The sequence below is a fragment of the Castor canadensis genome, chromosome 6 (genome assembly GCF_047511655.1).
Source record: "Castor canadensis chromosome 6, mCasCan1.hap1v2, whole genome shotgun sequence".
In the NCBI taxonomy this organism is placed as follows: Eukaryota; Metazoa; Chordata; class Mammalia; order Rodentia; family Castoridae; genus Castor; species Castor canadensis.
In genome coordinates, this window is record NC_133391.1 from 71,258,473 (window position 1) to 71,319,420 (window position 60,948).

At 35.4% G+C, this 60,948-nt stretch overlaps 2 protein-coding genes across 4 annotated transcripts; both read right to left on the reverse strand.

The window, feature by feature from the left end:
* Positions 1-5,836: 5,836 nt before the first annotated feature.
* Positions 5,837-9,318, reverse strand: LOC109679725 (serine protease inhibitor Kazal-type 12-like). Of its 2 annotated transcripts, XM_074075332.1 has the most exons (5): positions 9,221-9,318; positions 8,834-8,914; positions 7,342-7,367; positions 6,285-6,412; positions 5,837-6,031 (listed from the first exon to the last, which is right to left on the reverse strand). In XM_074075332.1, the coding sequence occupies exons 1-5, from the start codon at positions 9,279-9,281 to the stop codon at positions 5,986-5,988; spliced, it is 342 nt and encodes a 113-aa protein (XP_073931433.1). In that variant the 5' UTR covers positions 9,282-9,318; the 3' UTR covers positions 5,837-5,985. The 2 variants fall into 2 exon arrangements, with proteins under 2 accessions (XP_073931433.1, XP_020010411.2); XM_020154822.2 differs by lacking the exon at positions 9,221-9,318 and having other exon boundaries at positions 8,834-9,019.
* A 14,969-nt stretch (positions 9,319-24,287) lies between these two features.
* On the reverse strand, positions 24,288-36,195 carry LOC109679723 (serine protease inhibitor Kazal-type 6-like). Of its 2 annotated transcripts, XM_020154819.2 has the most exons (5): positions 35,980-36,195; positions 33,357-33,379; positions 27,832-27,906; positions 25,479-25,594; positions 24,288-24,518 (listed from the first exon to the last, which is right to left on the reverse strand). In XM_020154819.2, exons 1-5 carry the CDS (start codon positions 36,035-36,037, stop codon positions 24,473-24,475), a joined length of 318 nt encoding a protein of 105 aa, XP_020010408.1. In that variant the 5' UTR covers positions 36,038-36,195; the 3' UTR covers positions 24,288-24,472. The 2 variants fall into 2 exon arrangements, with proteins under 2 accessions (XP_020010408.1, XP_073931434.1); XM_074075333.1 differs by lacking the exon at positions 27,832-27,906 and having other exon boundaries at positions 35,980-36,167.
* Between the last annotated feature and the right edge of the window lie 24,753 nt (positions 36,196-60,948).

The window sequence follows — 60,948 nt, forward strand, 5'->3', positions numbered from 1 at the left end:
CAAAAAGCTTTAGTGTCAGTACCTAGTCCTAGAGGGGGCTGACGCTTGAGATAGGACATTGAATAACTTCTCTGGTTTGGGTTTCAATTTCTCCATTCAGCACACAAAGTCTAGCTGCAAGCTGAATTTCACTGCAAACTGAAAATATATACAATTTCGTCATTATTTATTGAAGTGACATGTATCTGACACACACATTCCATTAATGTTAGCTCTTGCTATGCAATTCATGTCAGCACTTGAGGAATTCAGAAACGTGACCCCTGACACTTTGATTTTAGCTGAACCCACAAGAGGTGAGTAGGGAACAATAAAATATAATAGAGCATAATTGTGGTAGTAATGAAGTATGTTGGTTATAATAGGTGTTTATGGACTCATTCTCAAAACTTTCATCATATGGAAATCTTTTGTTGTGCAAGTTTGTAAGTTCAAGGGATAAAATCTGAAATACAATTTTTCACCCCAAAATTAGCCTCCTGATTACCACCATTTTAAGAAAAACAGAGGCTTTTAAAACCATATATTCATACTTAAATGAAAATAAATTATACAATCTAATACTATGCTGGTCATAAGATGTATTATATTTACCCACTCAAGCCCAGGTTTCCTGCAACTTGTCTGTCAAGCCTTGCTTTCAATCACCTCTGATATACTGTCCACTCATAATAAGACTTATAATTATATTTTGAAGGAAGAGCATATTTTTAGTATATCTTTACAAAGATAGGAACCAAAAATCTTCACATCTCTCCTCATGCCAGTTACTAGTCTCCTGCAGAAGAAGATCTTATTTCCCTTTCCTGGACTCTGAACTGGTATTAATTAATTTCCTTTGGCCAATAGGATATAGTGGTCAAGGCAACATGCCAGATTTTTGGTTTAAGCTTTAAGAGGCCTGGAAATGTTGGATGATAGATAATAAAGAGAACAACATCCAACAATGGCATGAAATACCGGATGACTGGAGGTGTCTTGGATCCCAACTGAATATCCCAGACAACACTACAAAGAATGGAAACAGAGCCCTCGGTTCTGATTCCTGCCTGTAAAAGTTGCAGAAATGTGAGCAAATTAATGTGTGATTGTTATTTTAAGCCCCTAAATTGAAGTGAATTGTTATAAGTTATAATCACTACACTATTTCTACACTGGATAAAAAACACCTGGTAAGTATGTTAATTATACTGTTTATTAAGGCACTGTATATACATTATCTCATTTAATAATGACATTTGATAAGGATACTCATTCACAGAGCCATCAAATTATTGTGCTCCCAATTAACTCTAGTAAAGGTATTTTAACATGTCTTTGTAAGGACTTCCATCCTTGGCTATCTGGAAGCTTGGGAATACCATTCAAAGAAATAGAAACTTGGAGAATAAATATACAGATCACCTTATGAAGTCCTCAGTTGAAAAATCAGTGAATCCTTGACAGTAAAGAATTAATATTCATGTGTAAGCCAGGATGAGAAGAGATTACATAGAGAAGACTTCTAATTTATTTCTAACATTGCCTTTTAATAAAAAAGTGGGAGCTTGAATATGGTGTAAATACTGCGTACACATGTATGTAAATGGAAAAATGAGACCTGTTGAAACTATTCCAGGAATGGGGTTAGGGGCATAAAGGACAATAATGGAGGAGTAAATTCAACTATGATCCTTTATATAATGTATGAAGTTTTATAAATGCTACAATGTACCCCCAGCACAACAATAAAAAAAAAAGTAGAAGAAGGACATAAAGACACATTTACCTCTTACGTTGTACTGGATCATGCCTTCCATACAATGCCAGGTTAACAGCTAGCATTTTTGATGCCAAGGTCATGTTCTTTCAGAAAGGATACCAAAAAAATCAACCACCTTCCATGCTAGTGACTTTTAACCTGAGGCAATTCATTCCAGGGGCTGAGGAACAAAATTTTATGTGGACATATATCTAAATTTCCATACAGCAAGTATGTAGATTTCACCATTTATTAAAAAAATCTATGGTCATGAAAAGAACAGTCAGAAGAATAATACTATTTAACTTCAAGATTTACAAGATAGCTATGATAATCATATTGCAAGACAGTAGTCAAATACGTCAATGGAACAGAATTGAGAATCTAGAAGACCCACATAAATAAAGTCAACTGTTCTTTTCAAAGGAGCAAAGTCAATACAATGGATCAAAGATAGTTATTTGCTAGAACAACTGGATACTTACATACAAAACAATTAGTATTGACATACACTGTACCTTTTATAATAATTAATTCAAAATAATTAATCCCAGCAACTCTGAGGCAGAGGCAAGAGAATTGGTAGGTCAATGTCTGGCAAAGGTGGTGAGACACCCAATGTGTCAAAACAAATAAAAATAAAAGACCAGTGGGCATAGCTCAAGCGGTAGAGTATCTGCTTTGCATATGCTAGGTCCTGAGTTTAATCCCAGTAATGCAAATAAAAAATATATTTACATATACTTATAGCTTTGTTTTATGTATAATGCAAACTAGAAATCTTAGAAAATAAAATAGGAGAAAAATGTAGACAGTCTCTATGGTCTGCTGATTGTTTCATTGTGTTCTTTTGAAGATACAATAAGTTAATGCTGTAGTTTATATCTGGAATATCCCCTAAAGGTTCATATATTGAAGTCTTGGTCTCTGGCCTGTGGTGCTACTAAGAGGCAGTAGAACATTTAAGAGATGAGGCCTCTTAGGTGCCAGGTCATTGGAGATATGCTACTGAAGGGGATTGTGGCATACCATCCTTTCCTCTTTTATTGTTTGTGGATATAAGCTAAATAGCCTTTCTCTGCCTTGGGTTGCCACCACAATGTACTGTGTCACTACAGGCCCCAAACTACAAAGCCAATTGGTCATGGACTAAAACTTCCAAAGCCATGGGTAAAAATAGACAAGTTCTTCCTTTTATTTCTTTGTTTCTTTCTTTCTCTCTTTTGCAATACTGGGGCTTGAATTCAGGGCAGTTCCTAGGAAGTTAGTCTATCTCTTGAGCCAAGTGTCCAGCCAACCGTTCCTCTTTTTAATTTGATTTATCTCAGTTACTTGTTATAGTAATTGAAAGCTGGTTAATGCAGTTATGTCCTGTAAATCCCCTTAAAACAATTTCTGGCATGTACAAGGCATTCAATGGATGTTAGCTATTTTTTTTGGATTTTTAATTTTGTCACTAGTGTGCACTGACGTTATCAAAATAGGAGATTCTAGTATTCTACAGCACAGTCAGCCAGAAGCCAAAAGGCCCCAAACAGAAAGGAGTGAAAAAGATGTAGAAATATCAATTACCCTGATTTGTTTGGCACATATTATATATACGTACTGAAATTGTCACACTGTTCACAGATATTTAAAATTATTACATGCTAATCTAAAAATTTTTTTAAATGTTTAAGGAAAACAAAGAAGGGAAGGAAGAAAGAAAGTCTAGAAGTCAAGAAGGAAAAAGAAAGAAGAAAGGGAGAGAGAGTGAAAGAGAGCAAGCTGTTAATACCAGATGACGATACTTTATTGATAAAGGATAGAAGATATTTGAAAGGATGTTTAAAACAAAATGTAAGTTGTACATTGCATTGTGTGTGCCTCTGTGTCTTTGCATGCCTGTTATAAAAACATGGTTGGGATGTCATTTAAAAACATGGTTGGGATGTCATTTAATTGGTGTAAGTGATAAAGAGGCAAATATTGACTTGCTATTGTCACTGAATTTAGGTCACCAGGTCTGGAGACCAGAAAGTTCTTGTTCTGCTCAGAGAAAGAATTCAAGGATGAATACAGAGGAGACTTAATCAGATATAGGTTAATACAGAGAAAACTGAAAGCAGAGCAAAAGCACACTAGATGGGAGGTGGGCAAGCTCAAGAAACTCTGAGCAGGAGGTCCCAAGAACTTGAGTTGTTATGGGGGTCTATGGACAAAAGTATGATTAGTCCTGGAAAACTGAGTATAGATGTTATTAGCTTCTGGAGAGTGGGGTATGTGTTATCATCTTTTCTCACATGTTGGGCAGAGGAGTTAATGGCATTAAATAGTCAGAAAATTTAATGCCATTTTTCACGGGCTGCAGTACTTTGGGTCAGCAAAACTCTACTTTGTGTCCTGAGAGATTCCTTTTATGTCAGCAATCCAGGATGTGATTTGTTATCAACACCATTGTCAACATGCAAGCCATCATTCTCAGCAATCAGGTTTCCTCACTCCCTGCTAAATCCTATATCACTATGAAGAAATTGGTCTCTATTGATGGGGTAGACTGCTTCTTTAGATTGTGGATTTCCAAAATCAAAAATATTCCATGAGATGTTTAATGCCTTAAGGAAGGGATACAACTTCACTTGCTATCAGGAACCAGGAACTAATGTGAAGGAATGAGATTGATCTGCACTGTGTCTATCTAAAGAGGCCAGAAGTTAACAAACTGTTATTTGTTAATGAACTGGGTATTATGTAAACTAGATTTTCTCACATTGGAGGAGTTTCAAGAAATCCAGTTTTTATGTGAATGTTTACAATTTTTAAATCATGGAAAAACCCCACAAATAATAAGGGTGTTACCTAAAGAAATATTTCTAACCCACATCCAGTTGATTTGGTGTTTGCTGAGGAGCTCTGCTTTAGAAAAAGTATGTTCAGTTATGTAATATTGAAGTGCCCTGTCTGAGTTCTGGTGATATTTGTTCCATCTATTCAATTTGAGACTTTGGAAACTCTCTTTTTAAATATGTCAGTTTTCATGTTTCAGGTCTTCTCCCTCCTACTCTACCCATCAACCTTTTTTATGTCAGGAATCTACTAAAAAGTCATCCCTTCTATGAAATCTTTTCTTGAGACACTTCCATGGTTCCCTTCTAACTCAAGGTAACTCTCTGGATTTTTATCTAGCTTCCAGCACTTTGTACAAAGTTATGTACTGGCTCCTCTCACTCACTTGATCTTACCAGCCTTATTTTAAATTTTATTTATTTGTAATCTTTGTTATAGTTGTCATTTTCTCTGCTTGAAATGCCCTTTTTCCATATTAACATGTATCTGAATCCTTCTCATCCTTTGGGACTCAGTTCAAAGAACCAATTTCAAATAATCCCTTTCTCCAACCTGTACCTCAGTGTTTTCTACCATACCACTATTTTGTTTCTAAGCATCCACAACACAGTAGTGGATCTATACCTTCAAGCTTTTCACATCATTCTACATAAAGAAAATTACACTTTTTGTGGTATATTCTTTTTTTTTTTTTACTTTTCATGACTTTATTCATCAGTTTGGACCACCTGAGGTCATGTGGCTCCAGTCTTCTGACTGTGGAGAGTTGAATCTCTAACTTCTTGGATTATTGCAATAAGGAGAAAACATCGTGGTATATTCTTGTAAGATGGTAAAGCCAGAGTCAAGTAATCTGGAGGCTTTAGCTACTCCACAATCTATTCAGCTGCCCTGACGACTGGGTGGCCAATGTTTTGTTTAACTTACAATTTATTTATGGCCTTAGCATATAAGTTGAAAAGCTCAAAAACAACTCAGCATGTGCCATAGGGAAAAATACTTCACAAATATCCCATATAATAAGAAATGCTAATTTGTTTCAGATTATATATATTTATTTTCTTGGGTCCAGATTTATTATCCTTGAGTTCATCTGCAAACTTCTGAAGAACTGACCACTGACTAGAGAATTCTGAATTTGATTAGTATGGTAATCTTCTAGTCTGTCTACAAATAGTGTCATTTCATACTCAGGTAGTATAACAGTAGTCTAACTCAGTTAAACAATGATGCCTCCATTATTAGCAAAATAGAACATCAACACAGAAATTTTGCCAGTATAATTTTATTGAAATTGCTTTTGGGGGGAGCATAATAACTGGTGGGAAATAAATTGTAATGGAAGGTGGGTAATAAGGAATATGTTCCTAATGTAAAATCAAACTAAAGGCACTTCCAGTATGGCAACATCAGAGGAATCAACATTTCCCTTCATGTTTGAAGCCAAGTTTTCCATTTTTTTCCCTGAAAGAAAAGAGATTGAATACATAAATGAAATGTGGTTGATATGGATTAATTTCAGGTTTTGGGTGAAGTGGGAAAAGGTACTCATAGGTTATAGGTCTCAGTTTGGTGATAATAATATTACCTTACTTTATGTAAGAGTTAATTTAAAAAATATATAGAATGTTAAATTTTTAATAAATAAATTCCCTGACTCATACCCCATTGACCCAAGCTAAGTATGTGCCATCAATAGTGGCTTCTGTGTGCTTACAGAGCTGTTTTGCAGAACTCGCAGGGGTTCTGGTAAGTTTGTCCATCAGTGCCACACACTGGCTTGTAGGTCTTGGGGCATGATTTTCCATCTGTACCTGGTTTCTTCTCATAGTTGCTGCAAAAAGCCTGTAATTTAAATGAGGTATTTTTATTTCATGAATCATGACAATGATATCATTTGCACTCTTAAGATGTGCTTCTCTTGTGTGCTTAGAATTTTCTTTAAAAACTCATATTTTATTATTATAAAAATACATTGAAAACAATGTATTTTTATATAAAAATCACACTGTCCCAGCACCTAGAAACACTTTTTCCTATCATTTTGTCATTTTCTTTCCATATATTCTCTAAGATTGTATTTCTATGTATAGTAGTAAAATTTTAATAACAGAACCATATTCTACATGCTTCAATTATTTTTATCACTTACTTTACTGTCAAGTCTATTAGGTGAAATTTTGAATTGTGATTCTCAAGTTTTCATACGCATCCAAATGTCAGGAAGCTTCTTAAAATGCAGATTCCTTGGCCTCAGTGTCCTTAGATATTCCTTGCCATTTATCTAATATGTATATGTGGTGAGCAGGAATATGCATTTAGCAAGCTTTTTGTCATTACTTTTTGTACATGGTACTCAGATTCGTGTTTTCTAGGTTACCTGGGACAGCCACACTTTATGATTATCTTCTTGTTATAACTATTAAGTACCACTTTCATTCTCAAACTTACACTGAATTGAAAAATAAATGATTTATAGACACTAACTCTTGTAGAGGCATTGAATGAGTGTAAAACCCTTGTGTAGAAAGATGACATTTGGCAGTTTGAAAAAAGTGAGAAGTAACATTCAAGTCTTTTTCCACTGCTGAGGAAGCATGTATGCAGCAATGTTGACACTTGATCTGAATCCATCCTCCTTCCTTCTCACTCAGTCAGCTGTGGGAGCACAGAAGCTCTCAATGGAACAGGCACAGTGCTTCCCAACCTGGGGTCCCCATTGCTATGAGACTTGCTGTGAAAAGAAATGACCAGTGAGAGAGAGAATCATGTACCTGAAAGCTTCCTTGGCTCACAGCCTCTGCAATGAGAAAACAGGCACTGATAAATCACAACAGGTCAGAAGTCCAGAATGTTACAGTTAAAATTAACTTAACATCTTCCATAGCATGTTTGGCTTTATGGATGAAGAACTGAGGCTCAGGAAGAGAGGAAAACTACATCAAGACAGGCAGCTTGTTAAATGTATGACCAAGGGCTGAGCAAATGATCAGTACAAGACTGTTCTCATTAAGTTCGCATTTGTGGCTTTTATGTAATTGTGTGTTGTTTCTTCTTTATTCTCTAATGCTTGTCTTGTAACAAGGATATTCCTGGACAAATGAAGGCTAACTCCTGACTTCTTTGTCAAAGACATATATATTTACTAAGAAGGTGAAAATTACAAACTCACAGCCATTTGATTAAAGGAGAGCCAAGACAACTGGTGAACAATATAACAGTTGGTAATAATATAACAATTAAAATTAAAAATAATTTTGAAATCATTGAAAAGTGATTTCCTACATTCCAACTAACACTATCTACTATTTACTGGGGGATTCTTACATTTTAAGCACTATATTAAATCTTACATATATTAAGTCACAATAACAACTCCATTTTTAACAGTAAGGAAACCGAGCTGTAGGGAAAATGACATACATCTTGTAAATGACAGTCAGGAATTAAACTTAGATCTCTTAGATTCTAAATCGAATATGCTTAAGCATAACCTTTTAAGAAGCATTAGTGCACATAAATTTCACACGTGTCATTCCCATGTGAATGTGAAACAGAATCCAGAGGAGGAGAGTGACTTTCAATATTAAAGAGATATTAGCAGAATGAAGATTAGAAAGCAAATCTTAGAATCTCAGTTTTGGGCTCTTTCTACCATATTACATTATTATATTATTCTCCCTCTCCATTTCTCATGCCATCTCCCTCTCCTCCTTCCCTTAATCCTCTCTTTATTTTGCTTACCTAGATGGTAAGAATGATTCAAGCTTTCTGCAAAATGTCTCAAAAAGTTCTGGCAGTTGAAGCTTATTAGATAAAAATTTCATAAAGATGACTTTGAATGAGAGTTTCTAATTGTAATATAAATTTCTCCCTGAAGAATGAAGCTTACTTGTTACCTTGTGCTGTTAATTGTGTCCTATAGAGAGAGACACACACAACTGGCTTATAATTCCAAGATTAGCCACTTGGGGCCAGACCTGAGCTAGCATATGAGATGCCACATTGCTTTTGGAATTGTATAAAACTACTTGTAGGGCATTTTAGCAAAAATTGAAGAGGTTAATTTGTACATTGAGGTTCCTTCTAAATGAAAGTTTGATAGGTAGTCACCATTATTAACCATCTTTATCATGATCATTATCAATAGCAAAAACAACATTACATTATGAGCAGTCTGGCCCAAAATTCCAATATGGATGATAGATAGACAGACAGACAGATAAATAGATAGAAAGATAGATGATAGCTAGATAGAAAACTCACCTGCAAAGAGCGAAACACAGGCCACACTGACCAAAAGCAGAAGGGTACCTGACAGCTTCATGTCTATGACGTCTGCAAAGTCTGGAAGAAATATGTTAATAGAGTTCAACACTGTGGATGTTCTACAGGCTGTATTTATAAGTGGATCCATATGCCTCAATCTAAGTACCTATACATTTGTCAGTCAACCACATCCTCCACCCTTATTGTGTAATCTATTTCTCCAAAGAGTAGAGACATCAGAAACCAAAGAAGCTTAATTCAGGCTTTATCCAGTCAGGAACAATGGTCAAAAATGATGTTTTGGCAGAATGAAATGTATTGCAAATAACACACCCAGAATTCCTCCTGTTCAGCACACAGTGATAATAGCAATCAAGTCATTACCTTCCAATTTGTGTATTTTGAACCTGCTTGCAGTAGAATCTTGGAGCCAAAAAGCGTCCATATAGCAGTGACCTGGAGAACGTTCTGAACAATTTGTGCATAATGTTAATAGGGTTTTGTGTCACAACTACCAGGAAAATAAAAATGCTGATGTGAGGGATTTTGAGGTCAAGGAATTTATTAAACAGAGTAAGAGCATGTCCTGAATGGTAATTGAATTAGAAATTCTAGACATTCAGGGTGAATAAGAATTACAGGGCTATTCCTTTCAATCCCTTGATTGTAGACAGGCTATGCATGATAGTTCCTATTTAACATTTTTATTTTAACAAGTATTTTATAGGTGAAATTTAGTCATTGGGAATATCTGCCACCCACACTTGCCTTCTTTCTCTTTCTCAAATATGTCATACGCTGTTTACCTTTGGACTCTTACTCTTACTGTTTCTTCTGCCTGGAAAACTCCCAGGCTAAAAACTTGAGTGGCCGGTTCCTTCTTATTAGAAGTGAATTCAAATATTACCTGCTCTATGCAGATTTCCCTGTCTGTTCAAAATACTGTCATCCTGAATCACATAAATGTGTTTTATTGTCTTCATAATGATTTCCAATATCTAAACTTAACTTTTGCATTTAATAATTGTTCACTTATATATTTTCCCACAACCAAATAAAAAATTATATATGCACAAGCATTAGGATATAAGCCCACAGGCCTTTGTTGCTATTGTGTCTGTAAGCACAAAGCAATGTCTTGCACATACCAGCACATAGACACCATTGGATTTTGCAAATACGAACCAATAAAGATTACTTTCTTCTCTCAAAAACAATAATTGAGCACTGATTATTTTAGGTATTATTAGATGTTAAAACTATAGTAACAACAAAGACATTCACAGAGCTTACATTCTTCATTCTTTTCTCAAACACCTAAAGGTAGAACTCTTGATTCCAGGAACTTTATTGTGGGCTAGGAATTTAAGAATGAGTAAGAGAAGCTCATGGGCAAAAGGAGAAGAGAACATTGCGATTGAAGCAATACCCAAATGAAGAGGGGTGCACTGAAGGTAGCATACACACCTAGAAGTTGTAGGATGTGATGTGGGAGGGAGTGGTCATGACCAGGCTTCACAGAGGACTTGGCCTTCAGAATTATCAGATCTTGAGGCACAAAAAAGGAAATAGTTTTCCTACAATAGGTAGTAATATGGAAAAAAGAAAACAAGAACTAAGGTGTATTTTTGAAAATGAGAGTAATGTTTAAACTCAAAGACCTTTAAGGCAAAAGAATTTATAGGTTCTTTTTTCATGTTTCTTGTTTCTTACACTTGGGATCCATTATGATCCCTATATCTATGAGTTTATAGATTTTATCAAGCTTAGAGAATTTCTAACAGTTCTCAATTTCAAATACTTCCTTACACCTTATCAACACTCTTCTTCCAGTCTGCGATAATTTGTCCCATAATTTAAGAATATTGTTTTCATTGCCTTTTTTCAGCATTTTTTGTTTCTGTTTTTTAAAATTAATTCTGTGTCTCCAAGTTTGCTAGTCTGAAGCATTTAATCTTCTGTGAATACCATATGGTATACTTCTCTTCTCAAAAATTGTGTCTTTTAATCTTTAGAAGTGTACTTTGGTTCATTTCTTTATATCTTCCTTCCATCTGCCTAACATGCTTGGTCTATACTTCCTCAAACTTCTCAAATACCTAAGATTACTGATTTAATAGCCCTTCTATTAATTATATCAGTTGTGTTTCTTCTGTCTGTTTTTGTGATTGATATTTCTCAGATCATATATTTTCCCACTTCTTTGAATGCCAGACATTGTGTGTTTTACTGGACATTTTCACATTTCTATAAATACTTTTCACTTGGAAGTAGTTCAACTCTTTTTGAGTCTTGCTTTAAAACTTTGTTAGAGGTGATCAAAGTAACCTTGATCTAGGGCCAATTTTACTTCATTTCAGAGATGAATGTGTTTTTGAACTTTACTAGATGCTCTGTGTTATGGAACTTTCCACTTTGGCTGGTAGGATGCTGAACCATTTTTTCTTGGTGGACTTCAAGGTTTTTCTCTGTGTGCCCCTTTTGGTAGTTCTTTTCTCTTGGCTTCATGTAGTTTCTTAATGTACAAAAGGTGATCAACTCTCAGCTGAGAATTAGAGAATGCCCTGCTGAAGATCTCTTGATTGCTTTCCCTTGCCCTGCAAACTCTAGCTGCCTTGTTCTCACCTTATGGAGACAATACAGGCTCTGCTGTGTTACCTTTTCTTGTGCTTTCACATGGAAACTCTCTAGGAAGTAATTTATGCCATTTTAGCATTCATCTCCTGCCTTTTCTTCCACCAGGGACCAGTGTTCCAAGCCTAATATTCAGTGTATAAAAAACATTGTTTCATATATCTTGTCTAGTTTATTAGTTATTTCATGTGAGAAAATAATAAGCCATTTCCTTCTTACTAAATCTTCTTCAAAAATTGAATTCTGTACTAAAGATTTTGTTTTATTTTATTCTAAGTGCGGCAAGATTTATACGTAAGAGTAACATGACTAAACAGAATTTCAAAGATCACTGCTTCTACTTTGTGAAAGTAGTATACAGAAGGTGAGGATTAGTAGGACATTGAGTGTACTTATGAAACTTGTCTCAATATGCAGTTTGATGTCTAGTGTCCTCACAATTCACCCCTTCTAATTCATTTCACCTCAGATCATTGTCTTCAATTCTTCAGTCTTATTTTTTTTTTTTACCTTTAATGTGCTTCAAATATCTTTTGCTTTTTATGTAAGGCAATTCCTTTGGAGCTCAGTGGTAGTGCATAGCTTAGCATTCATAAAGCCTGAGCTCAACTCCCAAAACTAAAAATGAAATGAAATAAAGCTATTTCTTCAGTATTTATAAGCCTGATTTCCTCAAGGTAGGGAATTAGCTGCTAGGGAATTGAATTGGTCAGGGACATCACTTCATTAGTTTGCTGCAACTAATACAGGTAGAGAAATTGCTAAATTAGAGACAGAATTAAATCAGTTATTATACAAAAAGAAAAACACAAGTTTTAGCATGCATTGACCTGGTTTCTTATATTATCTCTCTATATGACTTCTAGGTAGCTTTGAAATATGAACCCCATTATCATATTTATTCATAAACTTTCTGCTCTGTGGTTTTAGGAAAATGATTTGAAGAACCTCAGGCTAAAATTCACACACACACACACACACACACACACACATCTCTATATATATATACACAAATATATATGAAAATGTATATAACCTTGGTTTTGTAAACAATGTGCAGATCCAACATCAGTGCATGATCTACGAAAGAAATAATTAGTAAATTTCACTTCATTGAAATTTAAAACTTCTGTTCTATGAAAAAGAACCTTGAAGAAAATTAAAAGACAAGCCACAGATTGGGAGAAAATAGCCAAATATGCATGATAAAAGACAGTTATCAGAAATTCACTAAAGTCTTAAAACTTAATAATAAGAAAACAAAAAGCTGGGAGTGGTGGCACATACCTGTCTGCAATCCCATTACTAGGGAGGTTTAGGCAGGAGGATAGCAACTTCCAGGACAGCCTTGTCTACATAATGAGAGCCTGTCTCCAAAACAAAATAAAACAAAAAACAAACTAAAGCAAAAACAAAAAACACTTAATTTTAAAATGGGAAAAGATCTGAGCTTTGGCCTCAAAAAAAAAAAGAAACACTGAAAGAAAATAAGTACATGAAGGAAGCTCAAGCTCACTTGTCATTAAGGAATTGCAAATTAAAACAAGTGACATAGCATTACACATCTATTAGACTGACTAAAATCCAAAGCACTGTCAGCTTCAAATGCTGAGGATGATATGAAGAGTCACAAAATCCATGGAAGAAACTTAACTGCATATTGCTAAGTGAAAGAAATCACCTGAGAAGTATGCATGCTGCATGATTCCTACTATATAATATCTGGAAAAGATAAAATGATAGATACAATAAAGAAAATAAAAATGGTTGCCAGAAGTTCAGAGAGACAGGAAGGGAAGAACGGGGTTACACACTGTGGGCCAGTGAAACTATTTTGTTTGATAGCATAATGATGGATACATGTTTAAAATTTTTTCAAAATCCAGTGACTGTAGAATACGAAGAGTTAACTCTATTGTAAACTATGGATTTTGGTTGACAGCAATGCGCCATATAGATTCATCTATTATAACAAATGTATCCCAAAGGGTGACTCATGCTGAAAGATGCTGAACACATTTTTGGGGAAAGGCATATATGAGAATTCTACATTTCTCCTTCAATTTTTTGCTATGAATTTAAAAGTTATTTAAAATATTTCATTAAAATATAAAAACAGGGGCTTAAGTCTCCAAATACAAAGAAGTAACAGGGAGAGTATAAATATGATTGAAGTATTTCATGTGCATGTAGGAAAACAGAATAATGAAACCCATTAAAATTGGTTAGAGGGGAGGGATAAAGGGCATAAGAAAGAGTAATAGAGGGGATGAACTTGGTCAAAGTACATGTACATATGGAAATATCATAATAAAACCCCATTGTACAGTTAATATATACAAATAAAAAATTAAAATGTAAAAACTATCCTTAGTTTCTGGGTTGTAATAAAAAGATGATTGACTGGATTTGGCTTATGGGACATAGCTTGCAGACCCTTGGTCCAGGCCATAATGACAATCCCATGCTCTTTGGCATTGATGGCTGTGTAGCTTGGCTCAAGCCAGTTAGAGCATGCTGTTTCTCTGAGGACTGTGGTTGGTGAGGGGCTGGGTGCATGACTTGAATTGAGCAGTAAGACCAATGAGAACAAGTTTTTTCTGTGGTTTGGAGAAAAATTCTGTCTTTTGCTTTCTCTCATCCTTTTTCCCTTCCTCCCTTTCTTTTTCTTTCCCTTGTTCACACTGGAATTAACAAGTGAGCCTATTAAAACCATTGTCACTGGTAGCCTGTTTTGATAATTAGAAAATTTATCCTGAGAACAAGCTTGTACATGGAAAAGGATAGAGCTTAGAAAATCTCAGAGAAGCAAAGGAAAATCCTGATTATCTGGGGCCTGGAGTCCATTCCACTTTGGTGCTTCTTGTTATGGAGAATAATAAATGCATATATTACTTAGGATAACTTAGCCCAAGTGGATGATTTATTAAAATACAAAGCATTCTGATATGACATGTAAATCATGTGTTATTAGTAAATATTAAAATGCAAATTACAAAAAAAATACAAGGAAATGATAAGGAGAGGAAAAAATGTTCACTACCATGATTTAATCAATGTATGCTGTCTGCAGGTGTTGAAATATCACACTAAGGTAAATAATTATTCAACATTTATTGAAAATTAAATCTAAATTTAGAAAGAAAGTAAAATTAATAACTAAAAACAAAATAAGAATTTCATGAAAAATGTTAGAACATAGTAGAGCTCATTATTAAACAATTGAACACATTTTCAGGACTGTCTCCCCAGGACTGGAAGATATGTCCTTCATAACTATTACCATTGGAAGCATATTTCCTTATACTTACATGAACTGAACTTTAAAGTATGTATATAGACTTTATATAGCTTGTATTAATTCATTTTTCCTAAAACTATCTGTGAAGTCTAATCATTATTTATATAGGTGACACAATGGAGCCGTATCAAGTTATGATTTAACTCATAATTCTTGGTAGAACCCAAACCAAAGACATTGGTCTAACTCAAAATCCATTTCTCTTCAGGGTTTCCACTCTCTGGAGAAAAAGACTGATGGACTACCTAGAGTATAAATTTGTGATATTCATAGTTAGGAAAAAGACCTCCTGAGGAAGATGCATTTGTACTCAAGAAGAGAATAAAGAATTCCATGGGAAGGAATGAGTTTTCTCCTTTACCACTTTTTGTTTTTGGTATTTCTTGATTTGCTAGACTACACATTTCTATCCTGCTCAGTGTGTTTCTGCAATGCCATATTTCTCATTTAAGAAGCATTTGTAAGGTTCCTATAAGGAAGACATGTGCACTGTTTATTCGCAGGTATAAGAAGCAAGTGTCATTCCAGATTATAGGATTTCAGGAACAAAAACCTAGTGTTTGTAGAGAGGTGGGAAGGAATTTATACCTGGTGATGTGTTCATGAGATCTGCAGTTTCACTCAAATAAAACAGTATCGAGGCTTTCCAGAGAATAACCTATAATTAGTTATGGTGCCTACAGGAAGGGCCCAAGGCCTTTTTAGACTCAGTAAGAAGGTATTTAATGACGTCTGCTTAAGTCTATAAAACTTTTCACAGCATTTTGTATCCAAAGACTTTATTGCAGCAATATGAGCTAGAGTTTATTGGGTGAACAAATAGCTTTATTCATAGTGAGAACTTAAGGAGGACATTGTTTATTCAGGTCAAACTATTTATAGGAAAAAATAAAATAATTTGGGTAATCGCCATTGCTGTTCTTACCTGAGATTTGTGTAATTTCCTTTACTTCTCACTACTAGTTTTCCTGAATGTACTTTTGTACTGTCACTCTATTCTTAAATGTCAACACACTTTTGACTTTTAAGTATTTTATATTTATAACTCACTCTTCCAGATATTTTTAGAATGCACTATCATCTTAGCATATTTTTAATAATATAATTGTCAAGTTTTGTTTCCCCAAGTGGGCATTATCTGATCTTTTTTTCTATGAAACTTGCTTTCCCTGGTGGGAAAGGCTGATTTTCGAAAGCAGTGGTTACATGTTGGAGATCCATGGACTGGACTCAGTCCACAGTTTCTCCATTCTGTCTTTGGTATGATAGTTTTTGTCTTGATAGTATGTGTAATTTACAAGGGACCACATTTCCTAACATTTCCAGTATTCTACAACCAGATGCTTTACACTAATCCATAGTCTGTAGGCATGTGACTTTTTAAACTTCACTATAGAAGGTATACCAATTCTCCAACAAAATTCTCATATAAATCTGGTTATAAAATAAACTTATTTATTTAATTGCATTTACTAGCACTAAGTATGTGTTAGTTATTGCTTTATACCTGGGGAATACATCATAAAATAAAAAAGTTGACAAAGGACCTATGGATATTTCTCAATGGTAGAATATTTGCTTGGCATGTTCAAGACCCTGAGTTTAATCCCTAGTACCACAAAAAGAGAAAGATTTCAAATCTGAAAGACATAGCCAAAGAAGAGCAATAAAAACCTCAAACTGATCAAAGGAAGAAAAATATAATTTTAAATCACAAATAGATAAACTAGAGAATAGACAAACAATAGAGAAAATCAGCAAAATTAAAACTTGATTCTTTGAAAAGAGTAAATAAAATTGGTGGAACTTTCTTTAAACTGTTCCACAAAATAGAAATGGAATGAAAACTGCCTAATTCATTTTATGAAGCCAGTATTACACGTATCCCAAAACCAGGCAAAGACACCTCCAAAAAGGTGAACTATAGGCCAATCTCCTTAATGAATATTGATGCAAAAATACTCAATAAAATAATAGCAAACCAAATTCAACAACACATCAAAAGATCATTCAACACAACCAAGTTGGCTTTACCCTAGGAATGCAGGGATGGTTCAACATACACAAATCAATAATAGAAGCAAAGACAAAAACAACTTGATCATCTCAATAGATGCAGAAAAAGCCTGTGACAAGATCCGAAACCATTTCATTATAAAAGCTCTAAGAAAATAGGAATAGAGGGAAAGTACCTCAACATTATAAAAGCTATATATGACAAACCTACAGCCAACATCATAATAATGGTGAAAAACTTAAACCATTTCCCCTAAAATCAGGCATGAGACAAGGGTGCCCACTATCCCCTCTCCTATTCAGCATAGTACTTGAATTCCAGCCAAAGCAACAAAGCAAGAAGGAATAAAAGGAATACAAACAGGTAAAGAAACTGTTAAAATATCCCTATTTGCAGATGATATGGTCCTATACCTTAAAGACCCAAAAAACTCTACCCCAAAACTCCTAGACACCATCAATAGCTACAGCAAGGTGGCAGGATATAAAATCAACATGCAAAAATCATTAGCTTTTCTATACACTAATAACGAACAAACTGAAAAGGAATATATGAATACAATTCCATTTACAATAACCTCAAAAAAAAATCAAATACCTAGGAGTAAACTTAACAAAGGATGTGAATGACCTCTACAAGGAAAACTATAAACCCCCAAAAAAAGATATTTGAGGAAGACTACAGAAGGTGGAGAAATTTCCCATGCTCATGGATTGGTAGAATCAACATAGTAAAAATGTCTATACTCCCAAAAGCAATCTACATGTTTAATGCAATTCCCATCAAAATCCCAATGACATTCACCAAAGAGATTGAAAAATCTACCCTAAAATTCATTTGGAAACACAAGAGACTGCAAATAGCCAAGGCAATACTCAGCACAAAAAACAATGCTGGAGGTATCACAATACCCAACTTCAAACTATATTACAAAGCAATGGCAATAAAAACAGCATGGTACTGGCATAAAAACAGATACGAAGACCAGTGGAACAGAATAGAGGACCCAGATATGAATCCACCCCACTATACCCAACTTATTTTTGACAAAGGCACTAAATATAAACGATGGAAAAAAGACACCCTCTGCAACAAAAGCTGTTGGGAAAAGTGGTTAGGGTTAGCTGTCTGCAAAAAATTGAAACTAGATCCATGTTTATCACCCTGTACTAGTATCAACTCAAAATAGATCAAGGACCTAAATATCAGACCCCAAACTCTAAAGTTGGTACAGGAAAGAGTAGGAAACACTTTAGAAGTAATAGGTATAGGCAAGTATTTCCTCAATAGAACCCTAGCAGCTCAGCAACTAACAGAAGGTATAGACAAATTGGACTTCATAAAACTAAAAAGGTTCTGCTCAACAAAAGAAATAGTCTCTAAACTGAAGAGACCTCCCACAGAGTGGGACAAAATATTTGCCAGCTACACATCAGACAAAGTAACCTGTGTATTCTGTTTATATTCTGATAACCAGAATACACAGGGAACTCAAAAAATAAAACTCTTCCAAAATCAATGAACCAATAAAGAAATGGGCAAGTGAACTAACTAAACAGAACTTTCTCGGAAGAAGAAATTCAAATGGCCAAAAAACACATGAAAAAATGCTCACCATCTCTAGCCATAAAGTAAATGCAAATCCAAACCACACTAAGATTCCACCTCACCCCTGTTAGAATAGCCGTCATTAGAAACACCACAAATAGCTGTTGGCAAGGATTCGGGAAAAGGAACCCTCTTACACTGCTGGTGGGAATGCAAACTAGTACAACCACTCTGGAAAAAATTCTGGAGGCTTCTTAAAAATCTAAACATAGATCTGTCATGTGATCCAACTCCTGTTATAATGGCTACCATCAAGAACAGAAACAACAACAAGTGTTGGTGAGGATGCAAGAGAAAAAGGAACCCTCATACACTATTGATGGGAATGTAAATTAGTACATCCATTATGGAAAACAGTATAGAGGCTCCTCAAAAACTTAAAATAGAACTGCCTTATGATCTAGCAATACCACTCTGGCATATATAGCCTATGAATTGTAATCTAAGATATAATAAAGACACCTGCACATCCATGTTTATTGCAGCACTATTCACAATAGTCAAGTTATGGAAACAGTCCAGACGTCCTACAACCAATGAATGGATCAAGAAAATGTGATATGCATAAATAATGGAATATTATTCAAACTTAAAGAAGAATGAAATTTTGTCATTTGCAGGCAAATGGATGGAACTGGAAAACATCAGGTTAAGTGAAGTTAGCCAGGGTTAGGCCGCATGTTTTCTCTCATATGTAGAAGATAGATCCAAATACAAACACAAACATTGTCATATATACATATATATACACATATGCACATATATATACACATGTATATACATGCACACACACACATATAACATGTTTACAATAGGGAACTGTTAGAGGAAACTAATGGAGGAGGAAAAGAAGAGAATGATAGAGTGAATAATATTGAAATATACTGCATCTGTATAGGAACAAGACACAATGAAATGCATTGAAAACTGTTGAATAATATGGGGTAAAGGGAAAAGGGCAAGGAAGAGTAACAGAGGGAGTCAGAATGATGAAAGTACAATATATTTACAGGTAAAATACCAAGGTAAAATTCTGGTTAAATCATTGTTTAAGTGAACAATAAAGAACAAGAATGGAAAACAGGTTATGATAAGGGGAGGGTAACAGCAGAGGAGGAGGGTAAAGGAGGAGAGAAAGGAGGGTGAATATGGTTGATGCATTTCCTACACACATATGGATATGGAACTTTGAGACCCATCAATGTCACTTTAAGAAGGGAGTGGGGAGAGGGAGAATAACGTAAGGGACATACCAAACTGAGGGCGCATTGTGCACATATGTGGAAATGTCACAATGAATCCTCCTGTACAACTAATACATACTAATACAAATATTTTTTAAAAGGAAGTAATTCATTAAATTTAGTTCAGCATTTTTTAGCCCATTTAAACCTAGGCCTTTTTGGACTAAAACTGCAGCCCCATCACAGAAGTAACACAATGACACAAACATTAGGAATTAGGGCAGATCCATGCCATCCTCTTTCCGTATGTGCTTAGGCCTAAGTTGAATTATGAAGTCTACTAATTCCGATGCCCCCAAATACATGAGTGTACTCCCTCCAATTTTACACACCTATTCAAGTCACTCAAAGTACTGTGAGTATGTGGTAGATTGTTTAGAACAGATTTTCCTTAACTGTCCTCAGTTTAAGTTCACCACTCACTGGCTACATGATTGTGAACAAATTATTTAAACCTCTGTAAATGAGGCTCCTTTTTCATAAAATGGTTTACATCTTCACAGCTATTAGTAAATTTTAACATGGCAATAAATGTGTATTATTATCAATAAATAGATTTCTGATGAGTTATTTCAGTCTGTAAGTGCTTACTTTCTCTGGCTTTTTCTTACGTTTGACTTCGTTTTACTTGTGTGCATTTGTGTGTGTGCTTCCCTTTGTGAAATCTTCACATTGGCAAGATAGACCCCTGCCATCTCCCTTTACTCTAATTATTCACACGCCAAGTCATTTTGTTATGAACTTACCTTCAAAAAACCAAGAAAAGAGCTGAGAAATACTGAGTTGGCAACATTTGGAGTAGGGGAGTAAAAGTGCCTAAAGGCAGTTAGTGATCCAGTTTGACATGATCCAGTCTTAATGTGCCCATTGTGTTCAGAAGGTATAATGATAGATAAGGGTGTTCAGATCAAATAAACTAATTTATGCTTTGGAGTGAGGAGTACAAGTCATACTTGAAACAGTGTGTTTTGTCCTAGATATCACAATTATGAGGGACCTATGGGCAGGACAGGTTGGCACATCTGATTCTGTTGGCACACTCTGTATGTGTGTGCAGAGGGAGTAGGGGAGTGGGAAGGAATCTTGTGGCTTTCCATTAAAAAATGTTTCTAAGGAAAAAATTTCAACTGCATAGCAATATTAAAATGATTTTACAATGAGCACATATAATCAATTGTAAAATTATTTTAAAATTCATTTTATCATATATACCTAAGGCATAATATGTTTTGATATGCATATACATAGTGAAATTATTACTAGTCAGAACAGATTGCTATAATTAACTAAGGGTGTAAGAGCACTTAAAATTCATCCTTTTAGCAATTTTTTTGTAACAATGCAAAATTATTAACTGTAACCCACATGATAAAAGCATTACATCCCCAGGACTCTTTCATCCTACATAAGTGCAAATTTGTATGCTTTGACTTGCTTCCACATTTCCCCCTATCTTCTATCCTGGTAAACCACCATTCTACTCTCTGTTTTTAATCATCTTATCTTTTTTTAAAAAAAGATTCCATTAATACATTGGAGCATATTTGTCTGTTAATTAATCTTTGATGTGATTTAAAGTAAATTACAGGCGTCAATACCCTTTACCTCTAAAGCTTTATTATGCATGCTAGAGTTAAGATTTCACTAAATGTTTATAATTCTCTCCCTTTCTCTTTTTTTTAACTGGGGATTGGACTGTTTGCCTTACCACATGAGCCATGGCCCCAGCCCTTTTGCTTTTTAGTTTGTTTTTTGAGACAGGGTCTCACACTTTTTGCCTGGCATTGGATCAGCACCTTCATACCTCCACCCTCCACCTAGCCGGGGTCATAGTCATGCATCACTGTGCCCGGCTCATTTTTGAGACTATTTGTCTGAAAATCAGTCTCAAAAGACTGACTTTTGCCTGGTCTGGCCTTGAACAGTAATCCTTCTGTCTCCACCACCTGAGTATCTGGAATTGTAGGTGCAAGCCACCATACACGGCATGTTTACAGTCTTAACACAAAAAGCATGAAAAGCATGAGAATTTACAGATATGTGTGGGTTACATTTATGTAACTCAAATTCCTATATTTTGACTATTGATATATATATATATCACATACACATATACATATATATACACTCTATCTATCTATCTATCTATCTATCTACCTATAGTACTGGGGTTTGAACTCAGGACCTCAAGCTTGTGTGATACGTACTCTACCAGTTTAACCCTGCCACTAACCCTTTTTGCTTTGATTCTTTTTAGATAGGATCTCTCTTTATTCCCAGGCCAGCCTTCACTGAAACCCTCCTATTTATACTTCCCCACATAGCTGGGATGATAGGTGTGCACCACTGCCCCAGCCATTGGTTAAGATGAGGGTCTCACAAACTTTTTGCCAGGACAGCCTGGAACTGTAATCCTCCCAATCTCTACCTCCAGAGTAACTAGGATTGTAGGCTTGTGTCACTGTGCTGGGCCAACTGTTGATATTTTTACATGTGAATTTCCTCTCTTTCTAAGAAATATAAGATTTCACATCTTCTGTGGCTTACTTTCACATTCTTTCCTTTCATTCCCAGAGATAGCTTAAGAGCTGGACAGGAGTTGATATTTTGATGAGTTTCAGGTCTGATCCTTGAAACAAGCCTTGAAATAAATGAAATTAAGATGCTGATAAGAGATCTGTATGAGGGAAGAAGTGGGCAGTGAGCAGAAGATGGCATGAGAGACCTTCCAGGCAGGACAGCTCAGTGCGGGAATTGAACCTTTGTGTGAAGAGCAGCCAGGAGAATCTGGCCAGGCTGTAGTTGGGGCATGGCCTTCCCGTAGGAAAGAGGAGAAGTGGGTTATGTGGAGTAGCAGCATTTTCATTTTTGTTATCAAACTATACATAGTGTTTGGCATGTTTGCATTGGAAATTGCTGTTATTTCAGTAAGTAAAAACTGAAAGGGAGAAAATGGCTTAATTTCCCTAATGAGCAGGGAATATAGTCTACAGACACAAAGAGATTTCCAAAAATAGTAAGCAAATGAGACAGATTTTAAAAATATGCATATATGCATATATATCCAGAGGAAAATAGGACAAAAATGTCCTTATGAATGTAAAAGGATACAAAAGATAAGAATAAAAACTACTGTTTTTAAGCTCTTATTACATATCAGAGACTAAATGATTTATATACATCATTTTCTAAATGTTCCCCATAAAATGAGACGGTAGATACATTATCTCTGTTTTTCAGTGAAGATATAATGATACAAAGAAGTCAAAATGACTTATCCAATATTATACAGCTTGTGCCAGAGGCATAATTCAGTCGACTTGAGGCCCACCCTTGTCACTGTTGTACCCAAATTACACATTATGTAGTCATTTTTATCCATCAAGAGGAATAATTTTTATCTTTTTAATTTTTTATTTTTATTAACATGCACTAATAGTACAAGAGGGTTTCATTGTGATAGTTTTACAGATGCATCCAGTGTGCTTGGAACAAGTTCACTTCTTATGTTATGCTCCCTTAATCTCTCCTTTTTCCTTTTTTCAAACAGTATATGCATATATGTACATTGATCCTCTTCATTCCCCAATATTCTTCTTCCTCACTGTATCATTTATTTTTTATTATATTTTTTGTTTTATTTCTTCCTGCTGAAATGTAAGTTTCATTTATAATTCAAAGACTTCTGGTTTTTCTTGCCCTGCCCCATCCACAGCTGCATCCTAAGCACCTAGAACAGAGCCTATCTTAGAGTAGGCAACCAGTAATTTTTTTTTTACATAGTAAGGGCTATTTCCTTGAAAATGCATTTAGAGATGTATTCTGCACAAATTTCTTCAGGATAGTAATATTAATAAAATTATGCTCTAGTACATGGAGGCATTGAAAGGAAGAGATCCCAAGACTTCCATCTGGATTATTGAGAGTGAGATAATTTATAAATGAGTTTTCATAGATGGAGCCAGCTTCATGAAGACTGAGCTGGTTGTCAAAAGATTCTGTTTTAGCCTTCAGTTTTCTTTAACTGAAGCTGTTTACTCTGGCAAATAATTAAACTTTTGCTGGGCCTTAAGATTCCTAATTTTTTTTACGATTCTCTTATTCCACAAAGAAACTCAAATTTTGCAACATTCTTTGAATGCATATTCACTTAGAGGTTTTATATCCACTCACTGCTTATTATATTTCCATCATTTATTGAATATTTACTATTTGTTGTTTATTCACTTCATTCTGTCGTGAACACCCTAGGATGTTGCTGGGAAACCATATACCTATGTATTTAGACATTACACAGTACAAATCTAGTATACCAAGGATAGGAGAAAACTATGGTTAATAGAAGACAATTGTTTTGTCTTTTATAAAGTTAGAACAGACCAATATTAAATATTCTAATTGTTAAATAATAGATATTTTTAAATAATTATAAGACTAACATATGGGCATGTTGAACAAATCCTTCATTATCTTCCTGGAGATTCTCTGAAAAAGAGAAGGGCACTGATTTTTCCATGCTGTCACACTGAGCGGACAGTTGATTTGCATCACAAAAGCAGGCCCTTTGATCCACGTGCATATGTAGTCAATTATTCCACATCATATGTATATGCTTTCTTTATCTCAAAGTAAAAACACAGTCAATGCTTCTGCAGAATTTACTTTATTGACAAGCAAGTCAAGGAAACTAGACATATGTTGAACTCCCCAAGACACAGGCAGAGTAGAAGGTGTGTCTTTATAAATTTAAGGGATTTGTCAGAGAAAAGTAAAAACAGATGTGAATGAGGAAGGAGAGAGCCAGCACGCCAGCAGAAAACACTGTTTCTAATTCAGCATGCCCCATGATGCTTCAGGCTAATCTTCCCATTACTTTTCCTTAAAAAAACAAAAAAGACAAGTATATTTTTCAGTACAATATCGTATTTGTCACAGAGATTAGAAACAGATTTAACTGTCATTGCTCATCATTTGATTCTATAAATATTCATACTATGATTCAGCAGAGGTTAATTAAATGCACTCAGGTGACATCTGGTGTAACTGTAGAAAACGTGAATCTTAAACAAACCTTAGAGTTCTGATAAGCAATAGACTTTTCAGTACCAGTTATCCATTCTCTGAGTGAGAATACAAAAGGTACAAATGGCAGCGACTATAATGTCATAGTCCTATCTCGAAAGAAGATTAAGAAAGTAAACCAAACATGGAGGCATTTGGCATTTTATGGTAGCTACCACATTTAGGCCCACTCAGTAATATGTATCAGTTAATAAAAATCTCACTCCACAGCACTGGCCTTCTGCTGAAAAATTTTGGTAGTAATTACTCAGCTATGTTATACATTGCTGTGTCAACATTAATGTTATTTTAAATTAAGAATAAATTAAACAGCACTTGGGAGGTTGAGACAGGAGGATTGTAAGTCTAAGGCCAGCCTGGGCTGCATAGTGAGTTTTCAAAATTAATTAACTAATAAAAATGAGAAAAATAACAAAAATTATTAAATATAATAAATATTATGTATAAAATGCATATTCAAAAACTTCCCTAAAGTAAATCAACATTAGTTACAAAGTAAGATTTTATTTTCAAGTAATTTAAAGAGGCCCAAGTAGTAGAGTGCCTGCCTAGGCAAGTGTGAGGCCTGGAATTCACACCCTAGTACCACTAAAAAAAATAATAATATTAAGTCATTATGTAATTTTATTGTTGCTTTTGACACGTTTGCTTTCAATTCATTTCCCTGAAGCTTGTTCCTTCAGTATCTATGCTTGGTATAAGTAGAACGTCCTAGACTATCTCAAAGAAAGAATGGTTTAGGGAGTCTATACTTACGCCATTGCCTTACAGAAGGCACATTTATTGCCATATGTCTGTCCATCAGAACCACAGTGGGGATTAGATTCCCGGGTACAGAAGACTTTGGGGTCACGGAACTCATCACAGTTGATCTACAGTGAAATGCAGTGACATTAACATCAGTGGAGTGTTCCTCAGAACGGAAGCTTTGGAGAGCAAAACTTTTTTGTGTGCACACACTCACACTCTCACCCTCATATATATATATGTATGTATGTATGTATGACATAAAGTATTCTGAAATAGAAAATAATTCTCATTATTTGCTTAAGTAAAATACACTAAATATAGTTGAGACTTTTTCTTTGAGGCACAGGAACTCATGATAAGAAATATATTACATTTCTGCATTCAGGAGTAAATTAATGATGTTAAACGCTAACAGTAAGACTTGTTGCTCCAACATAAATTTCTCCCCTTGAGAGTAGTTTGGGGTCATTAAGTGACATTTATTTTTAACCATATTAGTGTACTGTAACAGTACTTCGTATATATTCTATAAAATCATGAATGATCCTTGCCAGAGGGTTCCCATGTATTAACAGATGGTTTGTTAGTTTTTCCTGTGGGTGAGACATCCATTTATTATTTCTTGGAAACAAAATTTGAATGTTGTTATATTAACTTACTTTGTCTCAAAGTCCGTATGTAGAATTTGAACTGTTGTGCCTACTGCAACAATTTAGTAATGCCTGCCTTAGCTACTATGTTCAGAAGGATTCTGAAGATTTACTCAGTCTTTTTGAGAACACTTGTTATGACTGACTAATTATTACCATGGGAAGTAATGTTAGCACCTATGCCACTAATATATCTTCTCAATTATAGTGGTCTCTCAAAAATAATGTGGATATAATGGTAACATTCTTTTCAATGTAGTATCAGTTGAGTCAATATTGGGTGAGCAAATGACAGTTCTGCCATTATTTCCAGGGTGCTAGCAATATGTTAAACCAAACCTCTGCAAATATCATCTGTGTGCAATGAAGTGACATTTACACATGAATAGAGGTAACTTGCTTTATCCCTAAGCTGGTGCCATTAAAATAACACTGCCTTATGCTTATCAATTGATTCATAATAGTTAAGTACTTTCAGGTAGATTATCTCAGCTGTACCTAGCAATATCACTGAGTGGTATGTTTTGTTACATGATATTAACCAGTTGAAAGATGGTTTCCAGAGGTTATTCTGGAGAATTAAGTGGCCTACCCAATGTTTGACCACACTCCTCATTGCTTGTCCAGAATTTCCAACAATTTACTATGGTTGATTTCTAATATATCCTCATCAAGAGAATTAAAGACCACACTTAGAGTGAGGACATACAGCCTTCATTACAATAACCTATCAGTTCTAACTTACAACATAAGGACTATAGTTGCAATAATTTACTGCATTTGAGGTCCACGCTGAATGAGTATATTCTAGCTATTTCTATGTAAAAACAAACAAAAACTGGGTAACAGTGAGATGATGGATATGTTAACTTGCTTTACTATAGAAACCATTTTACTATCTACATTTCCCCCAAACATCATAGCTTATGAACCATAAAATTTATTTTAAAAATAGTGCATTAGGGATATGCATGAACACTAGCAAGAGAAATCACTTGTTTGAGATGCTAGCAAACCATTAAACACTGACAGAGATGTCTAAAGGTTTACATGGAAAAATTCTCAGTGAAACAGCTATACAATTAGGTTAAAAATATTAACACATATGTTAACATTAAGGTACCTCTGGCAATAAACTGCTCATTTGTGTTGAGATTTGATATCTCATATTCATACTATTGAAGTGGTGCTTACCAACTATGATCCTAATTTTCTCCATTACCTTAAAAGGAAATTTCACCCTCTCATGCTACTTCCAGAACATAATCTTTCCTGTAGATCTTCAAGTGGAAGAAGACTAGAAAATCTCAAGAGCAGTATAAACCACAGGGCACAGATTTTTTTCTCCAAAATTTAAGTATTTTATATTTAAGTCATCATGTACACATTCACAAAAGTGTCCTTGAGTCAAGAAAGAACTTCAGTATTATCATCGATATTTCATTTATTCCACAATCACCCAATGAGTAAAATATGGAAACAGTGCTGGGCACTGGTCAGACAAAGGAGAATTGGTAATAAACACTGTCTCATAAGCACATCCTCTCATCTGCATCAGAGAGGCAGACAAGAGCTGAGGGTCATTACAACAATCTTGTGTGGCAAGTATCACAGTGGGAGAAGCATAGGCCATGTGGAAGCTAAGCAAAGGGTAGCTAGACTTAGAGTCTTGAACTTCAGAGAGGAAAGAAAACAAGAAAGTCTCTTACTTGAAAGAGACGATTCCTTAAGCCACCTTTCCCTGGCATTCGGCCCTCTGATCTTGTGATCCAGCCTCTTTTGTCCTTTGGAAAGCAGATATGGAAGTGCACTTGGGAAGAGCATTCATTTTGAGTTTCTAGACCCCACCTTCCTCCCCTAAACCCACTTATTCCCTTCTCCTATTCCCTGGAAAGAGATCAGGAAGAGCAAAGAATTTTAATAAATAAAATCAGGCAATGGTATGTGAACAATGTGCCTTATAACATACATATTTCATAGTGTTAAGTTGTAGCACCTTTCAATGAGCTTTGAAGTGAACTGAGAATAGTGTTGTATAACTTTCTCTGTTGACTTTTTAGATTATCTTAGATGAGGCACTCAATATCTGTGCCTCATTTTCCTTAACACACACACACGTACACAACCATAAACACACAATCACTTGACATGCTTCATTCCCAGATTTCTAGGGTTGTTATAAAAATCAAATACAGTCATATGGGAATTGCAGAGGGTCAGTGTGGAATATTTCAAATAGTTCTAAAAGTATAGAAAGTAACCATATTATTCAAGGCCTTTCTAGCTGAAGCCTTCAAAGGCATGTGTAATATGTACAAATGGTCTATTCCATGAGACTGAAATGCTCTCTAGTGGCTTTCCTAGCTTCCAAGATTTAGCAGTGACTACTTTCAGTGAAGCAGCTTAAATACAGTTCTTATGTCCTTAGTTCTTCAAGCGACTATTAGTTAAGCAACTATTGCCTAAATGTTTGCTTTCTTACATCTACAGAGCCTTCTGTAGTCGGTGTGTGAGAAATTTAAGCATATTGGCTAGGGCCAGAAGAGGGAAAAGAGGACAAATGGCCTTGCAGAGTTATTGGAAAATACCTTCAGTGAGGCAGAGCACGGCAAAGGAATATTAGGAATAGAAAAAGACCACAGCTTTCACAACCTGAGGAGAAGTAGATCAAGATTTCTTAACCTCATGACTTTCCTCTCCTCTTAAATTTTTGTTGTAGAATCTTTTTGAAGGAAATCAAAACAGCTAACTTCTTAGGAGAAGTCAAACCAGGTCTAGATTGGGAGTGATGTAAGATTATACTTTCTCCTTGGAGCATTTGGGAAACTCCTGGAGTCATCCTTGGAACATTTGAGACTCAGGAGAACAGAAATCCTGAATCTAATGAACACGACCCAATGGTTCTGTAATGTTAAGCAGTTGTCCTGTAGATGGAATTAGCCTAGCCTGGATTTGAATTTTACTTCTCTCAATTGTTAGCTGCATTACATGTGTAAACACTTCATTGCTCTGAGTCTAAATTTGTACATATTCAACAGGGGCTTTTAATGGCTATTTAGTAGGATTGCTGTAATAATTAGTGAAATATAAAACTTTGTAAAGTATTAAGTACCATGTGAAGGATCACTATCATAAACACCAGCAACATAAATCGTATTACATTCTAGAATATTTGGAGTCCATTATTTCTTGCCTTATTTTAATGAAATTTATTTTTTATGTTGTTTAGACTGGCATTGGGTTTATCAAAAAAAATTCCATTTATTTCCTTTGGTATTCCAGTTTCAAGATGACTTCTAGTATTATCCTGACCCCTTGTGGTTCTTCAATGAACTGTTGTATTTCTTAAAACCTTTTGGAATAGAATGACCCGGTTGGTACCCAGATTAGTTATCTTTGTTAATAGACACAACAAAATAATTTAACTTGGTTAAAAAAAACTGACCATACGTGGTCAACTCAATTACACACTCAGGATCATTAATATTTTAGTCTATCATTTTAGGTTGACAAATAAAGGCAATGAAAAATTTCAGTCTCCTTCCCCTGACTTGGGATATAGGATAACATTTTGATTTCCCCTTGCTGAAAAATACTACCAATGTGGTTAAATAAGTCTTGTATCAACCAGGTATCTTAAACTTTTTCTGCCTTGATTTGCCATCTTCCTGCTTTCACACCCTTTTCCATGTATTGTAACTGCTTTAAAAAAAAAAAGTAATGCTTCTGAAGATGCATGTGTTGGCTATTGTTAAAACATTGGTGATTTCCCTATGGTATATGCTACTCCTGATCATTCCAGCCTTTTTGAAACTCACTCTACATTGTTATAATTGTCATTTCTCTGGTTCTTCAATTGTTAATTTTCTTTTGTTTTTTTTTTTACCTCTTAGTATTAATTACAGTCATTTTCAAGATAGTTTTATGCACTTGATTTTTTTCTATAAGAACATGTATTTTCCTAAATAGTACTAACAAATCCCAGACATTTTCCTTGAATTTTCATTAATTACTCAAGCTCTATTTCTTAGTTGACAGAGTCTACAAGACACTAGTACTCAACAATTTGACTCATACTTAAGAATTATTTATGAAAAAAACATAACTCTTTCTCTCGCTCTCTCTCAGTTTTTCACCCTAATTTTTCCATTTCTCATGATAGCACTGCTCTTTGGATTCCCATGCCTGCCCTCAGATTAAAGTATTGCCATTATCTTCCCCTTGGGTTACCTTTTGTGTGTTTCTTCACGTTAAGTCTTCTTCACTAATTCCAAATTTTCTACCTGCACCAGCCCTCAACATTTCTTGTCTGAATCAATACAATAAGTTCTGCTCTTCCTGCATCTTTTTCCTCCTGCTCCCTTCCAGGATGTGGAGAAAAGTTCTTTTAAACTATGGCTTTCATTTACTCTTTGCTTAAGAAAGGAGGATAATAGTTACTACCCTTTATTTTTTTATAAAATTAGAGTTAAAACTCTTTCACTTGTACTGCATAGCAACTCTCTACTGCTGACTGGAGCTCACTCAGCATGGATTCAGCAGTCCTGAGATGTTAATTCCATAGCAATTCTGCTGCTGCTGGACTTAAGTCAGCCTTCAGTTTTCCCATCTCTGGTTAACTTGTGGGTTAACCAGATAAGATCTCTAAACTGCACTTAGATACTATGTCAGTATATTAATCATAAGTAAAATCAGCTAATAAGGAAGATTTAAGAACCCTAAACTCATTCTAGTCATGGTACATTGCTTTACTAACTACTGAAATTCACCAATCTTTATCTTAAGTACAAGAATAAAATCAATTATCCCACAAGGTATTATAATTGAAAATCGTTGCCAATCAACTTTTGAGAGACTTGATCTGTTCACTCCAATCCAGACTATTCATTTAAACATCTCTTTAAGGATGCAGTCCCCAAACAGAGCCTGGTAGGAGAACAGAAAACATTAATGATAATGCAGAGAGTGATTCAAAAAGCAAAGTTGATGCAGTTCAAAGGACCAGCTTTTTTTGAGAATATCTTCCAAACCTTTTGATGTTATACCAGAAGGTCTTTAATGATATGCTTGTGATGGTAAGTAGTAGTTTTATTTTGCTGTTATTATGTCACTTAATGTAACTACTTGGTAAATAAAGGGATTGGTAAGATATTAGTCATTTGTATTCACAAGGAAAATTTTACTAGAACATGAATTCCGAAAGTCTAGGAACAAGCTTTCTGCTTAGGCTGAATAATATTTTTGAAATGTGAAAATTTTGAGGCCTGTAATATGGACTGCTAACTATACTCTCCAGTGAGATTTTTCACTGTGCAGAGAGTTCTTAGCCTGACAAGAATGACGAGTGTTGGGAGAAACCAATACTGCATCAGACTGGAGCCAGCACACTCCTAACATTAGTTTCAACTTCTGCTCTACTTTTCCTTCACCTGTAGAAAGGATGAAGGGTAGTCTTGATGTAAAATGAAAGGGTGGAACCTTCCTTGTCCTTTTTATTTGAGTGGAGGAGAGATAGCAGCTGTGGCAGAACAGATTTGGTTCTTAATGATTCAAATATTTAATGCAGGTAGAGGCTTTAGAGATCATTGAGTCCAAACCTTTATGTTAAAGATGTGGAAATAAATCAATGAGAAGAGATATTAGCCAAATCACACAGCAAGTAAATGCTTGAATCAGGACTTATCTGTATTGTCTGACTCCAAAATCAGTATTTCCTAGAACTGCTTGCTTCTGATTATCTAGAAAAAAAAATGCTCAGATTTTATTGTGTATGAGTGTCATACTGGATAATTTTTTGGAATGCAGATTCAAAACTTCTTACCCTACAATTATTTTATTCAACATCTTACATAATGATCTGCATAGTTACAAAGCATCTTAGATAACTTGAGGCCTGCAGACAATAAGATTTTGACCCATCTAAAGGTACAAAAACAGCAAGTGGTAAATTTTGCGTGTGCTTTAGAAAATACAATTTAAAACTCTTAGAAATGAAGGTCCAAAGAAGAGAAGTGACTTGTATGTTAATGAGAAAACTATCAAATTACATATCTCTTAGATTTATGTGTAATGGTCTTACCACTGTATTTTGCTGCCTAATGGGATATGAAACATATTGGTTGAGTCTTATGTCCTGTCCTTCTGTGTTTGTTTTTACATTTAGCATAAATTGTACTAACAAAGGTGTTAAACATAAGCCAATTTAAAGATATATAGCTTTATGCAGCAACATAAAACCACATGTGTGCATGTGTTAGAGATACACACACAGAGGTCATTAATTGTAATCATCACCAATTATAAGACACATCTTAATTTCTGTGATGCCCAAATTGTAAAAACAAAGTCTTAGTAATAATGAGTTTATACCAGTGTTAAAAAACATGCCTCAACTTCTTTTCCAAGTCCAATCACTTGGCAGTACTGTCTGGAAATTTCAATGACAAGTGTTCTTGGGCTCATCAAGGTTAAAAGAAAAGACTAGTGCCAATATCAAGTTGAAATGCTCAATATGGACAAAGGAGAAAGAGTGGCAGAGGAAACAGCAAAAAAAGATAGCAAAAAGTTGTTGAATTAAATTGGAAGTAACAAAGCCCAACAATGAAGAAAATTCATGCCCATTTGTACTTTAACCCCAAATTACATTTAAATTGGGGTTGCCAGCTTGTGTATCCTTAGCAAAGATTAAGCAAATTTTCTTTATACTTTAAGTTCTTACTTCTAAAAGAGAAATAACAACTTCTGTCCTAACTCCTTGAGAAGCTATTAATTACTAGTCAATAAAAAAATCCCCATACAACTTTAGAGCTTTCCGAATGCTTTCACGTATTTTATGCAATTTAGACATAATTGCAATTCTATGAGTATATAATAGTACCCTTTGTTTATAGTTGTGGAAATTGAAGCTCAGAGAACCTGTGTAACTTTCTAGCCCAAGATTTCACAGTGAAGTCAGTGACAGAGCATGAATTTTACCTCATTCATCTTATTTTTTATTTATATTCATATTACTTTGAGAATACACAAGAATTTTTGTTTAAGTTCCTTTAAATTTGACATGCTACGCTCATAGAGAAATTGTAGTTTAAAAATTGTTATTTCAGCTAATGTCTGTATTAGCCTGTCTGCTCACTGTTTTTGCTCTCTTCCAGCATAGACAAACCTCATTTTTGGTCAGGAAACAATAGCCAAGCACCACCTCAGTCACAAAAATAGATTAAAACTAGGCACTGACCTTTCCTTCTTGACTGAAGACACCTGAAAAAAAAATCCAAACACTGTAATTTATGAATGTGAGAAGTTGAGATTTACAAACTTAAGAAATTGTCATATCTCATCCTGGTTCTGGGCCAGCTCAAAAAGTCACAGTACATTGTTTTGTTTTTTGTATCTGCTCATGTCTTAGGGAGCAGCAAAAACTTGAATGGTGATATAATGACATGGACATGAAGTGTTCATTAGAGAATAGGGTGGGGTGGGATCTGGAGATTCGTGTTACAGTCCTGGCCCAGTCATTGGTTTACCATGGAAACAATCTTATCATCTTTGGTCTCGCTTTGGAGAAGTTAGATTGGAGAATCTCCTCTAACATTGACATTCCAAAGTTCAGTCCATGCATTTCCTTAAAAAATTGATGGTTACAGGCAGTTGGAGAAATGTACTGCTTGTTGTTTGAGCTCAGAACTGCTCTTCTGCCTGCTGCACAGGAAAACAGCTTTAAAGACATGGCTCAAATATATACTACTAACAATAAACTCATCCTCTTTTCTATACCTATTTTCCCCTTCCATGTATCTCTAAGTTACTGAAAAAGAAAAAGAGTCTATATAGCCTTGTTTTCTCACCCTCTCTTTTTCCTTCTTAATTCTATTGTGTGATTTTAGACTATGGATAATTAGCTCAGTGGTTTAAAATACTAAAATAATGAAACTCATAGATCCAATCTTGGCACAAGCTTCTGTGTTTTGATCTGTAGCCATTTCTGTGGAGCTACCCCTCTCACACATAAGCCCAAGGACACCTCACTGAGAAAAAGAATGGATTAACAAAATTCATCTCCAATGCTAGCCAACACTTAGGGAGGACAACTGGTAATTAAAAATACAGAAAATTCAGTGATATATGTAAATACTCTCAGTGATTTTTATGGTGAGGGAAAATTACTACATTTTTTAGTCAACTCTCCACTGCATAAATCTGTGATCAGAAGAAAAGGAATTTGCCCAATATCTCACAAGTAAGAAATGGCAAAGCAGAAACAAGACAAAGACCCAAAAGACATGAATCCAATTCAATACTCTTTATTAAGCTTTAATTATGGCAATAATAAAAGACACTTGTTGAACACTTAATATGCCCATCTATTATGCTGAACTTTTTATATGAATTTTCTCATTTTATTTTCCAGATTGATGTTGTCCTTTTATATATCCATCTTACATATGAAGGAAATGAGACTCAGGAAGGTCACCAAGCTATTAAGAAGGAAGTACTAGGACTGAAATTCATTTGTCTCCGTTTCAACATGAAGGCTTTTGGGTACTTTGTCCTCCCAAATGATATCTAGTATATTTATGAAATACCCATGCTCTGGTGAATTTGGTCTTTCAGTCAATCAGATCTTACTAAGATAAGTTCATCTTCACAAAGAAGAAGACACAAGAGGATAGCATTTGATTTTGTAGACTATCTTTGAAACTATATTTTAACACTGTCAGGTCTATTTTTCTGCCATCTTAGCAACTTAGTGAACTATTGATTTGAATTATGTGACTTCGATCAACAATACTCCATAATATCACAGAAATCCTTTAGTATTTTTGTATTTTAAGTATACTTTTTAATGTAAACATGACCAGCTACAGTGAACAATGGCTTGTCCAGAAACTAAATCTCATTGAAGCATTGTCTTCACATTTTTTAACCATTTAAAATCTTTGATAGCAGTAAAATTCATCTGCTATTATCACATAAAATGTACGCATTTTAGTTGGAAGGTCCCAGAGCTTAGATTTCTAGCATTTTACACAGGAAAGAATATCTCAGAGATTTGAAATGTTTCTTAAGTTGACACAAGTTATTCAGAAAAAGATAGGGCTGGAGCTTGGATCTAGAACTCTACTAGATACTTTGTCAACTAAAATATAACAACATAAACTAATAAGGGATAAAATAAATTGATATAAATGTCTCTGTTCATTTAGATGGTCCTGATACCTAGAAATGAAATATTTCATCCTCAAATGAAAAACAATCTGAAGTGCTATCATCTTTTGCACTATTGTAACTAGTAAAATATACAGCTATTGCTCATTAAAGTGGCCAACGATATTTCCCTGCTTGAAGAATTGATTAATTTGCCAGTAGCATAGTTTTCTTTATTCTATGCTTCAATCATTTCTTTTCAAGAATTTCTTCACTGAGTTTCCATTTTACACTTTGGTTCAGTTTTCTAAAAATTATTTGAGTCCTTTTGTCATAGTGATTAAGGACAGTAAAATTTTCTTTCACCTTGGAAAGACAAGATAAATACCAACACCATTGTTTAATGCAATTATTTATCTTCTAGACTAGTTCTTTGGAATAAGCATAATTTGTGATGTCTACAAGATCTGGATTCAAATTCCAAATTTCATTTAATTGTGCAGGTCATTTGTCACTGAATATAGTATGTGCTCAATAAATGACAATTATTTTATCATTACTACCATCATCATTTTCATCACCACACTCATCATCATCGTTACAATGATCTCTCCTAATTGTTCTTTTACATCAAAGTCATTAAAATTTTGAAATATGGTGGTGAACTACTTTCAATATAAATATGGGATGTTAATTTTAAGAAAAAAACTCACCTGAGAAAATGCAGAAAAGAGCTAGAGAGAGGAGCAGAAAGACACCTGATATTTTCATGGTGTCAGTTAGCTCACTCAGATCAAGGCTACTTTGCTCAGCTTGGGTTCTCTGTCCAGACACTTCTCAGAAGGCACTAAAACTCACACTCAGATTTATATATAGAGATAGATAGACAGCATAAAGAGAGTCAGGATCTCCACCTTCTTTTATAAAAATCACCTTCTAAAACCATATGTAGTCCTATACACTTTAGGTATTTATGGGGACCTGTCACTAGCTTAAAGAAATTCTTCACACTCCCCATCAATCTTAAAAAATTAGGACAATTATGTGAGTCGCACCTTAGATCTTATTAATAGAGGATGTCATTTTCTACCAGTAACCTACATTTTCCTCACAACCAATACATCCTCCTTGCTCTTCCCTCTAAGGCTTAACTACTTTAAAGGGATGAGTCATGGTAGAGTTCTACTTGCTCCCTATGTCTCTTTCGAACAGGTCCTACATGTCTGTGGTCCAGATGAGTAACCACAGAGAGATGGAGTCTTTGGGTGTAACTTGGATTTTAGAGTCCAAGTCATCCAAGGTATACCAAAAGGAGTGATGTGTGCTAATTGTAACCAGAACTACATCAGAAGAAGCATTTTCTGGGAAAGGATCAGCTCATTAATTTTTAAATTGTTATGGACTCAAATGACAGTGATTTCCAACTTTAGAGTCAAGATGAAGAGGAGAGTCAATGTATTTTTATTTAATTTTTTATTAGCAAAAATTAATTGTACAAGAGTTTCATTGTGATATTTAGAACATGCATACAATGTACTTTTGTTGAAATCATCCCTCTGTATTACTCTTACTTAATCCCCTTCTTTTCAAACCTGGTGAATGCCTCAGGAGGCAGAGGCAAGAGGATCACCATCACAAGTTTGAAGTCAGCTTCGGCTACAAAGCAAGACCCTGTCTCAAAACAGATATTTCAAAAGTTAGGGGGTTAGAAGAAGGAGGATAAGAAAGAGTAATAGAGGAAGTGAATATGATCATAATATATTATATGCATGTATGTAACTATCACAATGAAACCCCTACTTTGTACAATTAATATACACTAATAAAAACGTGGAACTAAGTATTGAATTGAATATTGAAATGAGTAATATTTAGTAATTCTTTTTATTCTACAAAATAAAAATAGTAACACTAACGATCTTTAAGTTTCAGCTCCTTGGAAATGAACTTTTCATGTAAGTTAGACGAATCTTATAAGTTACACAGCCAATTTGATTGCAGAACAGATCAGTGGTGGGATGCCATGATTCCCTTTATAGGGGACAAAAAATAAAAAGAAAGAATATTGGCAAAGAGAAAGTCTGTCTTGAAACATAAACTACTATGTAAAATATCATGAAGAAAAATGTAATAAGTTAAAATATGGGAAGATTATGTAAAATATACCCACCAAAACAAATTATTCATGCAATCTATGAATAAATGCGACATAAGTTATATGACCAAATGAATAGTTTTCTTTTAAAGTAGTTGCTTTGAGTGTATAAACGCACATTGTTCCTTTATCTCAGCAATTTGTTTTCTTTTGGAAATTACTTATTTTCAGGATTTTGAATTTGATTTATCACAATGTTTAAGATAAATTTCAAGTCTTTCAAAGTGGTGAATGTATTTATTGAATTTGACAGCCAAGATATTACTGTTTGATTAAAATGAAGTATTATTGTGATAAAAATAAATTTCATTGCTTTTCTGACAATAAAATCAACCTGAATATAAATGGTATAAGAAAGAGGGGAGAGAGGAGCGTGGATAGGAAAGAGAGGAAAAGCAGAGAGAAAGCACACACTTGGCATGCACTACAATAAGTTTTACTCAAAGGTGATGTGACACCATAAACACATGTACATGTGTACATAGCACACAATGAAGAGTCCTCTACAGAAAGGTGTGTTTAACATTCGATACTAAATTCTTCAAAGACATTAATGAATAACCTTAAAAATTGTATTGAGGGCTAGCAGAGTGGCTCAAATGGTAGAGTGCCTGCCTAGCAAGCATGAGGCCCTACCCCTCTCCCCCCAAAAAATTATTTTCAAACTTTCCTGAAAACTTTATGGGAAGAGAAGTATGGGAATATCTAGAAACACAGAAAAAATGAGAAATGCTTAAGGAAAGCTGTGAAATTTTCAACTTCTGTCCACTTGTCATGGTATTTTTTCTCATTAAATAAAATAATATAAGGAGCAATGCTTTGAAGCTAAACTATTAGAAAGATTTAATATCAGGACTGCTGCTACCTTCCTCTTCCTCCATATTCTACTTCCAACATTTCTTTCTCTCTTTTGATTCTTAGACCAGATGAAACTTTCCAGGTTTTGGGTTTTTTTTAGCAACTTAACAATGTGAGAAAGTTTCTCTGAAGAATCAATTAATTAACTCCTTATTAGAAGTTGAAGCAATTATTCATGGACTGTATATAGTTGTAGTCTTTTGGCTGCAAGGTAATTAGAAGGTAATTGTTTGGATTTTTGTTTCCTGGTGAAGGAAATAGGACAAGTTTTAATATCCTTGACATTTGAGGATAAGTAAATTTCAGTATATTGAATCATAAAAAAAGAAACTAAACAAAAACCATAAAAATTAACAGTAAAGGATGTGTGATCGATGGTAGTAGAAGGTATGGCATATGTATTGACACTTAGCATGTAGTCCTATGATTTACTTCCAAATTTTAGTTATGTGTGCTAAAATTCTGTTTTATGTAAAGACAAAAACTATGTAACAATGTTCTCCCTGTGCAATTTATTATGCTAACAGTATGCATTAATTCATAATTTTTGTGGTAGTATACACAAAATAAAGTGTAAAGTTCCTAATTCTCATACAAGAGTATTTACATATTCTTACAACCAAGCTTATAATTGGAAATCAGTGTTTGCAATTTTCAGATTGCCTGTACTAACATATAATTTCTTCTTGAACATTATCTGAATTAATGTCAAGCATAAACATTTGAACTAAAGAAATAAGACATTTAAGGAGTCTTACTATAAAAACACATATGTAAACTTCAACTTTTAAAAACCAAAGCCAAGTGCCATGGCAAACTGCTATAGTCTCAGCTATGCAGAAGACTGAGGAGGGTCATTTGAGTCAACAATACTGCCTATGACAATGTAGTGAAACCCTGTCTCAAATCAAATAAATAAATAAGTTTAAGAAGAAATGTCCAAAAACATGAAAAGAAGACAAAGCAAGAAGAGATCTTTGAATAGAACATAAATTTTCTTAATAATATTCTTAGATTCCTGACATTGAGTAACTTCCAAAAGTTTCATATAGCACACTATATGATGTAGTTTGATTTCTTTTGTAGCTAAAATAGTGAAATAAATTAATAAGCAATTTAAATAACTGAAGACTACCTTGATCTTTGTGAAATGGGATTGAAGTGAAGGTAGATGGGGGAATGGAGGAAATGAGTAGCACAGGTTATATGAATTTGATACACACAGAGGAATATTATTCAGCTTTAAGTAGGAAGGGAATTCTGCATGAACTATAACATGAATCTTGAAAGTATTGTACTAAATGAAACAAGCCACACACCCAAAAGACAAACACTACATGACTCCACACCAAGAGATCCTTAGAAAAATCAAAAGCACATGTACAGAAAGAAGAATGGTGACTTGAAGGATCTGAGAGTTAAGGTAATGCCCACTGTGGTGTAATGGTCACAGAGTATCAGGTGGGGAACATGGACATGCACTGGTGATGGATGATATTGATTTTTGTACCACTGAACTCTGAACTGCATGCTTAAAAATGGTGAAGATGTTGAGTTTCATGTCATATGCTTTTTACCATCAGTTTTCAAAAGTCCAGGTTGGGAGGTGGGAGAAGTGTTCAAGGGAACATAGCTAATTTTCATTACTGTAATTATTTGTCTTTCTCTTTTCAGAACTTTTAGACATTTGCTCCATGGAGTTTGGTTCTGAATTATGATGTTATTTTCTGGTTGATTCATGTTTTGTGGCTTAATTTACAACATAATATTATAATGATCTTGAAGGCAAAGCAAGAGTATCTTTTTATTTTTTTAATTACCCTACAGATTTGCCAGACTAAGCCCTTGGCCTAAATATTTTAAATCAAAATATACAAATTGTTTTCATATTTATTTATTTGCTAGTCTTTTGGTTATCTTATGTAAACTACCTACCTACCTCAGTAAGATTGCCTTATTTCTAATACTATTACATGTGATTTTGAAAAGGAATTTCAAAAACAAAATTTTTAAATGTGTGCACGCCATGCAGCTCGACTGACGCAGAGAAGCTCTCAGCCAGTCGTTCATTATAGTTAGTTGTGTTTAAATCATTATGTGATCTGCTCAGTGTTCATCACCCTTAATTTTGTGAAAATATGCCCCCCAGAGAGCAAATAGGTGCTCCAAAAGCAAGATCAAAGTGCTGCATCTAATTCACTGCTAAAGTGAAAATTGTAGATTTGTTGAAAAGCTGCAAGTCTTAAGGGAAGTCAGGTGGCATTGTGGAAAAAATGAATCAAGCATCCAGCACAGTACAGAACTCTATGCACACTGAGAATTCAGGGCTTTTTCCCAGTGTCAGTCTCCTTGGACCCATAGGTTCTAAGGGATACAAGGTCTACTGTAATTTTATGTGCCATTCTTTGAATCTTGAGTTTTTTCAGTGTTTTCTACAGGCTTGTGTGGTTTTGTTTCCTTAGTATTCTTATGGTCCTTTGCACATGCCTTGAATATTGCACTTATACCACTGTATTCCGTGTACTACAGAATTTCAGTTTATCAAGTCAGGTGTCGGAAATGCAGTTCAACATGATGTGACAACATTCCAGAATAAATACGTATTCAAGGTGCTATGCTCAACATAAATGAAGGGCTAATGGTCTTGCTTGTCCTGATAGAAAGTCCCATTAAGAAAAAAAAAAGACACATTTGAGTCTTGAAATAATGCTGTTTGAAGTAGAGGTGAGAATGGGTGATGCTGAAGAAGAGGAAGAGGATAGATGTGCAGAGATAGAACTAAACTAAACCTGTGATGTGGATGTGTAAAGGATATTAATTATATGAACACTGACTAGTTCAGTAGACTGGAGCACAGAATACCTGGCAAAGGATGGCTGAAAATAGGTTCCGAAATGTCATGCCATTTACAGACAGTACTAAAAACCATGCTGGGATTCTGACTTTTCTTACCATCCTAAGTGGGAACATTTATCACCCTTTGGAAAATGTGATGGAGATGTGAAAAAGTAAATTGCACATTAGTAACAATGGAATAAAAGACATAGGTTCAGCCCAACTAAATGACTTTGCCTATTTCCTTTGAAGTTTAATTATAGCCATCAAAGGAAGCCTCTTAAATATTGCTAAGATACTGCAATATGAAAAGGGAAAGTTTGCCAAAGTCTTTAAAAATCATAAGGAAGCAGTACTGCCAGGTCAAGTGATTTAGTTCCAACAAGTCATAATTAGGCTTCCTTTAAACTTTGGAAATTAAAAGACACTGCAAGAATTTGAAATTCTGAGTTCAAAAATTCCATTATTTCTGGTATACAAATTCTGCCCCAAGCCTTTCAACTCTAGTCAGCCAAGTTATCCCAGGGAAAATCAGTAGGAGTGCTTCTTCATTGCTTAACAAGGCTTAGATAATAAAGTTAAAGAGACTTGGCTTGGGATTCATGGCTGTTCTCGGATCTGCCATATTTCTGGCCCAACATTACCTCCCAGTTTTTCTTCCAAACTCCAGAGGCTCAAATCACCAGATCTCTGAGTAATCTGGAATTTTTTCTTCCTGTACTTTTTCCTACTAATATTTTCTCTGTCTAAAACACATTTTGATATGTCTGATTATCAGAGTTTGACTCAATTTTCCTGACTAATTTAAAACAAAGTGTGTTTTTAAATGAATTATGGAGCTAGCCTCCAAATCAATCTCCTTTCTGACTTAAAGCACATTTTAGCTTTCATGGCATGTACTATGTAGCATATTATGAATGTATATCATATTTATGTAAATTACTTATTATGTTAAGATATGAGAAAGGCTTTCAGGGAAGATATTTATTTAACATATATGTGAGTACCCTTTACAACCACTAGGAAAAACTACATATGGCAGCTAACTGATTGTGTAGGGTGAAAGGATCAGGGCTTGTTAATTTTAAAATGGAAATCATTCATTTCCAAAGTTAGTTTTATCCTATCAAACTATGTCAGGAGGCAATTTGAATGGCTTGGTCTTGCTGCCTGTGCGTCTGAGAAACTGATTCCTGTATCCATCAGATAGCATAGTCCAATAAGTCCTGTACCTTCATACCCTTAGTATAGTAAATTTTACCTCATGTCACTCATTACAAATTCAGCATATGTTAAAAATTCCTTTATATAAAAACTTAGGAGCTTATTTCTCACCTGTGTAAAGTTCAGATGATTATTCCTGATTCTCAAGCCTCTTTCTGCCACTTGACTTAAATGATACAACAGAGCCATATTAATGAAAACTATATGATACTAGCATAAAAACAGAAGCATAGCCCAATTGAATAGAAGACCAGAAATATATTCACACAGCTACAGCCTTCTGATTTTTGACAAAGTAGTCAAAAACATATATTGAAGATAAAACAGTCTCTTCAACAAACTATGTTGGGAAAACTAGATAGCCACATGTAGAAGACTGAAACTTGACCCCTACCTCTTACCATGTACAAAAATCAACTCAAAAATGAACCAAATACTAATGTAAGACTTGAAACTTTGAAACCACTACAAGAAAACATAGGGAAAACACTTAAATATGTAGGCATAGGCAATTACTTCCTGAACAGAACTCTAATTGCTCAGTAAATAAGAAAAGAATTGACAAATGGGATCACATCAAATCTAAAAGATTCTGCAACAGCAAAGGAAACAGTTGCCAGAATCAGGAGATAATCTACAGAATCTTTGCCAGCTATTCATCTAAGGATTAATAAAGAGCTCTAATAATTAAATACCAAAGATAAAAAAAAATTAGTCAATGTGTGAATGAACAAAATAGACTGTTCCCAAAAGAAGAAATATAAAGACTAATAAATACATGAAGAAATAGTCAGCATCCTTAGTCATAAAGGAAATGTAAATCAACATGACACCAAGATTCTATCTCACCCAGCCAGAATAATTATCATCCCTACTAAAGCTGGGAAGGATGTGGAAAAAAGGGAACATTTATGCTGTGTTTGGTGGGAATTAATTGTACAAAGAGGTCTCATTGCATTGTGATATTTCTACACATGCATATAATATACTTTAATCAAATTCACTCCCTGTATTAGTTTTTCTTGTCCCTCCCCCTTTTGGAAACAATTTTCTATTATTCTATTTTCATACATGCATATAAAGTACTCTGATCATAATTACTTCCTATCAGCATCTTCTTTTACCCCTCTCCCTCCCATGGTTTCTCCAAAAGAGTCCCCATTTTATGCTTATGTCATTATTCTTCCCCACTTTGGTGTAGATTTCACATATAAGAGAGAACATGTGATACTTGTCTTTCTCTATCTGACTTATTTCACTTATTTCTGGTTACATCCATTTTCCTGTGACATAATTTCATTGTCTTTTGTGGCTGAGTAATACTCCATGTGTACACACACTGCATTTACTTTACCCATTCATCAAGCTGGTTCCACAGCTTGGCTTCTGTGAATAGCGCTGCTATAAACATGAGTGTGCAGGTGTCTTTGGTTGTTGGGGGTCTTTTATTCTACCATATTAATTTTTGAATTGTGTTTTCTAGTTCTGTGAAGAATGACATTGGGATTTTTATGGGTAGTACACTGAATCTGTAGATTGCTTTTGGTTTTTTACCCATTTTTATGATACTAATTCTGTCAATCCATGAACATGGTCTTTCCATATTCTAGTATCTTCTCCAAGTTCTTTTTTCAGTGTTTTTATAGTTTTCATTGTAGAGGTCTTTCTTATCTTTTTTTTTTAAGGGCTATTGTGAATGGGATTTTTTCCTGATTTCTGTCTCTGCCTGTTCATTGTTGCTATAAAGAAAAGGTACTGATGTTTGTATGTTGATTTTGTGTTTTACTACTGTGTCAAAAGTGTTTATCAGATCAGAGTATTTTTGGTGGATTCTTTAAGGTCTTTTATGTATAGTATTATGTCATCTGAAAATAGGGATAATTTGACTTCTTTCTTTCCCAATTGCATTCCTTTTATTTCTTTCCCTGGCTTTATTGCTTTGGCTAGGAATTCTGACCCTAAGTTGGGTAAGAGTGGAAAGAATAGAAGCCTTTGTCTCATTCTTGACTTTATAGGAAATGCTTTCAGTTCTTCTCCATTAAGCTTTTCAGGTCTTGCCCTATTCTAACCCTCTCCCTTCTACAACAGTCTTTTTGTTTTGTTTTGTTTTGTTTTTAGATGTCTCCCTCCCAGATCCTGGAGCTGGTTGTCCCAAGATTCCCTGAGTTGTGATTATTTCTTATTTTCAAGTCCTGAACAATAGGCCTCTAGATGGCTTCTTTCCACAGCTCTCTGAGATATGGGGAATGAAAAATTGTTTTGTCCAGTGCTGGCCTATCATACTGGAGAAGTTATTGTTCCACCAAATCTCTGCTCTGGGTTTAAGGCTTGCAGGAGTTGTGGGCAACTCCAGTCTGTTGCCAAAGCTACCTCCTAGCTTACTTGTGGTGGAGGCTTCAGTTTTCCCTCAGCCTGAGGCTGGAGCTGAAAACTGTTTCCTAATTTACTCTGTCACTTTTCTGTTTCACTGTGCTTTTCAGCTGTCCTGTCCCTCTTTAGTGGTTCTCAGTGTTCTTCCTCTCTTTCTCGCTTCTGAATATAGTCTCTCTGTTGTTACTTTGACTTTTCTCATTCACAGAGTTGGAGAAAGTTTCTGCTCCACCATCTTGTAGGATCCTCTAGCCACAGTTACGAAGTCACCTTATTTATATCATTCCATCTGCTACCTCTATGTGTAAAATTCTTTTTTAAAATTTAAATAATATTTATTTTTAACTGATACAGGATACATAAAATTGTACATATTAATGGAGTAATATGATGTTTTAATACATGAACTCATTGTGCAATGCTTAAATTAAGTCAAACACATATATCTTCTCAAATAGTTATTGTTCCTTTATGCTTAAACTTCCAATATATATCCTTCTAGTTTTTTGAAATACATAGTTACTATTGCTATCATAGACACCCTACTGTGCTATGTGCTAGAGTGCTCTTTATCATCAACCTTTCCTCTTCCTTCTCTGCTTCCTACTCTCCCTAGTCTCTGGTAACCACCATTCTACTCTCAATTTCTAAGAGGTCAGTTTTTCTAAATTACACATGTGAGTGACATCATGCAATACTTGGCTCTCTGTTCCTGGCTTATTTCCTTACATAATGATCTCCAGTCCCATGCATGTTGTGATAAGTCACTTGCCTCAAAATTTAGAAACATGGATAATTAATTGAGAAGATGAATATTTTAATTTCTCTACACCACAGAAACCTTTTTACGAGCCTTTTTACCCCTGAATTATTAGTTACTTGAGAGGCAAAGACTGGAAGATTGCAGTTTGAGACCTGCCCATGCAAAAGTTAGCAAGACTCTATGTCACCAAATAAGCTAGGCCTGGTGGCACATGTTTGTGATCTCAGCTATGTGGAAGTTTTAGGTAAGAGGATTGTGGCCTGAGGTTGGCCCTAGGCATAAAGTGAGACTCTATCTAAAAAATAATCAAACTACAAAAGGCTGGGAATGTGCTTAAGTGATAGAGCACCTGCCCACCAACTTCAAGGCCCGGAGTTCCAACTTCAGTGCTGCCAAATCAAAGGAAACCTTTTATAATATGTGTACATCTCATAGCATGGTGTTATATAACTTTAAAATTTAAAATAAACTTTGTTATATACAAGCTTAAAAAGAACCTGCTGATGTATTATAAATTTTTAGGTGTGGCAATCTGCTAAATTATTCCCTAATCTCATTTTTCTTATCATAGTTTTACCACTAACTGAAAATAGCACAAATTCCATCACTTTTACTAATAACCAATGAACAATTTTTCACTCAAGGAATGGTAGAAGTATGTACTTAAACTCAGCTCCACTTATCACAAAGAAAATTGACTAATTTGATTTACTTTGACAACTTAAATAAGTACAATGCTCAAGGGAATGGCAGAGGCACAAGAAGAAAGAAAATGTGGGCAAGCTCTGGATTTGAGGGATCCTGACCACATAGATATGTGGAATCATAGTATGAATAAAAAATTAGCTTCTGTCTTGAGTTTGCACTGTTTAGGCTCAAACCCCGGGCCTGTGCATGCTAGCTAAGCACTCCACTGAGCTACATCTCCAGCCCTCAGTCTTCTTTAAAACCACAGCGTTCCCCTCCTGTTAAAATAGACTTTACCTTAACAGATTAGATATTTGGGTTATATTTATTGCTTGTTATATTTTTGTTATTTTTCTTTTCATAGTAGTTTTCTCTAACAATTACCGAAAGTATAAAATACATTCTATATCAATTTTCTGGAAACATACACACAGACACACATGAAGTGAAAATGAAACAATCTTACCATAGAGCAAAATCCATCCTTTCTGTATGATACGTGCGTAAGCCTTTGCTTTTCCCCTCTATATTGCCTATCTTAAAATGATATAAACTTGTTATTGTGTAACTTAAAATGTAATGATTTCATCTTCAAATTACTTCAAATTAATAGTGAGAATTGCAATGACTTTTTGAATGTGGAACTCTTATTATGAGACTCTGCTAAATTTACCTATCAGTTCCTGAACTCTTCTGTGGATTTTTGTGAAATATGACTAGAGACCATTTTATTTATTCCCTTCCAGAATGTATTCCATTTTTTTCTTATTTTTGCATTATTGGCACTGGTTAGATTCCAGAATAATCTTGAACCACAGTGCCGAGAATGAATTCCTTGCACTGGTCCCCAAACTTAAGAGGAAAACATTCAATCTTTTTTTTTTTTTTTTTTTTTTCATTTTTCTTTTATTATTCATATGTGCATACAAGGCTTGGTTCATTTCTCCCCCCTGCCCCCACTCCCTCCCTTACCACCCACTCCACCCCCTCCCGCTCCCCCCCTCAATACCCAGCAGAAACTATTTTGCCCTTATCTCTAATTTTGTTGTAGAGAGAGTATAAGCAATAATAGGAAGGACCAAGGGGTTTTGCTGGTTGAGATAAGGATAGCTATACAGGGCATTGACTCACATTGATTTCCTGTGCATGGGTGTTACCTTCTAGGTTAATTCTTTTTGATCTAACCTTTTCTCTAGTTCCTGGTCCCCTTTTCCTATTGGCCTCAGTTGCTTTAAGGTATCTGCTTTAGTTTCTCTGCGTTAAGGGCAACAAATGCTAGCTAGTTTTTTAGGTGTCTTACCTATCCTCACCCCTCCCTTGTGTGCTCTCGCTTTTATCATGTGCTCATAGTCCAATCCCCTTGTTGTGTTTGCCCTTGATCTAATGTCCACATATGAGGGAGAACATACGATTTTTGGTCTTTTGAGCCAGGCTAACCTCACTCAGAATGATGTTCTCCAATTCCATCCATTTACCAGCGAATGATAACATTTCGTTCTTCTTCATGGCTGCATAAAATTCCATTGTGTATAGATACCACATTTTCTTAATCCATTCGTCAGTGCTGGGACATCTTGGCTGTTTCCATAACTTGGCTATTGTGAATAGTGCCGCAATAAACATGGATGTGCAGGTGCCTCTGGAGTAACAGTCTTTTGGGTATATCCCCAAGAGTGGTATTGCTGGATCAAATGGTAGATCGATGACCATCTTTTTAAGTAGCCTCCAAATTTTTTTCCAGAGTGGTTGTACTAGTCTACATTCCCACCAACAGTGTAAAAGGGTTCCTTTTTCCCCGCATCCTCGCCAACACCTGTTGTTGGTGGTGTTGCTGATGATGGCTATTCTAACAGGGGTGAGGTGGAATCTTAGTGTGGTTTTAATTTGCATTTCCTTTATTGCTAGAGATGGTGAGCATTTTTTCATGTGTTTTCTGGCCATTTGAATTTCTTCTTTTGAGAAAGTTCTGTTTAGTTCACATGCCCATTTCTTTATTGGTTCATTAGTTTTGGGAGAATTTAGTTTTTTAAGTTCCCTGTATATTCTGGTTATCAGTCCTTTGTCTGATGTATAATTGGCAAATATTTTCTCCCACTCTGTGGTTGTTCTCTTCAGTTTAGAGACCATTTCTTTTGATGAACAGAAGCTTTTTAGTTTTATGAGGTCCCATTTATCTATGCTATCTCTTAGTTGCTGTGCTGCTGGGGTTTCATTGAGAAAGTTCTTACCTATACCTACTAACTCCAGAGTATTTCCTACTCTTTCTTGTATCAACTTAAGAGTTTGGGGTCTGATATTAAGATCCTTGATCCATTTTGAGTTAATCTTGGTATAGGGTGATATACATGGATCTAGTTTCAGTTTTTTGCAGACTGCTAACCAGTTTTCCCAGCAGTTTTTGTTGAAGAGGCTGCTATTTCTCCATCGTATATTTTTAGCTCCTTTGTCAAAGATAAGTTGCTCATAGTTGTGTGACTTCATATCTGGATCCTCTATTCTGTTCCACTGGTCTTCATGTCTGTTTTTGTGCCAGTACCATGCTGTTTTTATTGTTATTGCTTTGTAATATAGTTTGAAGTCAGGTATTGTGATACCTCCTGCATTGTTCTTTTGACTGAGTATTGCCTTGGCTATTCGTGGCCTCTTGTGTTTCCATATAAATTTCACAGTAGATTTTTCAATCTCTTTAATGAATGTCATTGGAATTTTGATGGGAATTGCATTAAACATGTAGATTACTTTGGGGAGTATCGACATTTTTACTATGTTGATTCTACCAATCCATGAGCATGGGAGATCTCTCCACTTTCTATAGTCTTCCTCAATCTCTTTCTTCAGAAGTGTATAGTTTTCCTTGTAGAGGTCTTTCACATCTTTTGTTAGGTTTACACCTAGGTATTTGATTTTTTTTAAGGCTATTGTAAATGGAATTGTTTTCATACATTCTTTTTCCGTTTGCTCATTGTTAGTGTATAGAAATGCTAATGATTTTTCTATGTTGATTTTATATCCTGCTACTTTGCTATAGCTATTGATGATGTCTAGAAGCTTCTGAGTAGAGTTTTTTGGGTCTTTAAGGTATAGGATCATGTCGTCTGCAAATAGGGATATTTTGACAGTTTCTTTACCTATTTGTATTCCTTTTATTCCTTCTTCTTGCCTAATTGCTCTGGCTAGGAATTCCAGTACTATGTTGAATAGGAGTGGAGATAGTGGGCATCCTTGTCTGGTTCCTGATTTTAGAGGGAACGGTTTTAATTTTTCTCCGTTAAGTATAATGCTGGCTGTAGGTTTGTCATATATAGCTTTTATAATGTTGAGGAACTTTCCTTCTATTCCTAGTTTTCTTAGAGCTTTTATCATGAAATGATGTTGGATCTTATCAAAGGCTTTTTCTGCATCTATTGAGATGATCAAGTGGTTTTTGTCTTTGCTTCTGTTAATGTGGTTTATTACGTTTATTGATTTTCGTATGTTGAACCACCCCTGCATCCCTGGGATGAAGCCTACCTGGTCGTGGTGGATAATCTTTTTGATGTGTTGCTGAATTCGGTTTGCCATTATTTTGTTGAGGATTTTTGCATCAATGTTCATTAAGGAGATTGGCCTATAGTTCTCCTTTTTGGAGGTGTCTTTGCCTGGTTTTGGGATAAGTGTAATACTGGCTTCATAAAATGTGTTTGGCAGTTTTCCTTCCCTTTCTATTTCATGGAACAGTTTAAGGAGGGTTGGTATCAGTTCTTCTTTAAAGGTCTGATAGAATTCAGCAGAGAATCCATCAGGTCCTGGACTTTTCTTTTTGGGGAGACTCTTGATTGCTGCTTCAATTTCATTTTGTGTTATAGGTCTATTCAGGTGATTAATTTCCTCTTGGTTCAGTTTTGGATGATCATATGTATCTAGAAATCTGTCCATTTCTTTTAGATTTTCAAATTTATTTGAATATAGGTTCTCAAAGTAGTCTCTGATGATTTCCTGGATTTCCATGGTGTTTGTTGTTATCTCCCCTTTTGCATTCCTGATTGTACTAATTTGGGTTTTTTCTCTCCTCATTTTAGTCAGGTTTGCCAGGGGTCTATCGATCTAGGATTTTATATATTTAGTTGTTCTTCATCTTCTGAAGAAAATCCATTTTATTTCTAATTTGAATGAATGTTGAATTTTATGAACTTTTTTGTAACTACTGAAATGCTCATACGGCCTTTCTATTTTAGTCTGCCAATACAATGAATTACATAGATAGGTTTATAGGAAAAAATCCAATTTGGGCTAATGTATTACCTTCCTTACATATTGTTAAATTTAGTTTGCTCATGTTTTATGGAAAATATATGTACATATGTATTTTCTTGCATTATCTTTCTTGATATCTAGGTAATACTGGCTTTGTAATATGAGTTAGGAACTAATCCTTCCACCTTTATTTCAGGGAAGAAATTGTTGATTTGTATTTTATCTTCATTAAATATTTAATAGAATTTAGCTTTGATCCAGATATACCTGGAAACTTTTGTAACTATATATTCCCTGCATTTAATAAAGATATAACTATCCTCTTTTTCTATTTCTTCTTGACTGAGTTTGAATATTTGTGAGCATCAATGAATTTCTCTATTTCTTATTAGCTCTCAAATTTATGTGAAGGAAGTTAGTTCTTCATATTCTCTTGTTATATTAAATGTCTGTGGAGTTCCTCTGTCATTCTTAATATTGATTATATTTATTTTTTGGCAACTATTTTCAAAGAAATGTTTTTGTTGTATGGATTTTTCTCTATTGATATATTAAAATTCATTGACTTCTTTGCTCATTTTTATTATGTCTTTCTTTTGGCTTATTTTAGATTACAGTTAAATAAAAATTTTGGTTTCTGACTATGAAAGCTTGGATTCTTTATTTTGAGTGTTTCTATCACTCTCTTTTTAAATTAGCACTATGAATTTTGTGCAATGTGGTTTCATTGTGATATGTACATACATGCATATAATGTATTTTGATCAAATTCACACCTCTGTCTTTTCTATCCCACTCCTGTCATTTTTGAACAATTTCAATGTGTTTCTTTATTCTATTTTCATACATACATATGAGGCCCCTTGATTGGATTCAGTCCCTTCACTCTCTCACTCTCCCCATCCCAAGTTTTCCCACTCCCAAAACAGTTCCCCTGCTTTACACTCATGTCATTTTTGGGGGGTGGGATTTAGAGTCCACCTATGAGAGATAATGTGCAATATTTTCTTTGTCAGTCTGGCTTATTTCACTTAAAGAGATGATAATATATAAGAAGCTATTCCTGCTTGTTTTCAGTCTCCAATGCTTGGAAAAACTTCCCAATCTTTTTTTTTTTTTTTTTGCTTTTAATGAATTGTATTTGAAAATGTCTTTTTTGTTTTCATATGTGCATACAAGGCTTGGGTCATTTCTCCCCCCTGCCCCCACCCCCTCCCTTACCACCCATTCCGCCCCCTCCCTCTCCCTCCCCCCCCGCCTCAATACCCAGCAGAAACTATTTTGCCCTTATTTCTAATTTTGTTGTAGAGAGAGTATAAGCAATAATAGGAGGAACAAGTGTTTTTGCTGGTTGAGATAAAGATAGCTATACAGGGAGTTGACTCACATTAATTTCCTGTGCATGTGTGTTACCTTCTAGGTTAATTCTTTTTGATCTAACCTTTTCTCTAGTTCCTGGTCCCCTTTTCCTATTGGCCTTATGTGGACATTAGATCAAGGGCAAACACAGCAAGGGGATTGGACTTTGAGCACATGATAAAAGAAAGAGCACACAAGGGAGGGGTGAGGATAGACAAGACACCTAAAAAATTAACTAGCATTTGTTGCCCTTAACGCAGAGAAACTAAAGCAGATACCTTAAAAGCAACTGAGGCCAATCTTTTATTTTAAGCCTCTGTTTGTCTTTTCCAGTGAGATGTTTTTCTTATACGTTGTAAATGGTCAGGTCTTGTTTTTAATCCAATAGGGCTGTCTGTGTCTTTTGATTGGGGAATTGAGGCAATTAACATTCAGTTATCATTGAAAAGTACATGGTAATTTCTGCCATTTTGATGGTATGTGGTGTTTGATTTTTTCTTACTCCACATTTGCTTATCTACCTGTTTAAGGACGTTTAATATTTCCTGTATTTCTATGGCTGTGTATATCTTCTTTGGGTAGGATTCCTTTTATTATCATACTCCTTTAAGTGCTGATTTAGTGGTTGTGCATTTTTTTTCATTTATGTATAACATGGAATGTTTTTGTTTCTCCCTCAATTATGAATGACAGTATTGTTGAGTATAGTAACCTAGGTTGACAATTGTTTTCTTTTAGGACTTGAAATATGCCATTTCATGTCTCCATCCCTTACTTTTAAAGTTTCTGTTGAGAAATCTGCTGCTATTCTGACGGATTTGTCTTTATATGTGGCTTGGCAATTCTTTCTTGTAATTACCAATATCCTTTATTTGCTCTGTATACTTAATGATTTAACTGTAATATGACTTGGGAAAGTTCTTTGCTTGTCTTATGTGTCTTAAAAGCCTTGTGTACCTGGGGGAGCATCTCTTTCTCAAGATTTGAGAAGTTTTCTGCTATTATTTTATTGCATATGCTTTTGATGCCTTTAGCTTGTACCTCTTCTATTATGGGCTTGGTCTTTTAGTGGCTTCCCATGTGTCTTACATGTTGTGTTTGCACTTCTTTTAGTCTTTTTCAGCCCTGATATTCTTTCTTTAACTTGATCTGGAGAGATCTGTTAGTTTCATTGATCATTTTTTCAGTTGTTTTTGAATTATTTTATTTAATATTTTTATTTTTTCTCCTTTTATTTTCTAATTTTTACATTTATTTTCATGTATATATATTGTTTGTGTCATCTTCTTCCCCCATCCCCACTGCTCTTCAATCCCCCCCAACCCCCAGCTTCCAGGCAGAACTTGTTTCACCCTCTTATCTGATTTTGTTGAAGAGAAATCATAAGAGATAAATAAGAAAGATGTATCATTTTTGTTAGTTTGGGATAAAGATAGCTATACAGAGAGATTCCTAGTATTGCTTCCATGAACTTGTGTATTGCAAACCACATTGGTTTATTTCTATCAGATCTCTTCACTACTTCCTGGTCCCCTTCCCATAGTGGCCTCTGCCAACTTATGACTACTTTATTCGCTCCTCAACTGGGAGCACATCAACCACATTCAAGTTTTAGGTTTCCTTTTCTTTCCCTATTTCTCTCATGCAGTGTTCTCCCCTTAGTGTGTGACCCATGTCCAATAATATTGCTGCATTTGTTTTGGGTATATAATCTACATATGAGGGAAAACATGTGATATTTGGTCTTCTGATCCTGGCTAATCTTGCTCAGGATGGTGTTCTCCAGTTCCATCCATTTACTTGTGAATGATAAAATTTCATTCTTCTTTGTGGCTGAGTAAAATTCCATTGTGTATAAATATCACATTTTCTTGATCTATTGGTTAGTTGTGGGGCATCTTGGCTGTTTGCATAGCTTGTCTATTGTGAATAGTGCTGCAATAAACATGGATGTGCAGGTTCTTTTGTAATAACCTGAGTCACATTCCTTTGGAAATATCCCTAGGAGTGGTATTGCTGGATCGTATGGCAGATCTATGGTTAGTTTTTTAAGAAGCCTCCTTATTGTTTTCCAGAGTGGTTGTACTAACTTACATTCTCACCAGCAGAGTATGAGGGTTCCTTTTTCCCTGCATCCTCACCAGCATTTATTAGTTGGTAGTGTTCTTGATGATAGCCATTCTTACAGAGATGAGATAGAATCTTTTTTTTTTTTTTTTTTTTTTTGCTGTACTGGGTTTTTTGGTTTTATTAAATTTTTATTGTTTTATTATTCATATGTGCATACAATGCTTGGGTCATTTCTCCCCCCCCTGCCCCCACTCCCTCACTTACTACCCACTCCGCCCCCTCCCTCTCCCCTTATGTGGCTTGATTTGCATTTCCTTAAGACCAGGGATGGTGAGCATTTTTTTTCATGTGTTTTTTGAAAAAGTTCTGTTTGGTTCAGTTGCCCACTTCTTTATGGTTCATTGAGTTTGGGGGAGTTTAGTTTTTTGAGCTGTCTGTATATTCTGGTTATCAATCCTTTGTCTGATGTATAGCTAGCAAATATTTTCTCCCACTCTGTGGGTGACCTCTTCAACTTAGAGACCATTTCTTTTGTTGTGCAGAAGCTTTTAATTTCATGTAGTCCCATTTGTCCATCCTTTCTCTTAGTTGCTGGGCTGATAGAGTTCTACTGAGGAAGTCCTTGCCTGTTTCTATTGTTTCCAGGGTATTCTCTGCTCTTTCACGCACAAACTGTATGGTTTCAGGTCTGATAGCAAGGTCCTTAATCCAATTTGAGTTGATGCTAGTACAGGGTGACAGGCATGGATCTAATTTAAGTTTTCTGCAGGCAGATAGCCACTTTTCCCATCACCATTTGTTGCAGAGGCTGTCTTTTCTCTGTTGTACGTTCTTGGCACCTTTGTCAAAATCCAAGTCCTCTATTCAGGTCCACTGGTCTTCATATCTGTTTTTGTGCCAGTACCATGCTGTTTTTATTGCTATGGCTCTGTAATATAGTTTGAAGTCAGGTATTGTGATAGCTTCAAGCATTACTCTTTTTGCTCAGTATTGCCTTGGCTATTTGCAGTCTTTTGTGTTTCCAAATGAACTTTAGGATAGATTTTTTTCAATCTCTATGATGAATGTCATTGGAATTTTGATGGGTATTGGGTTGAACATGTAGACTGCTTTTGGTAGTATAGCCATTTTTACTATGTTGATTCTACCAATTCATGAGCATGGGAGATCTTTCCATCTTCTGTAGTATTTCTCCATGTCTTTCTTCAGTGAATTGTTCTTCTTGAAGAGGTCAATTTCATTCTTCATTAAGTTTACTCCTAGGTATTTAATTTTTTTGAGGCTGCTGTAAATTAAATTGTTTTCCTGTATTCTTTCTCAATCTGTTCATTGTTGGTGTATAGAAAGGCTACTGACTTTTGTAAGTTGATTTCTTCTACTTCACTCTTATTAATGTTTGTTGGAGTTGTTGAATTTTGAACAGTCACATTGCCTTGTTTTTTACATTTTTCTTGTGTTTATAAGTTGGGACTTGCAAATCTGAGACCAAGAGGTTGGTTGGCAGTTTTAATCACCTGCAGTTTTTCAATTAAAATACTTAGTGTTTCATTACACTAACATTTAGTGTTCAGGTAGAACAATGTAGAGGCCAGAATGAGGTGCTGTTTATTAACACTGGACTCAAGGTTTGGCTCAGTCAACCTCTCAGCACTGCTCATATTAAGGTAAACTAGCTGGATCCTCTTGTCAAGGTTCAGTTGCCTGCTTCTGGACTGCTTTCACAGGAAGCTTTCCTTCTATGAGTACTGGGAGCTGCTGCTGGCTGCAGAGAACTTTGCTGGGCAGGTTCCTACTAGCTCCACAAGTCTGACAGTTTGTGTTCCTAGTGGGCAGTAAACATCTAAGTCTTGCAGTGATCCATCAATGTGTCAGAAAGTAGAAAGACCAAATGGAGCTCTGAGTTTTACACTGGCTAGGGGAGAACTAAGGGGTGTAGTTGATCTACTTGATGGTCTTAATGCTTATAACCTCCATCCAGCAGTTTAACTCTCTGTAAGGAGGAAGAGGTTGTGGAGGACTCTTAATTCAGAGGGTCTGCACTCAGGACTCTCTGACTGGCCAGGCTACTGTCACATGCTGGAATATATTCCTAGAGGTGAGTCTTAGTGCTTTCAGACCCTGTTTAACAGTTCACTTCCATGTGGAGGGAAGGAGGCTATGGAAGTCACATGACTTGGAAAATCTGGGTTGGGATCTGTTACACCTGCATGGCAGCAAATATACACCACAATGTAGTTCCTGGAGGTGGGTCTCAGTGCTTTTAAACCCTGCCTGAAGTTCACCTCCCTGTTGGTGTGAGGACTCTGTGATAATCATGTGATTCAGCTGGACTGGCCTGGGGATTCAAATTCACCCTGCAAGAACACATGTCTGGACACAGTACTGGTGGGTGGGTCTCAGTGTTTTCATGCCCTGCACAGCAGTTCACCACCCTATAGGGGGCAGGATGCTGTGGGTATCACATGATTTTATGGGTGCAAGCTCATATCTCTGGCCCACCTAACAGTCAACATATACAGTCAGGATGCAGGCCCTGGAGGACAAATACTACATAAACCACAAACTCAGTCCTTTTTTTCCATCATAGCCCTCAGGACTGGTTCCTTAACAGGGAAGGAAGGGCTTCTGATTACCTCACTCTTCACTGTTGGAGCTGTCTGCTGCTTGAGCTTCTCTGTAGAACCATGTCAGACCCTCTCCCACTCTACAGTCACCTTTCATGGCCACCTCCCACCAAGACACTGTGGTACTGTGCTTCAAGACTCCCTGAAGCATATTTTTGTGGGAAACTTGTTCCTCGTTTTCCAGCCTCATTAGTATTTCAGTCTCAAAAAATAAGCCATTTGTTAACAGGTACTGGTGCAGTCTGTGATCAGAAGACTTCCAAATTCTTTGTATCCCACTAGGAAGAATCCATGGCAGGACATGTGGGTATAAATGGAGTTTATTAAAAGTTAGGGAAGGGAAATACAAAAGGAAGCATGGTGAGGCTCAGGTGGAAGCCAGAAGCCAAGAGAGTGTGTTTCTGCCTTTCAGGTGTTTCTAAAACCCAGGATAACCTATGGGAAGGGGAGAAGAAGGAGATTCCCAGCCAATAATCAATGATTAGGGAGGGGCATGTGTGGTTCCCAGCCATGTGAAGGTGGTTCCTGAGCCAAAGCATGGATATTCTAAGATGCAGTGTTTTTTTTGTTTTTTCTATGAGTCTCTAATTTAGTCTGCCTCAAATTCCCCCTGAGTGACAATATTCCAAAAAATTCATTTTGGGGGTTGTTGAAGGGCGGGAAGTCCATTTCCAGTATCTGCTGTGAGCTGACAAGGGACAGCAGACCCTACCAACAAGGGAAAATTTTCTCTCTTATATTTCCCTTGGAACAAATTTGGACACAAGTTATCTCAATTATTGTTCATTACAATTATGGTTTCTCATGGAGATCTGGGTTGATCATGGAGATCTCATTCATCTGTAGAGATTGATAGTCTTGTTGCCTCATGATTTGGGTCCTAAAGGTTTTCATTCTTGTCAATATTGTCAATACAGTACTACAATTAAAAACCTAATTTTTTCAATGGTTAAGGGAAGGCAGTACCAGTAATTTCAAATAGCCCTTGTTTTGATGCTTAATTGCATGTTATATATAGAAAAGAATGTTCTATCTAGCCAACATCAGAGAAACCAATGTTTACCCAATGAACAGATATCAGATAAACCAACATTTATCTGACAGACAGATGTCAGGCCTAAATGACAAAACTTTTAGCATTTGTCATAAAGAACAGAAATGTGAAAGACCTTATTAGATAGAAGGTACTTAGATCAAAGAACTATAGTTGTTTACACATATACACTTTTAACTCTATAAATGATTTTATGACATTTACATACACATATAAAGCATAAGGAGTATTAGAACCATTTAAAAGAATTTTTACTGAGTTTAAACTTTGTTTCTTCAGCTTTTCCAAGATAATACCTTAGGTTTTTTCATGTATGGCAAGAGACTAATTTAAGCAGGATGTAAAGAATAGTAAATAATCTTAAATGGGCTATGAAGAGAACTAGTCATCTTATTTTTGATTAGCAGGATCAAAGCATCTCTCAGTGGTTAAGGATATAGCCATGTGAATATGTTGGCTTCTGCTATGCTGGCTGGTGGCAAGAGAGAGAGACAAGGGAAGGGGGAAAATCCATTCACCCCTCCACCCCTGCAAGAAGGTTCCTGAATAGAATTCTCTATGCTGGCTGGTGAAGAGGGAGAGAGAATAAAAGGAAAGGAGGAATGTTGCCCTTTGGTAGAGAGTGAGTTTGAGTCCAAGATCTTTGGATCATCCCCATTATATCTTGAAAGTCTTGATTGCAGGTCCTCTGGACCTGGCTTGTCTTAAAGGCCCTCAGCAGACATCTCTGTGAAACAAGCAGTGGGGTCTCCAGACTTCTTTCCATTCCAAAGTACCAGTCTCTTGCACCCCTGCATGAAGGTCCCTAAATAGGATGCTGATCCTGAATGTCAACCCCACTATTAAAACATTAGAACTGTTATAACTACTACAGAACCCAAATGGCACCAAGCTAAGTTTGGCTGATACAAGCCCCTGGCTCGTGGTCAGTTTTCACATCAGGCCATGAGATTGCAGTCAGCTTGTAAACTGAGAAGAATAGGGAAACAAGTGCATTTTCTAAAAAGATAAATAATAAGCCAACACGATTAATGTCTCAAATGATTAAATACAGAAACAGAGATAAGGAAGTAAGCATAAAGTTAGGAAGCCCACTGACTGAGAGTCATGGCTTGGATATTGATAGGAAATAAACACCAGTATCCCATGTAGAGGGTGAACTTTTGTTTGGTTTTGGTAAAATTTTGTATCAGCCTATAGCACCAAAAATCCCCAACATTATTTTTTTTTGATAAAACAGAAACCCATTTTTTTATTCATTTATTCACATGTGCATACATTGTTTGGGTCATTTCTCCATCCTACCCCCCTTATCCACCCTCTCCCCCCCACTCAGTTCCAGGCAGGTCCTGTTCTGTCCTTATCACTAATTTTGTTGAAGAAAAGACAAAAGCTTAATAAGGAAGACAAAGCATTTTTGCTAGTTGAGTTAAGGACAGCTATACAGAGAGATTCCTAACATTGCTTTCGTGTACCCATGTGTTACGACCCGATTCATCTCTAACTGATCTTTACACTGGTTCCTGATCCCTTTCTTATGTTAACCTCTGTCGCTTTAATGTTTCTGTATTAGTTCCTCTGGGACATCAAATGCTTTCATGTTTTGGGTTTTCTACCTATTCCTATATCTCCTGTATGTGCTCTCCCCTTGTCATGTGATCCAAGTAGAACCACATTGCTGTATTTGCCCTAGATCTAAAGTCCACATATGAGGGAGAACATATGATTTTTGGTCTTCTGAGCCTGGCTAACCTCTCTCAGAATGAAGTTCTCCAGTTCCATCCATTTACTTGCAAATGATAAGGTTTCATTCCTCTTCATGGCTGAGTAAAATTCCATTGTGCACAAATACCACATTTTCTTGATCCATTCATTAGAGAGGCATCTTGGTTGTCAGAAACCCATTTTTATTTTTTTTTCCTTTTTCTTTTATTATTCATAAGTGCATACAAGGCTTGGTTCATTTCTCCCCCCTGCCCCCACCCCCTCCCTTACCACCCACTCCGCCCCCTCCTTCTTCCCCCCTTCAATACCCAGCTGAAACTATTTTGCCCTTATTTCTAATTTTGTTATAGAGAGAGTATAAGCAATAATAGGAAGGAACAAGGGTTTTTGCTGGTTGAGATAAGGATAGCTATACGGGGCATTGACTCACATTGATTTCCTGTGCGTGGGTGTTACCTTCTAGGTTAATTCTTCTTGAACTAACCTTCAGAAACCCATTTTTAAATACACATTAGTACCTTAAATTTTGACCTCAGAAAACTTTCTAAAAACTTTAAACTATAAACTTGTAAGCTTTAAGACCTTAATTTGTATCTTGAAAAAAACTTTGTAAAAGTCTAAATTTAGATAACACTTTTTTTTTTAGATAACACTTTTAAATAAAACTCTTAGTAACCTTATACCTTAAAAGGCTCAGGAAGAAAATTAAATTAAACCATCTTTTTTAATAATAACAATCTACAAGAACAACATGGGTCAATGAACCCAATTATAAAAGAGTTAAGTGTAAATTACACTCATGATAGAAAGAAATAAATTGACATTATTTTCCATAAATATTCTTTAGTCCTAAGGCAAAGAACAGTGAGGCCTGGTTGGGATTAGAATTTTAGATAACTTTTGAGATAGTCATTCACATTAACTTTATAAAAATAGCTTTAGAACCATCCTAAAGACATCTGCACACACACAGACACACAGATGTTATGACCTACATATGCCAAAAAGAATATAAGTGCACATAATGAGCTCAAAAAAGTAAAAATTAAGTGGTCACAATTGGTAGGAGACAAAGACATACACAGAAAACACACACAATGACACACAAAACAATCACATTAAGTCATCCTTTAGAAGGTTAGTCAGTTAGATTCCTAAGTACTTTATAACGGATTTTTAACATAAATACTATTCTGGGCCAAATACTTACCAGATTAATGTATCAAAAACAACGTGCATAAAAGCCACATTAATTTAGAGAACTTTAATCACAAGTTAGTTATATTTTTTTCTAGAGGATGGCAAAATGACATCACCAATGAGATTTTTTTATTCCTAGGGAGTGGTAAGATAGGTCTGGACATGTGGTGGCTTCATCATGGTGGCAGCATTCCCTGTGACCACATGGTTTCTCCAAATGGTCTCTCAAATGGAACACAAAGGCATGTTGCATGAAACATACAGGCGCAAAATAGTAATCTGTTATAGTAATAAAAGATGTCTACGCCTAAGAGACAGGTGTCCATATGAATTAGTCATCCTAATGAAAAGACAAAATAATTGAAGCAAGCTAAGATGGGATTTAAAAAATTTTTTAGTTTCATTGTATGTGACATCACTTGATAGTTTTGGAGAATTAGTTATAGGTTGTAGAACTTGGGCTTTTGTTTTTGTCCAGTTTACTAATTGAAGTATCATGATGGGATAGATATAATTGCTAGGAAT

What these genes read in the sequence shown, in the direction of transcription:
- LOC109679725 (XM_020154822.2), bottom strand. Translation starts at nt 8,984, where the DNA reads ATGGATCCACTTATAAATACAGCCTGTAGAACATCCACAGTGTTGAAC. An exon ending in CTGTGTTTCGCTCTTTGCAG is followed by an intron (nt 7,368 to 8,833) that starts GTGAGTTTTCTA and finishes TTCTCATTGCAG; the next exon opens with AGGCTGTGAGCCAAGGAAGC. An exon ending in GAGTTCTGCAAAACAGCTCT is followed by an intron (nt 6,032 to 6,284) that starts GTAAGCACACAG and finishes CTTTTCTTTCAG; the next exon opens with GGAAAAAAATGGAAAACTTG.
- LOC109679723 (XM_020154819.2), bottom strand. Translation starts at nt 36,037, where the DNA reads ATGAAAATATCAGGTGTCTTTCTGCTCCTCTCTCTAGCTCTTTTCTGC. An exon ending in TAAGGAATCGTCTCTTTCAA is followed by an intron (nt 25,595 to 27,831) that starts GTAAGAGACTTT and finishes ATTTCACTGTAG; the next exon opens with ATCAACTGTGATGAGTTCCG. An exon ending in GCCTTCTGTAAGGCAATGGC is followed by an intron (nt 24,519 to 25,478) that starts GTAAGTATAGAC and finishes TGTTTTTTTAAG; the next exon opens with GAAAAGTAATGGGAAGATTA.